The 70852-nt window shown below is 45.7% G+C and overlaps 3 protein-coding genes across 5 annotated transcripts; all 3 read right to left on the bottom strand.

Annotated features, from left to right (window-relative positions):
• Nucleotides 1-30915: 30915 nt before the first annotated feature.
• On the bottom strand, nucleotides 30916-43260 carry BUB3 (BUB3 mitotic checkpoint protein). Of its 3 annotated transcripts, XM_066554536.1 has the most exons (9): nucleotides 43207-43260; nucleotides 42870-42986; nucleotides 40517-40711; nucleotides 39928-39997; nucleotides 38778-38929; nucleotides 35877-36035; nucleotides 34400-34577; nucleotides 33253-33469; nucleotides 30916-31262 (listed from the first exon to the last, which is right to left on the bottom strand). In XM_066554536.1, exons 2-9 carry the CDS (start codon nucleotides 42876-42878, stop codon nucleotides 31253-31255), a joined length of 990 nt encoding a protein of 329 aa, XP_066410633.1. In that variant the 5' UTR covers nucleotides 42879-42986; nucleotides 43207-43260; the 3' UTR covers nucleotides 30916-31252. The 3 variants fall into 3 exon arrangements, with proteins under 3 accessions (XP_066410633.1, XP_066410634.1, XP_066410635.1); XM_066554537.1 differs by lacking the exon at nucleotides 43207-43260 and having other exon boundaries at nucleotides 42870-43107; XM_066554538.1 differs by lacking the exon at nucleotides 30916-31262 and having other exon boundaries at nucleotides 33249-33469.
• A 985-nt stretch (nucleotides 43261-44245) lies between these two features.
• HMX2 (H6 family homeobox 2) lies at nucleotides 44246-46333 on the bottom strand. The gene is made up of 2 exons (XM_066554782.1): nucleotides 45814-46333; nucleotides 44246-45090 (listed from the first exon to the last, which is right to left on the bottom strand). The coding sequence occupies exons 1-2, from the start codon at nucleotides 46091-46093 to the stop codon at nucleotides 44543-44545; spliced, it is 828 nt and encodes a 275-aa protein (XP_066410879.1). The 5' UTR covers nucleotides 46094-46333; the 3' UTR covers nucleotides 44246-44542.
• A 6672-nt stretch (nucleotides 46334-53005) lies between these two features.
• On the bottom strand, nucleotides 53006-55815 carry HMX3 (H6 family homeobox 3). The gene is made up of 2 exons (XM_066554329.1): nucleotides 55417-55815; nucleotides 53006-55172 (listed from the first exon to the last, which is right to left on the bottom strand). The coding sequence occupies exons 1-2, from the start codon at nucleotides 55730-55732 to the stop codon at nucleotides 54565-54567; spliced, it is 924 nt and encodes a 307-aa protein (XP_066410426.1). The 5' UTR covers nucleotides 55733-55815; the 3' UTR covers nucleotides 53006-54564.
• Nucleotides 55816-70852: the final 15037 nt, after the last annotated feature.

Below are 70852 nucleotides of genomic sequence, written 5' to 3'. Positions count from 1 at the left end.
ACTGCAACATCTTCTGGGACCTAAAGGGAGAGACAAGAGAGCTGGAGAGGGACTTGAGCATGAAGTGAAAGGAGAAGGGGCAATGGCTTTAAGCTGAAAGTGGGTAGATTTAGATGGGATTTTGGGAAGAAATTGTTCCCTGGCAGGGTGGGCAGGCCCTGGCACAGGTGCCCAGAGCAGCTGGGGCTGCCCCTGGATCCCTGGCAGTGCCCAAGGCCAGGCTGGACACTGGGACTTGGAGCAGCCTGGGACAGTGGGAGGTGTCCCTGCCATGGCTGGGGTGGCACTGGATGGCTTTTAAGGTCTTTTCCAACCCAAACCAGCCCATGATTTCATGGTTGAGGGGCATGGTCTGAAGCTGATGAAGCTCAGCTGGGAGAATCCCCTCCTTTATCAGCTGGTGATTTGAACACCCACCTCCTTTCTCAGGGGCACATCTCACCTCCAAGCAGAGCCTGCATGACCATCCATGACTTTATTAAAGCAAGTTTTAACAACAAAAGCATTGCCTGATGTCTGAGTGAGGGCTGCCCACAGCAGCAGATGATGCTCCACAGAGACCTTGCAGCAGCTCCAGCCCAAGCCACCTTAAGGACCTTGTGAAGGCACATTCAGCTGTCCTTATCACCATCATCTGACCTTTCCTCTCTGCAGGGGTCAGAATTTCACCCTTTGTCAATGTACATTAGCATTTTCCAGCTGCTCTTGAAAATATTAAAACACAATCATGAGCTTCCAGAGCAGGATGAAGGTTGAGTTCTTTTCCTTCTCACTTGAAATGCCCTGGAGTCCCAGAAGACACTGGAAATATATGTGGTACTTCACAGCTCAGATGGCCAACACAAACCTTTCTAAACTGCTTGCCTATCAAAATCATATTTGGAATTGTGCTTTGCAAGTATGTGCAAAATTTACATTACAAAAGATGCAGTGTGACATCGAGAAAGAGTTACTACAACTGTTCTCAACCACTGTAATGTGGAAAAGGGGCCTCCAAGGATTATTTTTATCGCCCTTAGGACTCCTGTTTTGAAGTGCCTCAGCATGACAGCAGAAAACCTACAATTAAATATTGAAATCACCGTAGCAGTATTTTTTAAGGAAAAAAGAACTTCTAAGAGACCTCTTTAGAAGCTGAGTGCTTCCTCGTCACATTACACATGCTAGGGAAATAATTTTAAAATAAAAAGGTAATCTAAATTTTATATTGCCCTGGATGTAATAAGCTCCTGGTGAGCAGAGTAATATCGCAGTAAAATATGAAAGTGCAATGTGCTTTTTGATTACATCAGGGCTTTCTATTTGCCACTTTAATCCTTAGAATTCAGCTGTTCCCTGTTCAGTCCTTTTACATCATCCTTAACCAATCTGTCAAACATTTCAGACAGCCAAACCAATTTTCAGATTGTTCAGGACTTTGCCACAAGCACCGTGTGCTGTTAATAAGATTTTCATTTGGAGTGATGCCATGTCGTCCATGTTTCCTATTGTATATAAATACTGAGATTTAATGGCTCCAGGTTTTGTTTAATGTTAACATCAACAATAAAAAAAGGGAGGTTCTCAAACGCCAAGCCCCATAGTGAAATGCACTAGTGACAGCTATTTGCAAGGTTAATGTTGTGGAAAACAACATCCATCTTTGAAACAGTTTCATTAGCCCCATACAGCTGACCTCTCCACATAATGTTGTCAAATGTGACGTGCATCAGATTATTGGGAATATGGAGATCAATAAATATGCAACACCAGCGCTCAGAACGCTCCTGGCATCATAGCCCTACAAACGCCATCCAACATCCCAAAGAGAAGCTGTCATCTGTCAAATCTACAGGCAAATAGACAGGCTTAAGGGGAAAGCCATGGGTGAGGGCAAAATACATGAGCAAAGATGAATGTGGGAGTGCAAAGTCAGGGCTCTGATACATTATGGCTCCAAAGGAACGGCTCCAGATAAGCACTTTAGAGCAGGACTTGCCTTATTTGTTGTGTTAAATGGAAACCCCTGCACGAGGCACCCTCCTTGTTTTGTGCACCCACTGCTTCCCTCGGTGTTGCTGTTGTCATGAAATCACAGAATTCAAAGGCTGGAAAAGCCCCCCAAGGTCACTGAGTCCAACATTCCCCAGCACTGCCAAGGCCAGCAGTGCCCCATGTCCCCAAGGGCCACATCCACAGGGCTTTCCAATCCCTCCAGGGATGGAGGCTCCACCACTGCCCTGGGCAGCCTGTTCCAATGCCTGGCCATCCTTTCTGCAAAGAAACTTTTCCTAAATCCAATCTAAATCTCCTCTGCCTAATCTTGAGGCCATTCCCTCTGCTCCTGTCCCTGTTCCCTGGCAGCAGAGCCCGACCCCCCCCTGGCTGTCCCCTCTTGTCAGGAGCTGTGCAGAGCCACAAGGGTCCCCCTGATCCCCCTTTTCTCTGGGCTGAGCTCCTTCCCAGCTCCCTCAGACCCTCCTGGGGCTTCAGACCCTTCCCCACCTTCTTGCCTTGTCTCCACAGTGTCCCTCCCCTCTCAGATCACCCTATTCCGTGGGACACATCCCAATGTGCTCGGTGTCCTGCCAGCCCCAGATCCAGGAGCACACCAGGAACTGTGGTCCCCAGTCCTGGCACACTCCAGGTCTGCAAACACTGCCTAAGAATGGGCTCCCAAGGACAACAAAGGTATGTTTGGATGTAGTAGCTCCCACAGAAGTTACCATGTTGTGATAATATAAAACTAAATAATGAAAAAAAAATATTATTTCCTTTTAATGTTTGAAATAAATTTCATTGACAAGTTCATTCTGGTATTAAATCAGAGTACAACTCAGCAGCAGATAGAGAAATCAATGTATGTCATATCATCAGCCCACTTTGTCTTCAGGTCTAAAGATCTGAAGATATGGAGCAGTGGCAGAATTAAAGAGAGGGCTTAGGAGCTGATTTCAAAAGAGAAGAAGAACAGGCAGTACCTTGCATCACTGAGCTCCCAGTAATTTCAACCCAAAAATGAAGGTGCAAAGATCTGTCCTACCTGGACTTTGACTGTAAACTAAAACTATTCAGGGACTAAAAATACCTGATTGCCTTTTTTCATTTTTTTTTCTGTATATATGGATTGGTTCTCATTACCCTGTCCTACGTAATTGGGCAGTAATGCTCAGCTCACAGCTTTGGTGGGGCTGCCACTCTGATGAAATTCTGCAACAAATCAGTGCTTGGAAACCCTCTCTGAGTGGGAGCTGAAAACTCCCCCAAAGCTCAGAGGATGGCACACCTGCAAACAGCACCTCCTGCCAAGGTATAGATGAATATTAAAGAGTTACAATGAGGGCATGCTGTCCAATTAAAGAGCCAACAGATTGGGGTTCTGGGGGATTTTTATTCCTTATGTGGTTTTTAAAAACACTGCTCATGTTGTGGAAAAAAAGGAGAACAAACAGAAAGCAGAAAGGCGTTTTTGAAGTATACAGTTATAAGGTGCTTGGCTGATAATTTGCAACCTTGGTACACAACATACCTTTTAGCAAGGCTATTTATTTCTCGGGGAGAATGCTGCAGTACTTACGATAAAGGCCTCTGTTGGACCTCTTCATCAATAGCAAACCTTTAAGCACAGCACATTTCATAAATAGGAGTTCCACTAACACAGACTTCAAAAGGATAGAACCTGATAATTCAAAAATAGAGCTATATTAAGTGTTCCAACAGTCCATCCATAAAAGCAGTCTCCAAACGCCTCCTCTGTGCAGCATGACAGTCTATTAGAATAATGGCAGGGGAAAGCATAATTACAAGTAATCATTGGTTGGAAAGGAGCTAGTTGTTTTTGTAGAGTAAAATGCCTGACTGAACCCAGCAGAAAATGCAGTGCTGGTTCTAGCACTGAGGGCAGGCAGCCACAGAAAATAATCAGGGCACAAATCTTGAGTGATCAGGGTTTATTTTTTTTAAACCCCTACGGATCGCTTCATATTTTCCTGGTGAATTGCACTTAATTTGCTGCCACAGTTTAAGCCCAGTTACAATATTATTGCTGCTGGTTGGGCAGTGACATCCCTGCAGCTGGAAGATCACCTTGGGTTTGGAAGGTCCATGACTTAATGACTTTCTTCTCATCCATGTGAAGGTGTCCCTTCTTATGGCAGGGAGGTTGGACCAGATGAACTTTAGAGGCCCCTTCCACCCCAAACCATCCTGTAGTTCTATGATTTTAAGATAAAATCCAACCAAATCTCTACCAGCCATGATTTTTGACCCATTCCAAACCCTCCCTGCAGACCATAAAGGTGGTTCAGTAATTTGTGTGAGAAAGCTCAGGAGGGACTCACAGCTCTTCCCCCTTTCCTCAGCAATGCAGGGCTTGGCCTTGGTCTCCAGGAGCCTGGAGGTAAAAGCAACCTGTGTTTGCAGGTAGCTGAGCTCCAGAAATTCCACCTCTGGTTGTTCCTTCTCTCTTCTGCTTTCTGAGTGCTCTGCCTTCCCTCCCAGCTCCTTTGCACTGCCCAGACTCAGGCATGGTCCAGTCATTGTGACCCACCAAGTGATGGCAAAAGCAGCACTGTGGGGTTCAATACCACAGATCTGTCTCTGGGATTATTTCTGGTTATCTTTGCTGGAGTTGTGCATCTCAACAACCTCTACAAGCCCCCTCTGACCTGCTCTAGGAGGCCACAGCCCAGACCATGAGGCCAAGGAACTGAAAAATTCACCTGGCATTGCATTCCTCAGCTTCCTCATCATTTTAAACCCCAGCAGTTTCCCTCATCACAAACAAGGCCAAGAATACACTTGGACCAATTAAGCAATTATAATTATACCCCCAAGTGCCAATCACTTTATTCATTCTGCCATTCCACGTGAAGGATGAGCAACTCTTTTGTATTCAGCATGTAGAAAGCACCTCTGTAGCTGGGCCTGTACCTCCTTGCTGGTGTGATAATGTTTTTAAGGTAAAAACACCTCTTTGTGAGGACAGTCCCATTGGAAATGATCTGCTTAGTCATAGCAGCTGAAAAGTTTCAATGTTCATTACATTAGCTGGTCTTAAAAATGGAATTCAAACCAATTTTAATCAATATGGAGTAATAAATAAATATTAAGGAACTATAGCACTAATGTGCAGGTAGCCTAATTAAAGTAACAGCATTTGCTGCACTCACATACCTTAATTTTCCCTACGAAATCCTTATTGAACCACTACTTTTTTAAAAAAATTGCATTTGCAATTAGAAACACTGAAGTTACATTATCGATTTTCTGCTAAAAACCTTTTTAGTAAACAAGCACAAACTACATTCATTAAATGTAAGTGCTTGGAGCTATGGTGTGAAATTCAATTCAGCCATTATCATGAATTACACTGATTATTGCTGTAATTATTTTCTCTTGGATACAACTGCATTTCTGTTCCTTGCTAGTTGTGTTGGACATATAACCATGTTCATTTTATAGCTAATAATACTCAACTGTAGTTTCAGCAATTACTATCACTTATACAAATCATTAAGTTAAGCTATGGGTAGCTAGCAAAATTTAAAAAAAAAAAAGGTAGGTAAAACATCCTTTTATTTTTTACCTCTAAAGTAACTAATGGCATTAGCAACAGAGGAAAATTACCAATGTTAAATGATTTTCATTAGAAAAAGTGATCACCCGTGATACACTTTCACGGGTATTTCAGTCACAGTGAACTCTCCATTCAAAACCCAGGTAAACTATTTTTTTTACCACACAGGCCAATAGAATAATCCCTTTTTAAAAGTTTATCTCTTAAGGGAACAAATTTCTTTGGAGGGCCGTGTACACACTGACACATCCTAGCCAAAATTAAATATCCCAATAATTAGATCCATCAAAACAATAAATTTCAGAGATTAATTCAAGCATGGCAACAAAAAATTGTCTTACAGTTTGAGATCCTTTCCCAAACCCAGCACTGCAATCAAGAGATTGTGTTGCCAGCAAGGGTTGTTGCACTTTTCAGCCCATCTAAATTTGTCCACTTTCAGCTTAAACCCATTCCCCTTGTCCTGTCATTCCAGGCCCTTTTCCACAGTCCCTTTCCAGCTCTTTTGGAGTCCCTTCAGGCACTGGAAGGGGCTCTAAGGCCTCCCTGGAGCCGCCCCTTCTCCCAGGTTGCTTTCATAGGAGACACAAGAAATTTTGACCTGGAGATATCTTTAGCTAAGGAGGCATTTATGCAGCATGTTGGCCATATCAACATTTAGAATTTATTTTTTTTAAGTTCTTTTCCAACTCAAGTCATTCTATGATTCTGTGATGCTTCTCTGAATGTCAAATATATGGAGGTCTCTGTACATAGGGTATTGAAAAAAAATGTTTGCTACATTTGCAAAAATGCAAAAACTTCAAAGACAACACATGCAAATTTTCTGAAGAAGTAAAAATATCACCCCCTCTCCCAAATCCAAGAAAGCAATTGGAAACCTAGAACAAAATTCAATGAAAAATTTTTAAACCACTGTGTTCTTACTCTCTGTCCCTCTTTATCACGTGCTGAATTAGAAAGCACTGAATAAATAGCGAGGAAATCCTACCTGAAACACAAGCATTAAACCCACAAAAAGACAATGGATATTCCCAGATATCTTCTTCATATAGGAACCTTTCCTCTGGCCACTTTGAAACCGTGTAACTCAACCTTCAAAGCCGGGCAGATGTGTTGTGGAAGTTCTGCTTAGCTAACCATGAACACTAATTGCAGGGAGAATGATCTGCCGGGCCCGCAGGGCATGAGCTCAACCCAAGGGCACAAAAGTTTCATCGTGCTCCTGCAAACAAGGGGGCAGGGTGATGCTCTGAGTGTCAGGCAGCCTCTCTGAAACGGGATACTCCCCAGCCTCAGCAGGAGTCTGGAGGACAAAATGGAATCCCCTTGTCGAAGTAGCCTTGGAGAAGAGAGGATGAGTAAAGAGGAATTTTGTGTGGCTGTGTGTACAAACCCTTCTGTGCAGCTCTTCCACGCCGCAGAGATCACTTTCAGCCTGGCTGCACACACACACAGCCCAGCCCAGCACCCTGGCTCCTTGGCTGATGTAGGGATGAAGCACTCCAGGTGTTCCCCTGGATTCAGCAGGAGCTCAGCAGTGGCTCCTCACTGATCCCTCCGTGGTCAAGGGAGGTCACATCCCCACCACGGGGCTCGGAGCTTTGGCCACAGCAGCAGAGCCCAAACCTCTGAGTGCTCCTGGAGGAATCTGAGTCACAGGTCAGGGCATTGCTGCCAACAAAACATGACTGAAGTTCCATCATGGGAACCCAGCACATCCCTCTGACTGTCCAGGATGGCCAAGACCGCTGCCCAGGGGGCTCAGAGACCCTGGCACAGAGCCCAAAACACCTGTGGGTTTGATTATGACCCGTGGAGCAAATTACCAACCTTAGATGAAGATCAACAAGCCACAACAGTTTAAACAGAATATTAGTGAAATTATCACAGGGTGGAAAAGTAGATTTTTGAGGTTTTTGGTATGGGGGTTCAGGAGGCCAGATGGAGGGAACTGGGTGTGTCCAGCCTTTCTCCTTCTTCTTCTTGGCCTCCATCTTCTGCTGTGATGGTGGCACTTTTAGATTGGTTTAGAGTAGAAGCTCACTGTCTAACATAGGTGATAGGTGTTGGGAAGTAATTGTAAATATTGTACAGGTAGTTTTTAGTATAAAGACATAACCCCACCCCAGGGGCAGCCAGAGGGCCTGGAACTGTCCTGCTGGATGCACCTCAGCAGGGTAGGAGAAAATTTTTTACAGGTAAGACTCAATAAACAACCTTGAGACCCAGAACTGAAGAGCTCCAACTCATTCTTCAGGCGCTGGGCTGGGAAAAGAGACTTTTAACAATCTCGGGGTTGCAGCGACCCAGAAAGGCCCCGAGATTCCATCAGAGGGCAAAAAATCCCACCTAAGATACAACCCCAGCACTCCCACCTTCCACCAGCCCACAGGGGCTGTGTCCTTGCTCCCCGTGCACGCTGCTCTCCATGAGCTTGTGAAAACCGCTGATCACTTGTTTTTAAAATTTTTAAATTTTAATAGTTATAAAATGGTTATAAAAATAGTAATATAATTAGAGTAATAATAATTTGGACAATTAGGATTAGGACAATATGAGACAATGAAAACAAAGAGTTATGGACATCCGGGTACCTTTTTCTGGGCAAAATAAACCCAAAAAAGGACCCAAAGAGTTAACAGAGGATTAACTCTTAAAAGCAATAGCCTGTTGCATATCCATATACCTCATCCATGATGCATAAATTCCATTCAAACACAGGATTCTGTCTGGTCATCCTCAGCTTCTTCCTCTGACTCCTGACAGTGTCTTCATGGCTGAGTGAGGCAGGAAGAAGTTCATTTCTCCTGATAATGGAGCAATAAATTCTCTTTCTCTGAAAGATTCAGGTGTCCTGTGGCTGCTGTCTTGCTGCAAGTCCTTTCTTTAGAAAAGTATCTTACCTAGCATCGTTTCTATTTTAACATTTTGTTATAACCTGAAACTATATTTAACACACTACCTAAGAGAATTAATACAGCATAACTTTCTAACATAACACATATAATATTCATTTGAATATTTGCAAAAAGCCAATCATAAAATATGCATTCTTCACAAACGGATTGGGATTGGGATTAGGATTGGCATTGGCATTGGGATTGACATTGGGGTTGGCATTGGGACTGGGGCTGCACTCCATGAGTTGATGATTGGGATTGGGATTGGGATTGGGATTGGGATTGGGATTGGGATTGGGATTGGGATTGGGATTGGGATTGGGGTTGGGATTGGGATTGGGATTGGGGTTGCAGTCCATGAGTTGATGATTGGGATTGGGATTGGGGTTGCACTCCATGAGTTGATGATTGGGATTGGGATGCTCAGCCCTAGAGAGGTGTTCTTGAGGAAGACAGCATTCATCTTTCCTTCTTCCAAATGACTGGGATGTGTTCAGTTCTGCCTTGAGACGAGGAAGGAGCTCAATGATCAGTTCTCTAGAGATCCATTCATTTCTCAGAGCCAGATGGAAGAGGATTTTGAAAGGCCTGATGCTCAAGGAGGGAGTTGCTATCGCTGTTTCAAAGTCAGGTTCTTCTCCCAAGTGTTCAAAACTGCAGGATCCAAAATCCCATTTGAAACACCTGAAACACAATTTTGTAATGAGCACCACAATAACCATACTGATAGCTGCTCTGTGGTGCCTGCCAGCCAGTACAAACCAGCAATATTACCAGGAAAAAAAAGAGGTTTCTACTTTTGGATCAGGGATGTGTAGAGAGAACCAAAAACCATCAAAGGAACTGTGCCTGAAATTCCAGGCTGTAATTTTTCAAAAGCAGCACAAGTGTTCTCTGGACCCTGTTTCCCAACACAGATTGGGATGGGATTCCCTTTGCCCTGGCCAAACCCTGCTCCCTCTGAAAGCAAGAACAACCCATCACTGCATGTTTTTGGAAAGCAGTTATATTTTTCCTTTCCATCTGGGATGTGTGCAATGAGACTCAGGAGAAGCCAAAGCCAAATTTCCAGGCACTGACTAGGAAGTGGAGCAAACAGACACAGAAACAAAATATCCCGCTTCCCTAAAACAATGCTTAAAATGGGGTTTGTTTTCTTTTCCTGCAAAGCTGGGGCTTGGGCAGAGAATCAGAGAGAAGTTGGGGAGGACACCGTGTGTCCCACTTCAGGAAAACCATGGAAGTTGGATTTTTTTTTTTTTTTGTGTAGGTCTCCCAGTGATGATGCAGGAAGATTAAAGGACCAAGTCTAGCTGAAATATTTTTGTTTAGAGCTTTCCTTTGAGATAAATGGCAAAGAAGCAGCATCACGATGGCACTGCCCACCCTCAAAAGAACAGAAAACCTAATTAGAGACAGAAATGTCCTGGGATGAGCCAATCCCCCTGACAAAACCTCCAGCTGCCCGTGGAAATGATATGCATGAAGGTTGGCAAGATAACACTGTTCACTTAACCTGCTCGAGCACATCCTCACAGAACTTTGCTTTTTTATTTGTTATTAAGAAAAACTGCAGCTGAGGTTTTCCCTCTTTCCTTGCACTACTTGGATCTGCACAATTGAGGTACTTAAAATAACATTTATATGACTGCTAGCCATGGTTGATCAGTTAGAGTGGCATGGTTCAGATAAAAGTTCCAATTAGGCCTTAACTGTTTTCTTAATAGAAAGACCTGTTAGGAGCAAGAAGGATTGCCTGTTAGCAGAAGAACAGAACTTTTTCATGTGGCAGATTATCAGTATTCTTTAGATTCACACATAAACAAGGCTGAAATGCAATTACATTTTCCACAAGGACCCAAATGCTTTTAACCTTTTCAAGGTAAAAGGAGTTTTAAAAAAAAAATGTTGAAACTGCTGTTGAATTCGGTCCAGCAACCTTTTTTTTGTAAAGTTTTTGTTTCATTTTAATAATGGTTTAGTCTGGTTCACAGCCTGTGGCCTCTTCAAACCTGTTACTTTTAAAGATATAGCAGATGCTTCCTAAATGGAAAGGAAATTGTAATGATGCAAATCCCTATTCACATGATTTTCCAAATAGGTTTGAGCACTACAGGCTGTATAGGGCAGGTGGGGTAGTGTTACTGACAACCAGAAAAGGTAAACTTGAATACAAATAGACAAATCAAGCACATGCGTTCGTTTGGAAGTTTGTAGTCAGCTCCTCAATCTCCATCTGAGAAAATAAGCTATTATCAGCCCTGAGTGGCCTTCTCAGCATCAGAAAGCTCGAAATTAACTTAATTGCTGAACTGCACCTAAAATCAGCTGCTTTGAACATTACAATTTGCCTTTTAGTCTCATCAAAATTCCAAATATGTTAAAATTCTAATTTGCAAGCGTGCTAAATTAACACTTTGAAACCACAATATTTAACCTGTTGGCTAATCTGATGTCAAGTGAAAACATGTCAAACAATATGGAAATCATATACTGTACAAAAAGCCACAGCAATTCACCTAAAAATCTTTAGCTTGGAGGTGCCACGAGGAATTCTGAAGTTTGGTTCCATTACAAGCCCTATTGAGCCTTTCCTCACACCAGTAAATAACACAGATTAATCTGGATAAAGAGAAGGAGTTTTTGTTTGGGAGTTTGCTAACATTTTCTTTGCTTTAGAAACATAAATTTGCAAATCCTTGCGGTTTTACAGCAACAAGCAGATTTGCATCTGAAAGGAAATTGGCTCCAGTTGGTAACCTACCAAAAAATATCTCAGAGAGATGCATGCCATTTGTAGGATTTCTCAGTAAACTACCTAAAACACCCACTTCTCCCCCAATTTCTCCCCTCCCCAGTGTAATCTGACTTCGATACAATGGGTGGGGCTTCTTTTTTGGGGACACACACACGGAAATAGGAAAAGGACAATGGAGATGGGGAAGGGTCTGGAGCCCCAGGAGAGGTTGAGGGAGCTGGGAGGGGGCTGGAGAATCCCTGAGGGAGCTGGGCAGGGGCTCAGCCTGGAGCCAAGGAGGCTCAGGGGGCCCTTGTGGCTCTGCACAGCTCCTGCCAGGAGGGCACAGCCGGGGGGGTCGGGCTCTGCTCCAGGGAACAGGGACAGGAGCAGAGGGAATGGCCTCAAGATTAGCCACGGGGATTTAGGCTGGATTTAGGAAAAATTTCTTTACAGAAAGGATAGTCAAGCATTGGAACAGGCTGTCCAGGGCAGTGGTGGAGTCACCAGCCTTGGGAGAGTACAATAAACATGTGGATGTGGCCCTTGGGGACATGGGGCAGTGCTGGCCTTGGCAGTGCTGGGTTCATGGTTGGGCTCAATGGTCTCAGAAGTCCTTCCAACCCAAACAATTCTGCAAAAATGCAGAAAAAGAAATTCCCAAACATGCACTCTGTTATAAACCATCAGTGTAAGACCTTGTCACATCCAAAAGGAATTATGAAAAATCACCAAAGCTTCTTTTACAGAGCCAGCTGTTCCTGTGTGATACTAAGGGCTGTAAAGAAACAAGGCAGAAACTCAGCTCATGGCTTTTGACAAACTCATCTCCAAACCATGAAGAACTTGTTGTAAGAGGCTGTGGGATGTGAGGAGCAAAATGTTGTCATGGCTTAGAAAGTAATTTGCACTGATGAAGTTCAGAGAAATCTCAGAGAAGTCTACTAAGGAGACAAATTGATTATACAACAACAGTGACAGCCAATATTGACAAATGCAAGGCATGGGAAGACCAAAGTCAACAATCCCAACAGGAAATCATTCTCTGGGGGAAATATTTTTGTTTATTTCAAATTTTAATCAGTTTTCATTAAGCATCCTTAAACAGTAAGCATAGCATACACAGAATTTACCTGTTTAGAAGGAAATGAATAAAGTTTCCAGCTTCGTAACTTTTATTGAACTTGTATTAGCAGGAGGTATTAAAAGAAAGTATCTGTTCTGCTATAGCTTCTTGGTTGGTTTGGGTTTCTGCTTTTCCTGCAAGTTTTGGACTATTCCTTTTTGCATTATGGCATTTGAACAGTGACAAGATAAATTGCTTTTAGAGTACAACACAACAGAGGACCTCTGCTTCCAAGTACTTCTAATTCGTTCCTAATGTAATGGTCCCATCAATGAATGGATCCTTCCTTAGCCTGGAAACCTCTCCAAAAAAAAAGAGATTCCTCTTTCTCCTCTGCAAAAGTTTGCAGCAGGATGGGAGCTGCAAATCCTGGACTGAGATGATTCATGAGCAGCAGGGCTGGAGAGGCAGCATCCCTCACCCCCCTAGGAGGGGATGCAAAGGGAGAAAATACCCCCATCAGGAAACGTGACACCCAACTAATGGTTACAAATGTGTTTTCAAGGAGAAAGAGAGGGGAAAGGGCTTTAGAAATCTTCTATTCTGCTGTCTGGGAGAGCTTTTGTTTTTTAAAGCAGCTTTTTCTAAAATCATCTCTAAAAACACCCACCCTGCTCAAGACTACTCTCAGAAATGCTGGCTAAAATAGCAGAACTCATTTCTTATGCCAAAACCAACAGCAGCCAAATAAAACACAGCAAGGATTAAATCAATTTAACACCTCCTAGGGTTTCCACCAGGTTTTCCAAGAAGAGAGTGTGGTTTTGTTTTCCTAAATTTGCTCAGTCTTTTTTAAATTTCACCATGTCTTCCCTGCCTGTGGATACTGAGTGTTGGGCCCATGGCTGGGCAGGCATGAGACAACAGCACAAAAACAGGGGCTGGATCCCCAGGGAGAGCAAAATTGTGTCTGGGATGGTGATGAGCCCTGTGTGTGCTGCCTTTCCAATTACAAATGATTCTTTCTTTTTTTTTTAATATATATATATATATATATAGATTATCTGCATATTTAATAACATGCAACTGATACATTTTATATATATTAATTTACTGTTGCATAAACAATTACCAGTTTTTCATGTTTGCTTCTTTACTGAAAACACCTGTGGTTTTATATTAATACAAGAATAAATACTAGGTCAAGTTAGCTCCCAGCATAGAAATTATGACATTTTCTGTCCCCAGGTATATTATACATATATATATATATATAAAATGTATATATATTATATTATACATATATATATGATATATTTTACATCTATATTTCAATATATATAATATATATAATGTGTAATATATAAATATAATATGTGATACATAATATATTATATTATATGTAATATGTAATATATCATATATAATATATTTACTATATCTTATACATTATATATTATGTATTATATATTATAATATATATTACAATATGTATTATTATATAATTATATAAAATAATATGTATTATATATAATACTATAATTATACTATAGTATATATAATAATATATTATTATACATTATTATTATACATTATTATTATATTATATTATATTATATTATATTATATTATATTATATTATATTATATTATATTATATTATATTATATTATATTATATTATATTATATTATATTATATTATATTATATTATATTATATTATATTATATTATATTATATTATATTATATTATGCCTATAGAGTTATTTGGGAGGATTTCACCTGCTGGTTTGTGACTTTCTGAAGACAGAAACAAAGAAGCAAAACTCAAGCAGGAATACAGGGAGGACTGTCTTGGAGTCCGTGGAGATGGAGCAATTGCAGGGTCTGAATTGCATCTCAGGGTCTGAAGCGGGAGCCAACAGCATTAATTGCTGACTGAAGCTGCTCTGTCCATGGGGAATTGCTCCATCCTGAAGACACAGTTCATCCCTGTCCTCATCCATGTCCTCGGTCCAGAGTCACACAGGGGGACTGACTTGGATCCCACAACACAGAGCTCTGGAGGAAGAGCTGAGGGCATTAGTTGCTGACACACCCAATAACTCAGAGGCTGGGGCAGGAGAGAAGCTTTTCCTCCTTTCTTCCTGAGGATCAAACCTCCCCCTGGGGCAGAGGTCTCTGCCTGACCCGGGGTGCTCCAGGATGTGCATTCCCAATGAGATGCAAAGTGACCTCCTGGTCCTTGATTGAATGCTGCCCGAGAGCCATGGGATGCTGAGCAGCACGTGGACACAATCCAAAGGTGATGAGTGTGCATTGCAGCCCTCAGAAAGATGGCCCAAGAACACAGCTCTCTCCTGCCCACCAGTAAGTAAAATACATCCCAGAGGGTTCTTTTGTTATACAGCAATCAGGGTCCCCAAATCCATTTGCTGCTGGCGGCTCATCTCATTTCCCAGCCTCTTCCACCGTGCTCACTGTGTCTGTTCAGCCCCAGCAGCTGCATCTCAGTCAAAAACCAAACCTTCTGCAGACAAGCTGGGCTTCATACATGGGAAGAAGACTCAAAAAATACCGGAGACAAGAGACAACCAAGCCTTCTGCTCCTGCCTCAAGTGAACACAATAAATCAGATACAAGCACAGCCAATCACACTTCCCTGTGCTTCTTTCCACAAATAATATTTGGATTAAACTAATTTATATAAATAGTATTATTTTCTTTCTTTCAAGTTCCTAGTCTGGATTTTGGGGAAAAAAAAAACATGAGGGGAGAAGGGAATTCTTGACATTTTCAGCCATCAGGAACTGGCCATGGCATAGAACTGGACTCTGAATTCCTTAAGCTGTAAATGTATCTCATCATTGAGTAAGTGTGGGAGAAGGGGCTTGTGTGCATCTGTGTGCACGAGCACATGAACTTTGCTCTTGACTTAGTTTTAAACTGCAGGAGGAAATCTTCAGAATGGGCAACAGCCACAAGGCAATCAGACAGACTGTCTGCAGCACAACGATTTAATTTGGTGCTGTTGCCCCTTCTGAAAAATGATGTCGACAGCAGATAAGGAGACAGAGAGTTTCAGATTGTTCTATCAGGACCAGTTGCTGGTTAGGAAGCATATTTGAGGCAATTCAGGACTGCTCAGTTTTTCCCAGGGTGGTTGCCCATCATGGGGACTGTTTGGAGCTGAAGTAAAGGCTCAGAGGGTTCCCAGAGCAGGGAGAGGTGCTGTGGGTTTGCACATACCCTGTACAACAGCCCCTCCTGTACAAATTTCCCTTGTTTTGCCATTCCTTCTGCTTGCTGCTGAAGCTATTTCGTCCTGAGAGTCTGTTTATTAATTGAAAATAACAAGAGCTTTTTCATTTTTATTTTGCAAGGCAGGCAATTAAAATAATCTCAGAAAATTGTTTCCCTATTCACTTAGGCTATATAGTGCTGCAAGGCCAAACCTCAGCATTTACTGATGAACTGAGATGGGTTTAGTAGGGGAGGACCAATAGATTGACATGGCTCTGGCTCATCCTCTTCAACATCACACAGGCATGTATTTTCCATAGGGAATGCCATCAGCCAGGGACAGGGACACCTCAGCAGGGACCACAAGGGTGTCATGAGGTTAACACCTCTTTCATTGCTAAATAAATTTTTTTTTCCAATGCATAACTTATGGTGGCCATGATATTGTTTTGATGTTATTTATACATTTAGTTTTATATTGTTTATACATTCATGCTTATTCATGGTAAAGAAGCAGACCTGAGATAATAAGTGTGTAATTCTGTGTACACTGGTATATCACTGTACAGAGTGATGGATTTGGATGTGCCTGAGCCTGGCACTTAATAAAGAGCTGATCCTTGGATATTTTGTTGTTGTTGTGAATGGTAAACTTGAGGAATGAGTTCTGAGAAGCAAAGTTCCCTCAGTGATCAGCAGTTTCCCACTCACAAAACAAGAGGAATTGTGGCTCCACACACAGGTTTGCTTTCCAGGACCTCATGGCCATGGCTGGCTGAGAGTTCCTTGTCAGTGCAGCAACACTGAGACACAGAACAGCCCTTTGAGGAATATTCAACTGCAAGACATCCCCTCCCTGATTTAGGGCAGCCCTGTGTCCATCTCCCTACCCAGAGCTGCTTCAGAGCCATTGAACCCACCCATGGAGCAGCACGTAGAGGTGACATCAGCCCCTGGTCACCACTCCTCACTCCTGGATTTAGGGCAGTGAGCACGATGCTCTCTTCACCTCCTCATCCCTGAGGTGCCTGAACAATTCCCTCCTCTGCCAAAATTCAGAGTGCTGGAGGCTGCTCCATGACTGAGCAGAGAGCAATGCCAGAATGAGGGAAGTGCAAAGGTGGCTCTCACAGACTCATGGACAAGAACGTGATTAGATCACCAGGTCTGCCTTTCTTCAGAAGGCAACAAGGAATTTCACAGGCAAAACTCTTCCTTGAGCCCAGTAATTTGTGTTTGACAAAGACTTGCAGCAGCAAACTGAAGCCACACCCCACCCAGGTTTGAAGGTGGCAAGAAGATGTGGATTCTCTGACTCTCAGTGCTTCAAACCGCCTGAACATCTCTGGAAAACTGGCACCGACCAAACACAATCTCAAACAGCCTGTGTTGCACCCTGTTTGACAAGAGAACCTCATTCTGCAGCTTCCTCTACAAATAACACCAGCATATCCCATGGCAAAAGCTTCCAAAAACTGCTGCAAAATCGCTGTTCCAGCCATGACCATGGAGCAGCCCAGGTGTTGGAACCCAGGAAATTCCTCTGGCTGCCCTGGAGGGCTCGAGCCCCTGCCCAGGGGGCTCAGAGACCTTGGCACAGAGCCCAAGACCCCTGTGCCTTTGATTTAGCCCTTGGAAAAAACAATTACCAACCTTATATGAAGAGTTACAAGCCACAAAAGTTTAAGTAGAATGATAGTGAATTTATCACAGGGTGAAAAATAGATTTTTGGGGTTTTTAGAATGGGGGTTGGGGGCAAGATGGAGGAATCTGGGTGTGCCCAGCCTCTCTCCTTCTTCTTCTTGGCCTCCATCTTCTGCTGTGATGTTGGCACTTTTGGATTGGTCTAGAGTAGAAGCTCACTAACATAGGTGATAGGTATTGGGAAGTAATTGTAAACATTGTTCAAGTAGTTTTTAGTACAAAAAGATACCACTGCCCCTGGGGGCAGGCAGAATGCCTGGACTGTCTTGCTGAATGGACCTCAGCAGGTCAGGAGAAAGAATTTTATAGATAAGATACAGTAAACAACCTTGAGGCCAAGAAATTAAGAGCTCTGACTCTTCTTCGACCACCAGGCTGGGAAAAGAGACTTTCTAACACATCTTGGGGTCACTGTGACCAGCTAGAGTCCTGAGATCCAGGGTCTGATCCTGCAGCTCACAAGGTCAATGGGCTCTTTTGCCATTGCATTCAATCCGGGCAGAAATGACATTAAGATTTTTCCAGTTCAGATGTCAGCTATTAATTTGGATGATGGTTATTTGATTCCATGGAAAGTCAGTGGAATCAAGTTAAAAAGACAGAGATATATTCATATATCCTTAAACTGGGAGACACCACAAGTCACCGATAACCTAAATTAGATTGAGCTCGTGCTATCTCTAATTAGGATCTTTCACTATGAACAAGGAAAGAGGCCAAAGTGGATTAGCAAAGGAAACAGTACATGCATTGGCTCAAAACAATAACCAGAAATGTTGACTTCCATCTCAGCATGTCACGCATGAAAACAAAATGTTTCAAAAAGTATTTCCCTAAGAAAAAGCTGAAAGTGTTCAGAATTAGAGACTTGCTAGAAATGTTGGTGACATTTATTAACTAATTAGCTAAATGACCTTTTCGTCATTTTTATACACAGTTTTCTTTCATAAATATTTCATGAATTACATGTAATTATTAGTAACATCAACTTTACTGAATTAATTACTGCCAATTCCTATTAATAAAATGCATCTTGTAATAAATAATGTTAGTTTATTACAGAGCATTGGTCTCGGAGGTATTCACATCTGTCAGTTGCCTTCTACTTCAGGCTAAAAGAAAGGTAATCAAATAACTGTAATTATTGTACTAAATATATCACCGTTTGTTTAAAATGTCAATGGGAATGGATAAAGGCATTTGTAACAATCTGAACTATGTGCAGTGCTGTAAGTGCATGTGACAGAGCCACATTTACCAGCAGGACACGGGGCCCGTGTCTGGGGCTGACAGACAGAAACGTCAACAAATGGTTACTCCTCTGATTTACTCACAGGGGGTTTGCCTGCAGGCCATTGGCTTAGAGACACTAATAAAGTCACAGGGAATTTAATCTGATGGCTCCTAATTAGCCCCTGTGAAAGGAGTGTTGGACTTGGGCCAGGCCTGGCAGACAGGTCCCCATGCGCTGACCCACGCTGCCATGGCCGGTGGCTGCTGGACACGTCCTGCAGCAGAGCAACACCCAGGCAGCTCCACTGCCTGTCCTCAGAGAGCCCAGCCCGGGCTGAGAGGGTCACCTGGAGCTGGGCTGAGCTTCCCCTCGCTCTCCTGAAAGGTGGGCCCTTCTCCTTGGGGCATGGAGCCTTCTCCTCGGGCATGGAGCCTTCTCCTGGGAGATGGACCCTGCTTCTGGGGGATGGACCCTGCTCCTTGGGGCATGGAGCCTTCTCCTGGGGCACGGACCCTGCTTCTGGGGGATGGACCCTGCTCCTTGGGGCATGGAGCCTTCTCCTGGGGCAGGGACCCTGCTTCTGGGGGATGGCCTTCTTCTGAGGGATGGACCTTCTCCTGGGAGACAGACCCTTCTCCTGGGAAAGGGACCCTTCTCCTGAGGGATGGACCCTGCTCCTGGGGAGTGGACCCTGCTTCTGAAAGGTGGACCTTTCTCCTGGGGGATGGACCCTTCTTGGGGCATAGACCCTTCTCCTGGGGGATGGATGCTTCTCCTGAGGGATGGACTCTGCTCCTGAGAAATGGACCCTTCTCCGGGGGAATGGACCCTTCTCCTGAGGGATGGACCCTGCTCCTGGGGAGTGGACCCTTCTTCTGGGGGATGGACCCTTCTTCTGGAGGATGGGCCCTTCTCCTGGGGCATGGACCCTTCTCCTGAGGGATGGACCCTTCTCCTTGGGGCAGGGACCCTTCTCCTGGGGGATGGACTCTGCTCCTGGGAGATGGACCCTCCTCCTGGAGAGCAGACTCTTCTTCTGGAGAGTACCCCTTTCTCCAAACAGCTGCTCCCCATCTCACATCTGGCAGGCACAAAGAGCAGCCACCCTGGTCTGCCCAGCTCCACCCTGAGCCACACAACCCCAGCTGGGGGTTTGAGCCCCTTTATCACCCTTTCCTCAAGAACAGGGAATAATTCTCCAGCATTTTCTGTCCAAAACTGCCTGATGTACACATCTGAATGCCTGAATATTCATTCAGCAAGGCCAGCTCAGTGTGGTGATACCTGCCAATCTGTAGGCCCTGGAATAAACCCCAAACTGCCATGATTTTGCAGGGTTTTATACTGAAGCTTCACAACATGGTATTATCTCATTATGGTATAAAATGCAAAATCTGAGCAACTGGAATAGGCTGGGTTTCCTATTCTCCACTCCCACCTGCGTTTACTTTTTTCCTTCATCAGATAAATTCCTAGAGCTAAATAATAGGAAGACTAAGAGATGAAAATGGAAAATCCAAACGCTGGGGAAGAATAGCATTTGAAAAATAGCAAATCAGGTGCTGATAAACTCAGACTCCTGTATCAGCCTAACCTACCTTCACTCCTCTCCAGCCCACCAGGTGCATCTCAGGGCCTAATAACATAAGCCTAATAATTTTTCCTTATTTAAGTATGGAACTGAACCAGTTGTGGAGCTGATTGCTATCTCCTGCATCACACTTGGTACCTCAGAACCGCCCTGCACCCCAACAGCTGTGGCAGCATCTTGGAAAGAAGCTGGAATTCCTTTGGCAGGGTTCAGGGCTGAATGTGGGTCAGCACAGCTGAGACAGGCACTCTCTCCACTAGAAGCTTTTTGTTGTTCTTGTTTTAAGAGAAAATTGCATATATTAGTCAGGCTTTGAAGTCCCTACCAGACTGAGGCAGCTGGGAGACGTGAGCAGAACATTATTGTTGATTTTAAAGATGAGGGATGTGTTGACCTGCTCAGGGCTATCCAGGAGCTTTGGCTTTCAGAAACTCAGAGAAACTTAATGAGAGAGGGTTTCTGTAGCTTTCTTGATAATGGGACCACAGATTTCAACCAACTTCCAACTTCTGTTGTTGCAAAAGCTTTTAATTTTAATGTCCTGCCTCTATCTAATATTGAGGAGCAGATTTTGCCCCAAACTGACACCCTTAAAACAGCAGGTTCCCCTCCTTAGAAGTGTTTGACAAACTTTGAGTTGCAGCAGGCTGGAGGTAACCAGTCCTGGCCAGAGAGTTTTAAATCATGTAACATGAGGGTACCAAACTTGTTCCTTTTAGCTGCCAGCCTCACCAGGGCATTATCTTAATGCTCAAATTTCATTCATTCCCTGTTCTTTGATGTAGTCTTCCTCTAGATTCATGCACTGGGTTGCAGACAGGAAAATGAGATTTTGCCACTGCATGGTAAGGAATTTTTTCAGGAGCTCCTTTAATTTCCTCACACATTGTAGGATAGTACACTGCGAAATTGAGAGGCACATTTCTGAAAGTATGAGGGAAAGAACTAGGAAGAAAATGGAGAAAATCTAGCTTAACGACTCTTTCAATTTTGAAAATTGCAATTTGACAGCAATCCTGTGGGCTGGGAAATAAACGTTCATGCCTTTGCCTCTATAGTCATTTGATTGATGTCAAATTGCTTAAGATGAAATAAAGAGTGAGATGCAGTCACATTTTTCCAGCTTCTTTCTATAGAATTGGGGTCACAGTATTTGGGATCAAAAAGTTATTTATGACATTTATTTTCTACCGCTGATTGCACTTTAGCCTCTCAAAATTTTGGTTTTATCATGAAGATGTGCCTTTATATTTAGAACTTTGCAGCACTGTGGTTTCTTAGACAGGAAAAGTGCACTGCTGATAAAAGAGCCCACCAGTTTCCAGACTTAATCCTTTCATCACTACAGATTCAGATGCTGACCCCACCAAACCCTTAAATGAACATATTTTAAAGTATTTAAATAGTGTGATCAACTTCAAAGGGTGCAAATGCAATATGCTCACATGGGAGTAGACATCTTCATATTAATAAAGCTTCTTCCATGGCCTTCTTTTCCAAAAGTGCCATTGCCAAGATGAGCAGGGTAAATTTTCCCAGCTGGCTGCAAAAATGCCTCTTCCAAAGAGAGGAAATGAAGCCACACAAGATTTTGTTAATATCACCTTCCTCCCTCCCATTCCCTCTTCAGCCACCCCTGCTGGACAAGGAGGCTTTTCCCCTTCTACTGGAGTTTGATTTCAGTTTCTTTCCTCCTGCAAGGCGAGGGCGCAGAACAGATGTGTCTTGCACAAACAGCTGCTATTTAACAATATTCCAAACACTGGAAATAGGGGAAACTGGTGCCTTCCTCATTTAGACCAAAAACCTGGCTTTTAGAGAGCTGAAGGTGGGGGAGATAAATCTGTCCCTGAATTTCCTGCAAGAATTAGACACTTAAATGGCTTCAAGAATGGCAATTCAGCTCCTAATGCAGAGATCACCCTTATACAATTTGACTCCCAGATGGTATTCCATTCATAATTTTTACAGTATTTTGAATTTTAAAACAAAACAAACGAACAAACCAAAAACAAATGAACAAACAAAACCAGACAAGAATCACCTCATCAGAATAACAGGAAGGAAATGACACTGACAAAATGTAGGAAACTAAGAGTAATTAAAATCACTGTTGATTTCATGTTTACTGGAGTTAAATGCTGCATTATTGTTTTTAGCTTTATGTATCCTGCAGCTTTCCATTCATTCCAATGCCCTAAATGTTGGACTGTGCAAGAAATCTATGAACATTCATCCAGAACTGAATAGAAAAAGTCCCCCAGCATTTAATATTACAACATGCATAAAAATAAATTAAATTAGTCACCAAGGAAGGGGGGAAGTGTTAGTAAAACTTTATAAAGATAATTACCTGATAGAAAAAGCACCTAACAAGACCATTCTGTACTGGATATTATCCAGGCAAAAAAATTAAACCTATATTGCTGCTTCAATACCATCTAATACTAGAAATTGGCAGAAAAACATCTATTCCATGAATAATAGCTCAACAGTCCCAAAGGACATCAATACATGAATAAGGAAAAAAAAAAAATCTCAAGCCTTTCCAAAATGGTGCTAATGCTCCACTGAAACTTAATTTTATAATTTACTGGCAGTCAAGATGGCAGGAAATAAAATAATTTGCTATATATTCTGCACAACAAACCCCCTGCTTTTCCTGGGAAGGGTAATTATCCCTAAAAAAAAAAAAAAAAAGAAAAAATACGACATCTCATATTAAGCTAAAGTCTCATCAAGAAGAGAAAGAGTGCCTCATTACATGTAATTACCAGGGAATTAGAAACATCATTTAACTAAATGAGCGAATAATGCTCAGGATATTGAAGAAACTTGCCTGCACTTCTGCAGAGCACTCTAAGTCCCATTACAAAAATTGCACCTCTTTAATGGAATAATTTTAGGCCTTGTCTGCCTTGCTTTAAAAATAAAGAGCCTCAGAGAGGCAGAAAGAGGCTGAAACTACCATAAACAACTGTTGAAAAGAGCTGCAGAGTAGGAGTAGTCTCTACTGGATACCATGATTTAAAATTACTCATAATCTAACATAATCATGAAAATTAAACCTAAGGACTTGGGTGGGAGGATGGGAGAGAGGGAGGGAAACTAATTACCCTTTTTAATTGTACTTACTCAAGACGACAATGTATTTATAATTATACATTCTAGATAACGGGTGAAAGATTTTAGGTTAAAGGTAAATCTTACAGGGAGGGATGAAAGGCTGCTGCATTAGAAGCTAAAAAAAAAAAATAACCATACCTGCTGGTAGATACTTGCTGTCCTGCAATGCAATTTTTTTCTAATAGTAAAGAGTTACTGGGGGAATTAATAATGGCCATGGTCATTATATGCAAATGATATAAACCACAGCCTCTATTTTAGATTTTAAAATCTTAAGTATTTCTCTGTCTGTAAAGGTGATTCTGATGCTGTAGTTACAAATAAAATCTGGAAAACCTTATTTACCACCATTTTGATGCTGTGCCAGGAAAAACAAGGTTTTCCTCACTGAGCTGAGCCAGAAGAATTGTCTCTCAGCCTTACAGCAAGGCAGTAAATTGAAATTAAATTCAACTCCCTTAGGCTGAAAAGATTTTGGTCAGGGTTGGGATACTGGTCCACACCTCTCCATGTGGAACTAAAAAACTGAAGTGATGCTACGAAAAGTCCCACCAAAATGTCTTCAAGTTGATGCACAGGAAAAGCATCACTTCTTTTTTTTGGTGATTTTTTTTTTTAAATAGAAGATCCTTGGAGAAATGAAAAATGCAGAGAAGTAAAACAAGAAACAAGGGGATACATATAATACATCATCTGAAACATGTGTGCTTCCTCTATTAACATTTCCATCCTTCATTTCCTTCTCTCCACACAAACAAAATCCCTCACTATAGAGATTCTAGGCAAACAAGGGGATTTTTTCTTTACAGCAACCAGTTCCACAGCAGAACACGCTGTTAGCAAAACAAATACTGAAATAAGAGGAAGAAAAGGGCACTAGAGACCCAAAGTGTTGAATCTGGACATCTCCACTGGATAAAGCAGGATCACAGAAAATTGATGATTTTTGCTGCTTTTGAGATCATAATCATCTCAGACTGCTCACATAGGCTTGGTTTGCAGTCAGAACTGCAAAAAAAAAAAAATCCATTTGTTTGGGGTTTTTTTTGTTTTAGCTTGGGATTTTGATGGTGATTTAGAAGATAGTCCAGAAAATGGCTTGAAAAATGTGATGGCTCCATTCAACCCCTTGATGCGTCTGTGCCAATTAGAAGTTATACTTGAATTATTTCTGATTGTAGGAGTAGAAGATGAAATGTCAAATATTTAAACACAAATTACCGGTGAGGTGGGGAGGGAGAGTAAACAGAATTATTTGGAGACCAGTGAGATTTCCAGAATGTGGAAAAAAAATAAGACAAGGCCTCACAAGAGGAGAGAAGAAATTGGTTAATTAGCAGCACTAAGGTCATTTAATGCTGAAACAAAAACAGGGTGGCACCATGTTCCTTTGGGGTAATGCAGCTTGTAGGAAACTCCTGCTGCTGGAAGAGGAACCAGCATCCCTGCAAGCTGCAGCAGGGAATCCTGGCACTGCTGATGGAAAATCCAGGGGTTTATCCCACACTTGGACACTCCAAACAACAGCCCCAAGAGGTTTAACCCTGCATGAGGCTAAGGAGGATATTGTGTATCATGGCTACTTCAGCCAAAGGATTGTTCTGCCCAAGTAATTGAAGGAGGGGACTGGAGGGTCTTTAAGCTTAATTGATTTTTTTATTCCAGCTCCCTACGGAAATGAGATTGGTGCAATGAAATTGGCTGTGTCTGCCTGCCCGTCCCCTGCTCCTCTCATCCCCTAATAACTTGGGAACTCAGAGACCAATTACAAGGGAGCTTGACAGAGGAAGGAGGTCTCAGAGCTATCAAATTCCTGCATCCCTCATGAAAGCAGGCAGCCAAGCAGAGGAGACAGCCTTTAATAACGTGCCCAGGAAATCTACCTGGGAAAAGTGATTGTGCTTTAAGTCAAAACTTGATTTCTCGAGAAAGAACAACCCAAAGACCCAACTATGTAGAAAATTCTGCAACTCATTGAATTGCTTGCTCCCTGTGTAGATAAATTCAGTTTTTCATGGATGATCTCTAGACCAAGACAAAAAAGACAACACAATTGGAGATCAGGAAAGAAATATGACTTTATTTGCATTTTCTTCCATACTAAGTTCCACCAGCATAAAAAAAAAAGTATCACACCTAATATTTCCATCCTTACAAATCTCCCCTTCTAACCCCATTATCTGCCTAATTAAATTTTGGGTGTATCAAATTGTTAGGCCCATCTTTTGGGAGGCTGCACGCTTCAATCACAATTACATGCTGCATATTTCATGATATATATCTTTTGCGTATAATTAGGAATAAAAAATGTATTCCCAAAAAGATGGTTAATAATTTAAATCCTGAGGATTTGATTAAAAGCATCTGAGCATTGGAGATGACAAGGAAAGAACAGTGACTCTATTATAACCAAGGGAAAAAATCAAAGATTTAAGCACTTTTCTTTTTCCACACCAAGGCCAAAATCCTAAAAACAAACAGAGGAACAGAAAAATATGTCAGCCCTGATATATTCCTGCAATTTAATCTGTGGTATAGGGCTGAGAGTTCTGCACATGTTTCATTTGAAAAGTTTATCTACAAATAGTTCTTAAAATGCTCCCTTCCAAAATTTCATTAGCAGAAATTAATATTTTCTGATGGAAACAGGGCACTTACCTCACTGCTCAGGCAGCACCACCTTCCAGAGCCGGTGGGTTTGCAAGCCAAAGCCTTCACACAAAAAATCAAATAATCCCAGCACTAAAAATATGGGTGGAAGAGAAACAGCCAAGATGATGTTCTCAAAACAACTTGCAAATTCAGGATATTTATGTTTTAATACAGTCTGTGCCACTAGTTGACATCTTTAAGGGATGCAGAGGAGAGCAGGGATTCTCAACAGCAAGCAAAAAATTCAAAACAGGGATTAAAGACATATTACAGCAAACTGGGACTGGGAACAGGGAGGCAATTCCCATTTACAAACACCCTGCATTTGCTTCCAGGGAAAACACACCTGCAGCTTCTCTACAGCCTTGCAGCAAGCTCTGAGCATCCTGCAGATATGCACATGCAGCACTGCAGCTCCCCCGAACACAAAGTGTCTCTGTGGGACAAGAATATATATATATTTATATATATATATTAAATATATATATATTTATATATATGTCTCCACTCTCTTGACTGCTGCACAGGCTACAGCTGTGCCAATTTGTTTTTTAGTTCTAAAAAACAAGTTACAAATTCTCTACTTAATACTTCTCGATGGTCTTTGATTTGCAGGGCCTGAATTATAAATTTTTTTCTGCCTAGATAATATTATCTAGAAACACAATGGTACATTTTATTATTTTTAAAAGTACAACATCTAATATTGCTTGCACTTTCTACTTTCTTCCTGTCACATCTCTCTCTCACTGAAGGAAAGGCAATCTTGGCATTTTACTGGAATTTCTCTTGCCATGTAGCACTACTAAGTATCAACACACCAGTGTACACTGGATTAAAATTGCATTTTGAAAGATAGACTTAAATCTTTTCTAACAATTTGGTCTCATTTACCTTTCCATGGAAGCCCTGGCCGTTCTATTGACCAAAAAATTACATCACAGGACTAAAAAAGATTAACTGAAATAACTCCCCACAGTAAGCCTACAGCAGAGGCAAAAAATTAAACCAATTACATGCACTCGGAATCAAGACATCTGTTCAAGTCCTGCCTTTGCTCTGTGACAAGGAAATTCACTTCCTTATTCTGTGCCTTTGTTGACAACTGTGAAATGAGAATATTTCTCCTCTGCCCACCTTTGTCTGTCTTATCTATTTAGGGAACAAATTCTGCAGCCAGAATCCCCTCTGGCAGTGCCCCCATGCCAGCTGAGAATGAGGCAATCGGTGCCTTTGTTGCATTGTTGGGGCTGCAGAGCAGGGGTGGCTTGCAGCAAACACCAGCAGGGAAAAGCAACCCTTGCTTAGTTTAATTACCAGGAAATCTTGGGCCTAAGTGAATAAATGATTGCTTTGTTTCTACTTGAGGCTGCCTTGCTGTGTTTTTCCCAGAAGAGAATATAGTGGGTTTCTTCAAGTGGGGAACAGATTAAAACACACAACTCTGCTGAGTTGTTCAGTGCTGCTGATGGTGAAGCTGGGTGCAAGCTGAAAGTCCTGGTAAGGCTGATGCAGCAAATAAAAGTCAGCTACTCTTGATTGACCTTCATTCAGAAATCAGAATTAACTCAGAATCGACCTAAGTTGAGAAATGCCTACAAAATGAATGCATACATTGATTTGAAGAAGTATAATCAGAGAATCACAGAATATTTGGGTTGGAAGGGACATGGAAGGTCAGCTGGTTCCACCCCCTGCCATGGCAGGGACACCTTCCACTGTCCCAGGTTGCTCCAAGCCCCAGTGTGCAACTTGGCCTTGGACACTTTCAGGGATCTAGGGGCAGCCACAGCTGCTCTGGGCACTCTGTGCCAGGGCCTGCCCACCCTCACAAAGAAGAATTCCTTCCCAAAATCCCACTACCCCTGCCCTCTGGCAGTTTGAAGTCATTCCCTTGTTCTGTCACTCCATGCCCTTGTCCAAAGTCCCTCTCCATGCTCCTGCCAGTCCCCTTTGGGTACTAAAGGTGCCATAAGGGCTGCAGAGCTTTCCCCCAGGCACTGCCCCCTGGCTCTGGAAGATCAGATCCCACTGCCAGCGGAAGCTGGGGAGCAGAACAACCACAAGGACAACCAGCACTGCCTCATCCTCCCTGCCCAAAGAGGGCAAGATGGAACCAGTTAAAACCCCACCATTCCTGGCTGCCACTGGTCTAACCTGTGCTTGAGAAATTCCACAGATGGAGACACTGCGGCTTCCCTGGGCCATTTATTCCTGGACTTAACCATCCCTTCACTTGAAAAGTTTTTCCTAATGTCTCCACTAATCTCTGCTGCAATTTAAGCTCATTATGCCTAGTCCCAGTGGACATGGAGAACAGTTTATTCCCTTCCACTTTGCAGGTAATCACGGGAGACTCTGAAGACCTATTACCTCCCCCATGTTGCTATCACATGTTTTAGCATTTGTGCTTTTCATGCTATAGGAAAATATCTGATAAGGTGAAAAACTGCACATACATCCTTAGGAAGAGGTATTTCACACAGAGAGCCTTTAGCATATCAGTTATAAGAATACCTGGGCAAGTCCTGTCTTTGACTCTTCATTTCTAAATTCTACCTGTCTAAAAGCATTTGAAACAAAGAATCCTGACACATTTCAGAGCAAATGTCACATTGCTGGAGGAGCAGAAGTTGTTGCATATTGGCTAAAAAATGACTGCCTTTGTAGTTGTGATTATACTGAACAACATAAGAGCAGCTAATGGTGTAATCACCAGAGCAATGTCTGCAGGTCCAAAGAAATGGGTTCTGCTCCACACCACTGATACCAATCCCTCATGGGGGATGGGTCATTTTGGCCAAATTTGCAAGAGAACTCAGTGGAAACACCCAGCTTTTGATGCAGCAGTGGAATTACTGCTGAACTTGGGGACTGAGTGACTCCAACTACAGAAAATCTGTCATTCTCAAGGCAGTGAAAACCACTGGGCACATACAAAAGCGTGGGGCAATTAAGATGGAGCTGGCAATACCTACACAGCTTTGTAAAGTCATCCTCAGCAGCATCACTTCAGTATCTGCTGGGGGCTCAGAGCTCAGCTTTGACTAGTTTTGCTTGGGAAAACACCCACCTAAAGAAGACATTTTTTTAATATTTATTATAATTGCAGCAGCACCAGCACTAAACATCCCACCTGAGATGCAGCAGAGCTCCAGACCTGCATGTGGTAAGCACACACTGATTATCCTGAAGGACTGGCCAACAGAAAGAAGTACTTACCAGCTTGCTTTTGTGACATTCAGGGCACAGATGCCACTTGGCTTCTAATCCCACAGTGTTATGAGGCTCTTGTGAGAGACAACCCTGGATATTCACTGCTGCCAGCAGTCAGTGGTGATTGATGACTCTATTACAGTGATGGCTGTGGCTCCATGTTTTCTCCACGGCCCTCAACACCAGCCAAAAAGCAGTGACTTAAGGAGCTTTTTTAGCTCTCAATTCCTCTATCAAGAGTCAGTACAGCCTTTGTTCAGCTGCTTGTCACAGAAGTCAGAAAAGGCTTGTTTCATGATTCCTCCAGCTTATGAACCTCTGCCTTGACCTGCATTTCTAGGAGAGTGCTAATAAAAGGGAGATTAATCTTGTAAAAGAAGTATCTGTATTTCAACTGCATATTGTGATATTTCCACCCAACACATGGACACACCTGTAGCCCTGACTGACCAACATTCATTTTCCCCACTGGTTCTCTCACTATTTTTCTTTGTTTCAAGCATTTACATAAAACACCAGCTCACCAGCAGGAATCCTCCTCTCAGTTTTAAGCCAAAAGAGAACCAGCAAGTCAAATCCATTCCCTCATACTGGGCTAACTTTGCCCACTGGAACATGCAGATCTCAGCATATTAACAGATTTTTCCCCCAGTACTTACCACTGAAAAGTTGCACAGGTGGCATCATTTTCTAGTTATATTATGGAATCCTTTGTCAACCAAAGTATTTGGAATTCCCCTAATGTCACCCCAATTCTGCTGGTTTTGCCCTATGCTCTCTAGCTCTAATTTCACTTTGCTCCCCACAGCTCTGTACCAGTAACTCCCCACTCTATCCTCTCTCCATTTCACATATTCCTTTCTCCACACCTTTTCCTTAATCCCAGCCTAATTCTACCTTCACAGATTTTTTTTTTTATTTGGACACATCCTCACTTCTTTTTTCCACAAACTTATTATTGCTTTGCTAGTCACTGTGACAGAAACCTTTAGCTCCCATGACTGGGCTCCATTTGGCCTTCTTTAGCAAAGCTAAAATTCTAAATTCTAAAAATACTAGAACACCTGAACACCAAGGAGCTATGACTTCCTAAGGTGACATCAAAAATTCAACCTCTGCCCAACACCAGCCATGTAACCCTCACTGCAAAAAAAGCCAATTAAAACTGCAAGGAACAGGGGTGGTGCACAACCACCAGAACAGAGGCTGGAGACCTTGTGGTGAGGACATTATTCATATTTAACTCAGGAAGATGTTCATTTTTTCCAAACCTATCAGAACCAGTTTCTATTACCAAAGAATTCACATCTAGCTCGTGACAAACTACAAAATATTCCATATACAACTCATTTAGCATGTCTACCTGGTAAGAGCTCAAGTTTGTCACATATCTGCACACACAGAGCTGTTTCCTCTCCATCACCACCTTCTCTGCAACGATCTGGTACCATTCCTGTTGTCAGCAAGTTTGTTTTCCTACAGGTAATAAAGTGCTCCCACTGGCTACACAGGCACTGATAGAAGAGAAGAAGTTGGAAGCAAAGAATGAATCCAATCTCCAATCCAAAATACCCCCAGCTCAATCACCTTCCTCAAGCCTCAGATTTTCTGTCCCTCCTTACTATTCACTGTAAAATAAATATTTAAGCACTAACACCTGATACAAGCTACCAGGAGAACAGTCTGAGTTTGCTCTGCAAACAGAATTGAGTGAGACAGTTTTTAATGGTAACACTCAAAAGAAAGAAATTCTTTTTATTTCCCAGTTCATCTCACTGGAAAAAGATTAAAGATTCAGAAATTTTTCCATCAGGAAGGTCCAGAACTCAATAACTCCTTGGTCTCAACATTTGTTTCAAAATCAGTAAAGGCTACTACACAAAGTATTTATTTTCAAAAAATCTATAGATATTTATTGAACAAATAAGAAAGCAGTGGAATTTTTCATAATCAGATACTACAAAATATCTACATTTTTAAAAGGTTATCTACAGGACTGAAATAATTCAGCTCCAGACAGCAGATAAAGAAAATAGTTTCACTAACATTATAAGCAGGCAAGGAATGACAGATTTAGACAAACTACAATAAACAAACAAACAAACATTTCTTAATTAAAAACAAGAGGAGTACAAAGATTGTTCTTCTCACTTCACTTGTTTCAGTGGAGCCTTGTTAGGAGCAGGTGAGCATCTCTTGTAGAGAAGGAGTAGCAGCAGTAGTCTAAGTGGACCTGCAATAAACAAACTCTATTTTAGGAAGAATATTTAGAGCAATCATTAGCAGGTAGAACATTCACCATCCTAGGAAAGCAGAAAGCCAGCTTTCACTTGTACCAAGACACAGAATAAAGGAGTTTAACAATGAAAAAGTGATCTTTATATAACATGGCACCATCTTGATGCACTAAGAATGCATTGTGCAGAAACACTGTGACTCAAATTAACATGCAAAGAGATCCCTATGAAGCTGCCATTAGTCTTCTGTCCTAAGTAACTTATTTTTAGAATAAACCAGAGATGACTCACACTACTGAACCACTAAAATATACCCATCATTCTTAGTGCCCTAAGGTTGGCACAAGCAACTTGTAAATGTCAGAAAAGCATATAAACCTCGTTAATGTTTTCAGAAATTCATTTAAAGATAGAAACAGGTCCAAAAAGATGCCTGTCTAAATGCATTGCAATTACGTTACAATTATTTTCCAAATACACAGATATGCTCTGTCTTTTCTCAGCTCATTACTGACTCAAACAATTTGCCCTTCTGGGATCAATTGTTTGCTAATAAATAATTGTTTACAGTCACAAAATGATATTAAGGAGTATTCTTATTAGTTTTCCTTCTACAGCCTAATAAGATTCCAAACTAGCTGATTCCCAAGAGTCTAACCTTAACCTTGCTGTGTTTAACAGCCCAGGAAATGATGAACCATCTGTTTCAGAAAATAATGGAGGGCCAAGAGGAAATATTGTTTAATTGTAGATTAACCTCCTTGTACAGCAGAATGAAGCATCTACAGAATTAGCAACTCTAACTAGCAATGAATAAAAAAACCCTGAAAGTCATTCTTACTATTAGAAAACCAACATCAGCAAGTATCAACTTTGAAAAACACAACAAAACAAATCAACTCATAAATGTATGTAACAAGTACAATCTGATTTTTTAAAAAAATAATTATCATATTTGGATTTTTCCACTTGAGGAACTCCCAGAAATAAATACTCAAATAGTTCTGGCTTTACTTTTCTAGGAGTATCAAAATTACTTTAAAACAAATATCTCCAAGTGAGAGATGTGGAAGTTATACAGTAATAAATATCTTATCATTTTAGGTATAAAACAGCTGCTCCAAAGCAACAGACAAGTCATTTAAGGGAGTGGAGGAAAAGATCTTGAGGTTTTAAACTCAAAAAATTTGATCATTTATGTATCTGTTTTCACAGCCACTTTTAATAATGGAGACAACCTGATAAGGTGTAAGACAGATTGAGTACTAGAAGAGAAAAAACCTAGCAGTGATAAAGCACAGGAATTTGAAAATAAAGCCAACTGCTCCTGTGCCTCCATCATTAAGGGCAGCACAATTCTGCACTGGGATGGCAATTTTTCTATGTAACATTGATGCCAAAGCAAGCTGAACAGGAATTTTTACCTCCATCAATCAGTTTGCCTCCCTTTGACAGCAACAACGACAGAGAAGTGTGTTATCAAAGGGCTGCAGCAAACTCCAACACGCAGGAACTGAGAGAGCTTTCCCTTGATTTCACACAACCTTCCTAGAACAGAATCTAAATTCACTGCTCACTCTGACAGCTGGGTGCACACTCAGTGTGACAGATTGTCTTCATTCCAAGTTTTACATATCCAAACACGGTAACATTTACTCCAATAAATTATTCTTGAATTCTTCACTCAATTCCTGAAGCAATGAGCTCGCAATAACTCTACAGCTTCATATAATAGCACCTATTGAAAGAGGATAAGAGTTTGACATTCTTCTCCCACTAAACAACCAGGCACAATTTTATCCATCAGCCGTCTATCAACCTACGGATATTGAAAGCTTGGGCGAAGGCGATACCATCAAACCCAGCCCTACTGTCAAGCTGCGCTATCTCCTACCATCAATAATACTATGCATGAATTTAGGAAAATTAATAAATCTTGGGGTGGAGGCCGGGAGAGCCTCAAGCGCAGGTGAAGCGCACACTCACTTGGGCTTTGTCTCTGCGTCGGTGACCTGGCGGATGTAGATGCCGTCCTCGGGGTGCTCGATGTCGTCCATCTCGTACATGTAGGAGGAGGCGATGGCCAGCGTGGTGCCGTCGTTGCTGAAGGCCAGCGAGGCGATGCTGGTGGGGTAACGGTGGAACTGGCACAGCCTCTTCTTGTTGAAGGGGTCCCAGATGTTCACAAAGCCGTCCGAGCCGCCTGCCAGGCAGGGTTCCAAAAAGAAGTTATAATTGAGGGAAAGAATAAAACTGAAGAGAAAAAGAAAAAGGCAACTACTCGTAATTACTTTGTCAGGAAAAACAGAGGGTTGATTCATGCGGTAAAGAGCACAATGAGCATTTCCCAAACTCCCTGTTAAAGCAGTTAACTGGAGAAAAGACTGCAATACAGTTTTATCTCACAGCACTCTAAATTCTAAGGAAGTGGTAAGGCAGAAAAAAATTTCCTAAGAGACATTCTCACTGCATCATAGTTTTAAGCTGACAGTGAGATTTGTGATTACATCTGAAGCTGACAGTGAGAATTGTAATTACATCTGCATGTCATGGAGATACTTTATGAAAAATCCTTTCATTAGGATCTTTTCTCCTGAGAAGCTGAGAAGCTTCAGCTTCTCCATGTTTTGCTGCTTTGGAATGTGGAGAATTGTTTACCCAGCATGTGAAATTGTTTTTACTTGATGACCAATGCCAGCCACCTGTGTGTCGAGGCTGTGAGCAGTCACAAGATTCCATTCCATTCTCTTCTATTCCTTGCAAGCCTTCTGATGAAATCCTCTCCTCTATTCTTTTAGACTAGTTTTAATATATCATTTTCTTTTAATATAATATATATCATAAAATAATAAATTAGCCTTGTGAAACATGGGGTCAAGATTCTCATCTCTTCCCTCATCCTGGGACTCCTGTGAACACCGCCACATCTGCAGGTCCAAACACAAGCTTGTGTTTGGGGGAAAAAATATTAAGAGTTAAGAATTCTCCCTACATCAAATAATTTTAAAACCCTGCTTATGGCATGAATACAATTTAAATGCTTAAAAAGTCAGGGCAAATGAAGTAAAGGCTGATCTGTTTACAGCAAAACTAAAGGAATTGAGGCAAGTGTTACAAAGAATTGAGTATTTACCTGTAGCAAACGTGTTGTGGACATTATGGAAAGAAATGGCATTAACTGGATAAATCTGCTCGATGTTGTTCTCCTTCAAACGGTGACATTTGAATGCATATTTCTTCTTCTGGATTTCTGGGCTTGGATCCAAATATTCCACAGCTACACGACCTTCAATAGAGCTTAAAACATAACCCTAACAAGAAAAAAAAAAATTGGAGCTACATGTTTTAGAAGTCTACAATTAGAGAAAAGACGGCAACACAATTTTATTTCATAGCCTTCTAAATTCTAGCAAAGTGGTAAGGCTTAGAAAAAAGCTTTCTAAGAGAGATTCTCATTGCATCATAGTTTAGAGCTGACAATGAGACTTGTAATTACTTCTGCAGGTCGAAAAACAAGCTTGTCTTTGGGGAAAAAAATTTCAAGAGATAAGAATACCTTGCATTTGCTCACCTATCCCCCAAGGCCTAAACATCTGAAATATGAGAGATACTCACAGGACTATTTAGTTCCAGAATTACATTACATTAAAATTAGTTCAGAGCTTTATACTAACAACTAAACACTCAAGCTGAAATAGTATTTTCAGTGAAACTTGATTACAAGTTGTGTTCACTTATCCAGTTAATTACAGTCCTGACTTGGAGCAACCTGAGATGCTTTTATTATCACTTTTGAGTTAAGTCCATAATAGATCTTTTCAGAAATAGGATTGCAATGATATCTAGCTGTAACAAGGCTCTTTAAAATCCATCATACAATACAATCTGGAAGATCAGCTTGTTTTACTATAACTAGAACTGAAAATGGACAAAGCATTCATGCCAGTTCAAGAACAAGTAACTAGGTCTTGCAATTCCTGTACTATCACTCTGTACAGGGGAAAATTCCCTTACAAATTAGTTTGGCAGAGAAAGCCAATCTTCTTGCTTTCCTTGAAAAAAGAAATGCCACAGACACACCACGTTAACTTGCACAGAACAGCTGCAGGAGCACCTGAATTGTACAATTCCCCCTGGATAATGGATCCAGGGTTCTGCCAGTGCATGCCACAGACTCAAGAGAGAAAAAAAAGAAAAACATATAAATGACATTCATGCAGTTTTAATCCTGCCCCTGTTCACAGACTGTTCAAGAACCCTGGGTTACAATACATAAAAGCTGCTTAGGAACCACCAATTCTGGCTTTCTCTCTTCTACTGCAACTGGGGAGGGGAAGGATGTTTTTTTTTTTTTAATTACATGTCTCCTTTTTAGAAATAACCTGTTTAATGAATCACAATGCTGACAAATCTGACAAACACAATATGCTGGTAAGTCAGTAGCAAACATTGCTAAGCTGCATTAAAAGAATTAATGTACCCCAGGAAGCCTCCCCCCTCCAAAGTTTGATTACAAAACACACCCCCACTGAAAAATGAACTTGAAAATAAAGCCCCATTTTCCTGAAGAATATTGAGCAGAAATGAGAGTGCTGCCACTGCTGCCATACCTGTTTGTTGGGGAATGCTCTGATGCAGCGGGTCTGGTATTTCAGGCTGGATTCCCTTCGCTGCTGAACGTATCCCATGTTCCTCAAATCCCACACCAGCACCCTCCGGCCTGCTGTCCCCACAATCAGCCTGTCCCCAGACACAGAGAGGGTGTAGACCTTCCAAAAGAATATTTACAGGATTTAACACTGATATTAGCCTAGAAACCCCCTGCTCTTTGGACAGAATAAGCTGTCAGCAATGAGCACTAACACAACTGGTGACATCTGCCATGGAATGCTCAGCGACAGAATTCCCTTCAGCTTTCATTTAGAACCCAAATTTGGGATAAGCAGCAGCAATGTGCAGCTGGTTAGTGAGAACACCCTGATGTAGCATTCAAAAGCTCAAAAACTATTCCAGGCATTAAATTTACCAAAATGAATGGCAAAAGAAAAACCCATACAAAGGAACAGGAGGGGAAGTGCTGGATATTGGAATTAATCTTGGCTTGGTTTTGCATTCCCACTGTCAGTTCACGATCCTGCAATTTAGTCCTACAAAACCACATCACACATTTTCTTCTCTGTTTTCCTCCACCTGGTAAGCAAGTATTTTTCTTTATAAACTGAATATTTTGGGTTGAGCTTCATGTTAATAAAATAGATTGCCAAGAGATCATTAAAAAAAATTACATTAGTTTGTGTACTTTAATAAAACAAAGTGAATTTGAAGAAAGCAATATGCTTGACATATTTAAAAAATAAGATAATGGCTTGGAATTTTAACTCTACCCCAAAACATGGCTCAGTGGGAAATTTTGGCTTATCAGATTTCATATGAAAATATTTAGTTCATGAATTGTTGTTTCCAGCTATTGCTCGGGATGCAGTTCATCTGGTAATGTGTTAAAAAAAAAAACCAAAAAAACAACAAAACAAAAATACAAGGAAAAGGGAAGATGTTTAGTCAAAAAAAGCCTGTGCTATGGAATGAATTCCAAGTTGTCGATACATAAGCAGATGGAATCCAGCTACCTACACTGCCACTGAGCTGCTAAAAAGAGCAAACTATGGCAATGAGCTTTTCCCAGTGATCAAAAGCAGCCAAACACACAGCAAACAGATCCTGGGTACTGCTGAGATGAGGAATTAGAAGTGTAAGAGATCTGCTACCCTGCCACAGGGAATCAGTTTGCTTTTGGCATGTGCTTGGATGCTTTCATTTGGTTTCACTTTGTGGTTCTCTGATGAAGCCCAAATCTGCTTGGTTCTGGTAAGACTGCACTGAAACATCACATACAAGTTTTCTCCTCATTTGCTACAAACACATTTTCAAAAAGTTAATTTCTAATAAAAAGCTAAGCAGACAGGTGTGTATGTATACATACAGATAAAAAAGCTTTCTTTAACCAATCCTCGTCCACCCAGCATACTTTCTTCTCTAAAACATGATTATTGAACTCTCTAAGACTGAGATTTTAAGATGGGAAAAGTCTTAAATATTCACACAGGAGTTGCCCAAAATTTCTGATGATCCCAATTACTCCTAAAAAAGGTATGAAAACTTTGAGCCAATAGTAGTCACACATTTTAACAGGATAGTTTTTTGTTATTGATGTAAAAATCGGTCCAGAAATATTCATAAACACTATATAAAATATGTTTGTGTACATATAAGGAAACAAAGGCATAAAGAACATCAAATATCTTAAATCTTCTTCACAAACTGATGTCACACCTGTACAGTGAGTGTTCTTTCTCCACCACACAGCCATAAATCAAATGAAACCGTTGTCATGCAGTGGAGTAGGTGTACACATTCATCAAAGGCAGCATTAAAAAAATGACATAATGAACCTTGCTGAACCAATAAGCAGCTTGATTCACTGTGCCTGTCCATTATATGATATTCTGTCAGCAATTTATCACAGTTCTTTACATGCTACATACATCTATAAATCAAAACTAGAAATAATGCAATTACTTTATTCTGCACAAAGGTCTGGCCAGAAGTAGATCCAGCTCTGCTGGAACAAAAGTAAGAGCTGTTTAGGGGCAAAGGGAGGGTAATGATGGCTCATAATTAGGACTTGACAATAGGATGTCACAGAGCTAAATAAAATTTTTAAAAGGTACAGGCAAAAAAAATAAAAACTCATATGTAAAATTATCCAGCAAGCCAACCTGTGTTTAGGAGTCTGTGAAAAAAAAAAAAAAACACAGGAATTTTTGTTAATTCTTTCAGTGACACTGCTGTAAGCAGCAGGAGAAGTTAACACATCATATGGCCATTAGAAAAAGCTGAAAATATCATTCCATTTTATCTTATTTCTCTGAGTCTCCCATTATCTCAGAGGATTTCAGCTTTAGGGGAATATTCAAATTTACTAGACATTAATACAAAACAGGAAAATCACAAAACAAGCAATTCTGTTCAATTTTTTGAACACAAGTAAAAATCAAAAATATTGTTTCAGGCAACATAAAAGATCTCCTACAGAGATATTTTTTCTGTGCACATTCCAAAACAATCAGACCTTAGGACTGCCAGGGTCTGATATACTTAAAATCTTAACATTTAAGGAAATCAACTGTGCATTTTACAATGAAGCCAAGATGCTTGGTTTGCCTTCAAATTTATTTTAAATTTTAAGAAAGTGGTCCAGCACAAGCACCAAGAATTGAGGAACACTGAGGAAAGCTCAAAGCTCTCACCAAAAATAGCAATATATTCTGAATCCCAATCGTGTAAAATGCTACACTTCCACCCAGTTTAAAAAACATTAAATATAACTTCAGAAATTCAGCTCAAAGCTTCACAAATTCAGCTTACAGCTCCACAAATTCAGCCCAAGGCAGTGTCCTGGTGGTGTTCCAGTCCCAGGGTGCATTATTTAACGCCTGGAGTGCAGCACTCACCTTTTCAGGCTGGGAGAAGGTTCCTGCATTGCAGGGAGTTCTGGGATCCCAGAGTTTGACAGTTTGATCCCAGCTGCCAGTCACCATGACATTCACTTCTGGGCAATACTCCACACACCTGATAGGAGCATCGTGGGCACCAACAAGGTTTTCTGTAAGAAAACACAATATTTTGTAATTTTACTGTTTATTACAAACAGAATGTGCGAAATAAAGGATAAAAAAAGAACACAACTGCAGCACAAGCATTTCCTGACATTCTACAGGTGCATTTCTATGCCAGAAGTCCCTGCAAGAATAGTTCAGCCTTCAGAAGCATAACTTTTGCAAAGATCAGGATTGTTACATTTAAATTTATGTCTCTTGAGCTTAGGATTAAAGAATTTTAGGCAGTCACTGAGATTTTTACAGGTATAAGGCATCAACTGGCATCACACTGACAAACACACTAACACAGAAAGCAGCTTAAGCTTGTGTACATCAATAATATGACAAAAGAAAGCAATGACTATTACACCTTAATAAAAATATTAAAACACTTGGAGGAAGTCAGGCATGGCAGAATTATTTGAGTTTTTTAGTACCATTACTGCACACACTGATTTGTGAAGCCCTGGCTATTGGCAGGTGGTTGAAATCTGCTTTTCTCTTTAACACTCTAAAAATACACAAAAAAGTGAGACAAACCAGTTCCATATTTTGCACCAATGAGGCAATGGAACTGATACTTTCAAGCAGTGTTTTCTTAGAAAAAAACTGTAATACAAGGCCATGCTTGACAAAAGCAAAAGCTCCATGTATCCTCTGCCATGAAAGATCATTCTAAATACATCCTAACTACAAACCTCTGAAAAACAACATGCTCAGCTTTAGTTCAGCTTGGCTACTTCCCCCTAACTGAGCCTCTGTAGCCTATGGCAGGGCAGTATTATCATCAGAAAACCAATTCAAGGCACCCTGCAAGCAGCCACCAAACCTTCTGGCAATGCCAAATTCTTCCAGGTTTTTAGGTGGTCCTGATTAGGGTCACTGGTTATTCTGCAGATACTTCAATATCCCCCAGCTAAAGAACCTGAAGAATACTCTGTGCATGTAAGTACATAAATCTGAAGCTCAGCTGCTGACAGCATTTAGAATTCAATCTGCTCACCTTGGTCCGTGTTTAAGTCGTGCATTTTCAGTTGCTGATCCAGCCCCCCACTCCAGGCATGGGTAGGATCCTATAAAGCAATAAAATTTACCTTATTAAATTTCCATGGCTGCTCTGCATCCAGCATCCTAAACTCATAGGACACAGGACTTACTTTCAAGAGTTTTGGGAAGATAGGAATTAAGACACAAATGTTAAGGTGTGACCCAGATGTAAACAGACTGAAGCTTTACAAAATGTTTAGGTGCTTTGAGTGATACAAATTTCTTTAGTTTAGAAGTAAAACAAAAATAAATTTTAAAAAGGCAGATTCAGGCTAGACCAAATAATTTCCATTTCTTCCTATTTTAAATGACTGCCAACCTAAGTCCCATCTAGGTGCAGGATAATGCTAAAACTGATTTAGAAGGGAGATACCATTTGAGAACCTGAGTGTTGATCCACAGGACAGCATCAGCCACATGACAAAACATTCAGTGAAAAAAAGCACAAGTAGACCCCCTCTTTAATTTCAGGGACTGACAATTTCTCATACTTTGGGCACTCTAGAGCTGTAAACTAATAATTTAAAAAGCCCTCCCACACTTACATAAAAAGCACAGTCCAGGACAGCTCCTGAATGCTGATATTTGAGTCTCATGGTGTTGGCAGGGACATCATAGAGCCGCACAGTTGTGTCCCAGGATGAAACCAGCAGAAACTGAGATGTGTTTGGACTAAACTTCACTGATGAAATGCCATCATCTGGAGTTTGGTTGAGCTTGAACTCGTTTGATCCTGTCATCTGCAGACAATAAGGCACAGATGCAATTTTAATGACGACAAGAACACAGGCCTAGCAAGGGAACAAGACTGAGCCCTCTAAAAGGCAGCCCAAAGCAGACCTGAAAACTTCACTGGATTTTACACAGAACAGGTTCAGAACACCCAAATTTCTCCAACTCTAAAATTCAAGATGCCAATCCCTGTCCAAAACCTCAATAAATGCCTTTCTCTACAGAGAGCTTTTAAATATCAAATGCCACACAAATGAACAACACAAAAATATTATGATCATTATTATATTCTATAAGATTAGATATTGTTACTTATAAAAGCATTTCCCTCACTCTGATGAGTGTGTGGCTGTGATTTTTGAAGTATTTATAAGTTGTTGTGAACATCAAGAAGATACTTTAAAGAACATGTATTAGCAGAAAGTGGATTTGAAAACTCCCAAAAGTGTTGGTTTGCTCCTGGATTGGTATGACTGCCACACATTCCCAAGAATTGCAACTGCATCATCTTTTATGTAGCTTTGGGCACTGTGCAACTTTCAGACCTTTAGGTTTCCACAAGTGCTGTGAAATATGTGCAACAAAAAGCTTTAAGATTGTTTTTCCTTCTCTCTTAGAAACCAAAGAGCAGGTAAAGAAAGGAAAGTTTTTGTTTTGTGAAGTTCTGAAATGTGGAGTGACCACAGGACTGGGATGTGACCAGGAAAAAACATCAACAACTCAAAGAGCAGTGACTCTAAAGGCAAATGCAGCACTCCCAATCCAGGACCAGTTTGCTGAAACCTTCCAAGGACAGCAGGAGTTACAAACTGCAAATTTCAGCAGGAAAACAGTTCAGGCCTTACAAACACTCTGAAAGAAAAAAGTGCTGGTTACACATCCACAAAACAACCAACAAAACAACCACAGCCTCTTTTCAAGGTTTCTCAAGGCCTTCTCAGCACATTTACCTTCTGCTAAAGGGGCAGAGCAGTGAATTAACTCAGATTTTCTGTAACACTGTTACAGAATTTGTATGTACAACTGCAAAGGTAAGAACATAAATCAGGAATAAATCACCTCTGAGAATAAATCAGGAGACAAGGAGCAGATGAACCAAGGGCAAGGTGCACATTTAGGGCACAGTGGTTCCAGTTCAGTGCTTGTCAGCAGCTAAACAATCATCAGGTTGTGTAAGAAAGTGAGGAACACACATTCCTACACTGGAGAGATTTCCTGAGTGGGAGCTTTGCTCTCTAAGACACCCTTCAAAAAAACACAAAAAACCACCCACTGTGTAAAAATAAAGTGCTATTTCTGCTACTGAAGCATGAAGTGAAAGGGAAAAAACCTTTTAATAGTAGAGAAGCTTCTTTCTGAGCCCCTTTTTTAGCCCTGCTTTGGGAACACTTGGGAAAAGAGAGGCTTGAGGTTCTGCCACACATCTTTCCATGGGAATGTTACTTGGAATTCATCAGCACTTGCTGAGGATGTTTCAGATGCAGGTCCAGAGACACAAAACCCAAAGGAATTCAGAACAACTGAGAAAATTAAATTGCACCAGCTTGTTACTGTGCTTTTACTTAGACCAGAAAACTCAAACAAAACATGAGATTTGAGGCACAAGTTACTGTATTATTTGAGGCCTGGAACAAGTTATTGACCAGCCCAAAAGCAACTCCAGGAGGCAAAGCTACTCACACAAGAAACCTGGAAGGATGTCCCACAGATATTTTTAATCCAGAACAATGTTCATAATATCAGAATTTAAGCATATTCTGCCTCTTACACATGGTAAAAAAAAAAAATCAGACCCAGAGCTCCACATTTTCACAAAAACATAACCAGGATTCCAAACCATAGTTCTGTGCCCACTTCAAACAATAAAGTCCTGGTAAAATGTTGAGAAAAAAAAACTTTTAAATATTACAGAGCAAGCACATGCTGCTGAAATGGAGATTCTGAGTTAACCACGGGTTTCAGTTTGGCAAAAAAATGGGAAAAAAAAAAAAAACAAAAAAAAAAAGAATTTTTAGTGAGCAAGCAAGAAACCTGTGCTTTTATAGCTTCTCTTGGCACAGGTGCCACTCCGGTGGACGGAGGAGCTGAACAAAGCAGAACGCTCCGGTGAGAGCCTCCGCACTCCCCTCCCGCGCTTTTATTCATAAAACACGAAACTCAAAGTACCGTTTTCATGCTGAACGAGCTCCTCCCGCTGCTCCACGGGCCGCCAAGGAAAAGCTTTCGGAGTCAGGGCAGCGCCGAGGCCTCGGTCCTGTGAGGAGCGCCGGGATGAGGAAAACGCTGCGGGGAGAGAAGACAGTGAGGGAAGGGCCTGGCAACCAGGCAGGGAGGGCGTCGCACCGGGAAACGAACGCGCGGCCGGGAGGAAGGGTTCGGCCGTGCCCAGGGTCCCGGCTTTCCAACCCCAAACCCTCAATCCCAACCCCGAACCCCCAGTCCCGAACCCCCAGTCCCGAATTCCCGGTCCTGGTCCCGGTCCCGGTCCCAGTCCCGGCCTCACCTCAGCCGCTGCCGCCACCCGCGCGCGCGCGCACTGCCGCCCGCCCCCCGCGATTGGCCGGTTCGAACGCGCGTGGCGCTGCGTCCCCGACGTGCGCCGCGAGCCCGCCGCGGGGCATGCCGGGAGCTGTAGTTCGCCGCTGCCTCGGCAGTGGCGGCGTGAGGGGGTCGGTGCCTTCTCCCCGGCCCGGCCCGGCTGATAACGGAGGGGCCCGGGAGGTGCCCCCGGGAGAACCGCACGGAAAGAGAGGCTGCTGCTGGGCTCCAGCGGTGCTAAGGGATAAAACCCGAAATACGAATTATTACCCCTAAAAATAGAGTCCGAAAGGCGGAGCGACGGAGCGGGGCCGTGTTCCCCAGCCTGGCTGCCGCTGCCCCGGGGCTGCGGCTCAAACACCGGCTGTGGAGCGCGGGCAGCGCGTTCTCCTTCCCCGCACGGAAAAACGCCTTATTTATCCCTTCGGATATTTAATTTCTCTGGTTTTCGGGGGTTTGCTTTTCGCTGTCCTCGTTGCTGTCGCTATTACAGCCACGGCACTCGGCACGGAGCCGGTGGCCGCAGTTTAATCGCCACTTGCCGTGGGATTTACGGGTCTGGAGTGACCCAATCGAGGCCGTGTCCCGTGCGGAGCCGTCGAGGATGCCCAGTGCGAGCCCGGCCCGCGGAGAGCAGGGACCAGCCCCCGGTAGCACCGAGCCCATCACCGCGGCTTTCTCCGAAACACTCCGAAAAACAGAAAAAAAAAGTCCCCGTTTAACGAAACTTTTCGGGAAATGCCCCTCATGTCCCAGCCGGGAGAAGGGCAGCGAGCCCCCGGCACGGGCGGACGGGCAGGCCCGGCTGGGATTCCCTGCAGGGAACGAGATAAGGAGCAAAACGAAACGAGATAAGGAGCAAAAATTCCGGAAAAAACAAACCCTCGGCGTTACGAGTCGTTTTGGCTCTCCCGTGCATCGATCCCGGGCCCTTCCCGGCCCGGCTGCGGGGCACCCCCGGTCCCCCTCGGGGGACACGCGACCGAGGTGGCAAATTTACAAACGAGGCTTAAAACTCTTTAATTTTTTTTTCTTTCTTACTTTCTTTAAAAATATTTACAGATCTGAAATAACGCTTTTTTTTAATTAATTCTTTTTTTTTTCTTTTCGAGCGACAGGATGGCAGGAGGGGAGAGCGGGGGTGCCCCCGGCGCCCCGGGCTCTCCGTTTGCCCGTCCCTCCCATCAGTTTCGGTGCTGTGTCCCCTCCATGGGGGCGGCCCGAGAGCCCCGCACGGAGTCCCCGCGGCGGCCCCGGCCCCGCTCCCGGTGCGGGTCCCGACGGGGCAGGGGGCGCGGGGCTCAGTAGTCGATCTTGTTGTAGAGGTTGTAGAGCGGTAAGGCCGAGAGGTTGCTGCCGGGGTAGTAGAGAGGGGCGGGGAAGGCGATGGACCGGGGCACCGGCACTCGCAGGAGGGAATTGTCTCTGAACACCAGCGGCATCCCCACCAGAGTCTGCGCCGAGGCGTGGGCCATGTTGGCCGCCTCCAGCTCGGCCGAGAGCTGTCGTTTCCACTTGTTCCTGCGGTTCTGGAACCAGGTCTTCACCTGGGTCTCGGTGAGCTGCAGGCTGGAGGCCAGGCAGGCCCGCTCCGAGCTGCTCAGGTAGCGCTTCATGTCGAAGGTGGACTCCAGCTGATAGACCTGCGAGCGGCTGAACACCGTGCGCGTCTTCTTCTTGGCGGCGCCGGCCTGCCGGTCCCCGCCGTCGCGCTGCCGCTCCCCGCAGGAAGGCGAGGAGGGTCCCAGCGGCTTTTCCTTCTCGTCCTTACAGTCCTGCTGGGGGGGCGAGAGGAAGGGCCCCCTCTCCCCGCTGCCCGCCGCCGCCGCTCCGCTCCCCTTGGCGCTGCCTGCAACAGAGCGACAGCGCGGGGGTCGCACGGCGGCCAGCACCGGGACCCCCGACGGCCGAGCCCCCCGGCCCGCAGGGAAAAAGCACCGGGGCGAGACCCCGGGCAGGCACCCGGAGCCTCTGCTCCCGGGGGGACACACAATCGACGCCGGGGGAAGCCATCCCCTCCTGGGTATCCCTGTCCCCCTGTTGGATGGATGGATGGATGGATGGATGGATGGATGGATGGATGGATGGATGGATGGATGGATGGATGGATGGATGGATGGATGGATGGATGGATGGATGGACGGACGGACAGGTGGGTGTGCGGGCCAGAGTGATAGCAGCTTGGTACCAGGCTTCCTATCCGACACGAGCCGGCAAATTTTACTTTACAGCATGGCATTTCACAGACCGTTTATTCAGAAATAATGCTTTAAAAATATATAAATGAACACCGTTCTTCCCTCTGCCCGAGCGCTGTAATCAGAATCTAAGAAAACGAGCGTTATCAATCGCACCGCATCCCTCGGGGAAATCAACGCCGGATGGGATGGAAAAGATTTTTTTTAAAAGCCGCCCCATTTTTCCTGGAGTTCCTTCCTCCCCGCTTAACCCACGGACGGCGCAAACACCCTGTGCCCCGAGAGCAGAGCAGGTGCGGCGTGCCCACGCCTCCCTCTTCCCGAGGCCCCCGCGGCCCTTCCCGTCCGCCCCGTCCCATCCCTGCGCTACTCACCGAGACAGGTGAAGCTGAGGGGGGGCTGGTGCTTGTGGCACGCCTCGCCGGGGCCCTGAGCCTCGGGGCAGAAGCAGCCGCGGTGCTTCCAGCTCTCCTCCGGCTCCTCGTCCTCCGAGGACAGGGAGAGGGTCCGGGCGCGGGCGGACCAGGCGGGCGCTCTGTCTCCGGCTTCCCGGGGGGGCTCGGCGCTGCCGCTGCCCAGGATGGACTGGATGGTGAAACTGGAGATGGTAGCAGCCGCCGGACAGCACTTGCTCGGCTCTTCTTTGCTGCTCATCCTGGGTTCATAAGAAAGCAGAGGAGGGAAGCTGTCGCTTTAGAGGGGCTGCGCGGGAGGGGGGTGCCCCGGCAGCCTGCGGGGAGCCGTCGGTGGGGGCTATTTCGGGGGGCGCTGGGGGCGTGCGGCGGCCGGCTCTCCCCGCGCCGAGCCAGGCGGAATGCATGCTCCTTCCCCCGCGTCCCTATTGATCTGCGGGCGGCGGGCGGCGGGGCTTCATTTGCATGGAGGTGGCCTCCGCCGCGCCAATCACGGCGGCGGCGGACACGGAAAGTTTGGAAAGCCGCGGGCTCCGGGAATGGGGAGGCACGGGGGAGTGGGGGGGGGGGGGATGCGGCGGAGCCGGAGGGGGGAACCCCCGCCGGGGACTCGCCGCCGTCCCCGGGGGCTAGGCTGACCCCGCGGCCCCGGAGGAGGGCTGCTGGCCGCCCGCCAGCCCTCCTGCCCTCCGCCTCGAGTGGGCGGCAGCGACGTGGGCTGAATGGCTCATGCCGGCCGGGGGCGGGGGTGGCGGGATAAACACCTTGTGCAAATCCGGGCATCTTTACCCTGCTCCTCATTAAACTAGGGAAAAACTGTCACGGTGTGTGTGTTGCCTACTCGGCAGCGCTGGGAAACCTTCCAGAATCCGGGATTTGCGCTGCTGTGCTGCAGCCGGTGATAAATGTCCCAAGAAATGGCTCCCGCGTTTTGATCCCAGCGCCTGGAAGCCGTGGGGAGCAGGGAGGGAGGGTACGTGCCGCTGCGTTTCCAAATAAACTTTGTCAGCACTCAGGGGCTCTTCCCCTCGGGCTGGGTATAAATCACAGCCGCCGCATCTCCTGCCCTCGGAAGGGAAACCCGCAGGAGGCAGCTGCTGTGTCCCGCCTGTCCCAAAGGGAACGCGGGGCTGAGGGCAAGGACCCCGCCAGGACCCAGCGCCTTCCTTAGCGCAGACGGAGCTGCAGCTGGGAGCCCCAGAGGCTCCCCAGGCCGCGGGTTCGGGGCCTGGAGCCCCTTTCCCCGGAGGTACCCGCTGGAGACCGAGCCCCGACGGCTGCCTGGCACCGGGAGCTGGGCCCTCCTTCCCACCGCCGTGGCATCGCCCCGGGAAGGCTCAGGAGGGAGCGCCGGTAACGGGGCCGGTGTGCAAAGCACCAACCTTGTCCCTGAATTGCCCCACGACCCCAGCCCCGGGCAGACCCTGCCGCCCTCTCCGCCTCCGTTTCCCGCTGCCTCCGCTCCGCAGGGATGAACTCCCTCCCTGAGCCCTCCTCCCCTGCGGACACCCGCGTGTCCGTGGGTCGGGCTGTCCCCGACCCCGCCGCTCCCGGCCGGGCTGCTGCAGCCCCCCTGAGGCTCCCGCGGAGGGGAGCGAGTGGGAAGCGCTGCTGCAGATGGGAAATCCTGGAGGGTTTGGTCGCATCCATGTCCAGGTGCAATATCCTTGGCCTTGGCAGGGGCCGTGGCACCGGGTTTTTAACCCCGGCTTGCCCGAGCGGGGTGGGGCCGGGGTCTCTGCGAGCTCCAGCTGTCGATTCCCTCTCTACAGAAATATAGCCCCCCCTCTCCTCCAAAAATTAAAAAAAAAAAAAAAAAAAAAAAGAAAAATCAAATAGGGGAAAGCAAAGAATGAGATGGAAATATACAAATCAATAGAGACAAATGTCAAGACGTTTTAAAATGACATTTTCATTAACTCCGAGTCACCATATTATGTCCGGTATATTGAATAAAGTACTTATAATATAATTAGGTATAGCGAGATGACGACTGTTACCCAGACCAGCGGCATAATCTTTAACTACTTAACTACTTGATAGACTCATTAATGGACTAATTGATTAGGAAAAGTGTTCCAGCTCCTCCTCTCCCTCTGAGGGGCAGGTGCTGTCCTGTTTTACCACATTAACCTTTTCAGTGCTTTTCAACAGGGTCGCGACACATTACAAATGGTCAGCTTTAATCATGATGTCAGCTCATTAACCCGGAAAGACCCCGCACTGAAATACAATTTAAGAAATCGTCCTTCATCCCGCTCTGCCGCCCCGGCTGGCCCCGCACCCAGACCCCACACCCCTCCCGGGGCGGGGAGCGGGCCAAAAGCCGTCCGGGGGAGCTGCCCGAGCTGGGAGAGCCCCTGGGAGCTGCCATCCCTCGGATCCTGCGCGGGGACGGGCCCGGAGCAGGGAGGGAAGGCGACAGAGGGGACACCCCGCTCCTCCCGCACCCCCGACGTGACACTTCGGTGGCACCGCTGGCCTCCAGCTGCCACCCACGGCAGCTCCGTCCCTTCGAATGCCACCGGCACAGCGTGGCCCTGGCACAGCGTGGCCCTGGCACTGCCCTCCGTTCCCCACGGAGCGGGTCGAGCCCGTGGGAGCCGCACGAGGGGCGGCGGCCGGGCCGAGGGGACGCTCCGGAGTTTGGATGCTGGGCGGGCCGGGAGGGAGAAGCGCTGCGGGCAGCTCGGCCACAGCCAGAAAACCTCCAGAGTTTCCCAAAATGAGTAAAAAAATTCTCAAAAATGAGTATTTAAGCGAAACTTGGGAAGCGGCCGCTCCGCTCGGGAGGGAGGGAAGCCAAGCGGGTTCTGCGGGATGCCGCTGTCAGGAAGGGAGGAACGGCGGGGTCGGAGCGGCCCAGCCGCGCTCTCATTATCATCTGATCAAATATTCATCAGGGCAGGGGCTGCGGGCCGCGGGAAGGGTTTTGCGAGGGGGTGACCCGCAGCTGGCCGCTCCCCCCGCTCCCGCCCCGCCGCCCGTCCCGTCGGGGCAACGATGATCAAACGCCGCGGCAAAGATAAACTTTGAAAGACAGAGCGAACGCTTAAAGTTTAGATCTCCAGATTATTACAATGCTCGATATTAAAGTGGCCCTGAGCAAGCTTTCAAAGGGAGCCTAATAAAAATTGATCTCCGCTGCTTTTGCAGCACTCGGAAAATAGGCTTGTTGAGCGGCCGTAATATCGGGAGAAGGTTCCCTCTGAAATGACAGATGAAGTCATAAACAAGTTTGATCTTGGAATCAAGCTTCGATAAATATTAAACACAGTCCCCTTTACACGTGTGGATTATGATATATGGCGCGTCCAAACTTTAAAATAAGGAAATACCAGAGAAAATGATCTCAATAAATTTTCTAAGTATAAACGTTGATTATGTTTCGATTTTCATTCAAGAGCCTCTGCTGCTCGTTTTTTGGCGCAAATGACATCTCGCAATAGGCTTTTGGGGAAAAGGGCTCCCTATTTGAAAAAGAGAGCCCTAGAGGTGTACAATTTATGTAATCTGTGGCTGGAAAATGAATCGTGTAATTTATTGGAAAACAGAAAGTCATGAAGATTGGATCAGCATAGCCTATCCAAGGCCCCCTATCCATCAAGTTCCAATTAACAACCTAACCAGAGAGCTTTAATGTGTTTCCAATCTAGTGGCCTGATAGACTCATCAATTCCTCTGGGAGAAATTAAGAAAATCGACCGCCCCTTGGCGTTGTAGTGTCATTCCTTTCTGCAACTATATGTCAAATTAAAAACACAATTAAAATTTAAACTGTTTCAATCAGAGGGTGCCCTGCAACCTATGTTTCACTTAATAGAACTTTGATGAAAATCTGATGGTTCCACTCTATCATGAAGGCGAATAGAGCTGGGGAGAGCAAGAGATTCTTTATATTTATTTAAAATATCGGAGCTCAGGAGAGCCGAGACCAGGTGACCAAACCTGAGGGAAGCGGGGGTTTCATTCCCGTCCAGCGGCCGCTTCCCACGCCCGCGGGAGTGACCGGCGGGGCCGCTCCGCGCTCCGCCTGGGCGACACGCGTGTCCCCGCGGGGGGACAGCGGCCCCTCGGCCCCTTCCAGCCCGGCGGGGAGCGGGGCCGCGGAGTTTGAAATGCGAGGCATGGCTCTGATCGGGAGGGATTGGCTGATTTGGGCGGTAAAATATGCACGAGCAGCTCGGCAGAGCCACCGAAGGCCCCGGGCGCGGGCTGCGCTCCCCGCGGTCCCCCCGCGGGATGTGGGGTGGGGGCTGCCCGCGGGATCCGCGTCCCCTTCCACTTGGTATTCATCTAAACAGCTTCAGAAGTCTCCGCTGGGCAACTCTGGAGGCTTCCCGGGGCTGTGATCCCGGGAGAGGTTTTATCTCGGCGGCCGCACCCGGTGCGGAGCGCAGCGCAGGGAGGCTCGGGCGAGCCGCTCCCCGCACGCAGGGCACACTCACACTGCTCCCTTCCCTCCTACATAAACGTTTCCTAATTTTTTCTTATTTTTGAGGGGATTCTGACCCCTCAAACCACGCTTTCGGGTAGGTGAAGGTCCGCGGGGACGGCGGCGACAGGTCCCAGTGGCCGGTCCCCAATCATATGGGAGCGGCGAGAGAATAATTTGGATGCGGGAGAACAAACCAAGGTCATGAACACCGTCGAAAGAGCGCAGGAACAATAGATTCATTTGAAACAATATTTTACAGACGTTTTACGATCAATATGAACTGAAGCATTATGCTGTACCAATCTGTTAATGCTCTTAATGGTCTTCTCATTCCGTTAGCACACTATGCCAAGTCGATAGAGTAAAGTGATTATTACAGAGACACTTGCAGCATATTTGGAAAAAAAAAAACCCTGAAACCCAAACCCACAGGGTTTTCCACCGCTGTTTTAAAGCGGGACTATTCCCTCGGAGCGGCTCCGCGTGTCCCCACCTCTGCCGCCCGTTCTGCACGTCGCAGACACCGACAGCAGAATCAAACATTTCCCACCGACCTGTACCAGAAAATTTGAAAACACTCGGCTAAAAAAAAAAGAAATTATCAATAATAATTAGGATTAAAAATACCAACCTCCCAACGTGGGTCGCCGGGAGCGTGCGGCTGCTGAAGGGGCCGGACCGCTCCCCACCGCAGCCCTCCGCAAGGCAAAACTCCTCTGAATCCCCAAATCTGGTGGCCGGGAAGTTTATATCTTTCCCCGCGCTGTTTGCTATACACAGCAACCCCCTATTTACTACCAAATAAAAGAAATACATGTGTGTTTCGACCACAAACAGGCGAGCTAGTTCTGTTCAGCCCTGCTCAAAACAGTGGCCGAGAAGAACCGCGTTATCTCTCGAATTGCAAACAAAGGCAGAGATTTGCCGGTCGCGGAGTTGCCAACAGCCGAGAAGATCGAAGCAACTTTCTTTGAATCGCCCCCACCTCCCCGACGGAGAGTTTTTGTTTCTGTAAAGATGATTTTCCTGATTTTCCTTCCACCACTCAAAACGATTGCTTTCACTCCATCCCAGAGTGATGCGGGATCTCCAGAAACTTTAAGCAGGGCCAAAAGTGCGGGAGGAGGGGATGGGGGCTCCCTTGGCAGCCTGTCCCGCTCCTGTCCCGCTCCAGGCTGGCGCTCCCCGCCCGGGAGCGGCGCAGCGCAGCGGGGAGCGCCGGGGCTGGCGGAGCCCTCGCTCCTTCTCCTCGAAGGGAGAAACGGAACCCTTCGCTTCGCGTTTCGCTGGATCCTTGAGGGATAGGATGGAGTTTGGGGACACCTCCTGAAGGCTTGAGAAAAGCCTGAGCGGCGGGCTGGGCTCGCTGCGGATGCGAACGGAAAGGAGCATCCCGCTCCGGCCGGGCTGCGGGGAACTGCGGCGGCGGGAGAGGGGCGGCTCGGGGGGCAGCGAACCGGGCTCACCGACCCTCGGCCCACGGCCCAGCTTCACCGCCAGCTTTCACAGCATCCGCCTGCTGTCGATCCCGCCGTGTGCAAAGGCAGCGGGAAGCAGAAAAGCTGGGATCTGCTTAGAATGCTTCGTTTCCTTTTTTTTTTTTTTTTTTTGTTTTTTGTTTTTGATGTCCTTAATTAAAAAAAAAAAAAAAATCCTGCCGAGTCTCATCAACCCCACCAAGATCATGGTTCCCCCGGGAAATGCCCCTGACAGTCCCGGGACGGGCACGGGGAGCCGCTGCCCGCTGCCCGCACCCGCGCAAAGGCCGCGCAGCGGGGCCGGGGCCGCGCTGGTTCCATCGGCTCCTTCCTCTGCTGGGAAAGGGCCAGGAGGGTCCGGAATCGTTTTCTGAGCACTGACCAGAAATAAATGAGCTTTTTTTCCTTGCCGTTTGATAACATCGTGCTGCCGCGCTGTAAAATGGAAAGACGTATTTACTATGACAACAATATTTTTAATGGGCTGCAAGCGACTTGTCCCAAAGTTGGTACTGCAAACAGCAAAGGCATCGCTCTGTTTGTAGGCGACACAGCCAGCACCGCATTTTGACCCCGAAACTCTGTTTATTTTTCATTTACGACCCATTGCCAGGGTTTTTATCCCAAACGAAAAGAAACCGCGGGATTATCTTTTCGCAAGGCTGAGTTTTATTTTGATTTCTTTGGCCCCAAATCCTGCCCTCGGCGCTATCAACACGTCGATTCGGCCCAATCTGCGGCAAGCGGAGGGCGATCCTATCTCCAAATAAACCCTGCCGGGCCTTCGAACACGCGTGACGGCCCCGGCCGTGGGCACAGGGCTCGGACACCCTGCGGCAGCCCCGGCGGAGGAGGGGGCGCGGGGAGGCAGGGGCAGCACCGGGGGGCGCAGGGGAAGGGGCGGCAGGAGTTCGGGGGAAGCCCTCGGCGAGGGAGGCGGCGCTCCCGTGGGCAGGGACCCCCCCGCTGCCCCCTCCCACCCCTGCGACCCCCGCTCGGGGTGAGCCGGGCACCAGCTGCCCATCCCCTTCCCTCTGCCCGTCCCCTTCCCTCTGCATCCCCGCTCCAAGGAGGGAACCCCGGCGGGATCGGCTCCATGCCCTGCCCGCAGCCCCGGAGCTCACACGCAACCCTTGGGTTGTTTGTTTCGCTGTTTCTACATTTTCCCCTCCTACGTTGTTGTTCATTTATCTGCTTTTTTAAATTTTTTTTTTCGCCCGAAACCACACTTTAAAAATGATAAGGAACGGGTTTTATTGATTTTTTTTTTTTTTTTGCACCACAACATTAAGTTTATAACAATATAGGCTGTTTTAAAAATAGGACCGATCCCTAACAGAAAGCGAGAGGGCAGAGGGTACAACCGAAATTGGAAAACAAAATTTAAAATCGAACAAAGAAAAGAAACCAACCAACCCAAACCCTTGGGAAGACAGCAAACAATTGTCAGACAACAGGTGAGCAGACACTAAGACAGAGAGAGACTAGAGGTGTCCACTCCTCACTTGATTTCTGCCTATTAAAATCCACATACTCAATGGACTTTAGAAGAAAACTGTACATCATATCAAATAAATTAAAATTACCCTAAAGTTGATTGTCCTTCACTTAAAGCGCCCAGCTCACCGAATCTCCCTTATTTATTCGCACAAGCCGGGCCGATGCTAATTCCCATGCCCTGCTCCTCTCTTCTCACTTTCCTTCGCTTTTAATTCTTTTTTATTTCATTTTGCACAACATGAAGAAACGCAACTTTACAATGCTAAAAACCCTTTCCTCACCATTCAAATAAAAGCAGTGCTTTAAGAATCGTCGTACAATATTGCACAGTTCAAAAGTACAATAATATTAATAATAATAATAATAATAATAATAATTAGTATTACAAAAGAAAGCAAAAGGGCACAGATTTTTCCCCCCCCCCAGATACCGAAATTACTTTACAAGGAAAAAAACCCGAAACAACCCGACAACTAGGAAAACAAGAATTATAAACAAGAATTAAAAATGTCTAAGTAAACGATAATAAATAAGGGTCACTCAAAGCGTGTGAGTGTATTTAACCGTTCACTTTGAGGCTGTATTTCTTGCTCGTGAAAGTCTCATGGCAGAAACCGAAAGGTACAAAACGTGGGCAAGCAAAGAGGCAAAGGTCTGCTTAAATGAAAAGCCGTGGTCGATGAAGTTTGAGTCACGACAGGATCAGGAGCCTGAACAATTATTTGGAGGCAGAAGGAGAGATCCGAAAGGAACAGAAACTCAGCTTCCCGTTAGCGTTTGGCAAATCTCGAGGAGTGGCCTGGGACCATTCGTTTTATTTTATTACTATCCTTTTTTCCCCCACTTTTTTATTTTTTCTTTTTTTTTTTTCTTTTTCTTTCTTTTTTTTTTTTTTTTACAAAAATAAAACTAAAGCCACAGAGAGAGAGAGAGAGAGAGAGACCATCGCGGTTTTCATCCACGTTTACAAAAGGTGTGACATCTCCAGGGTTCTCTACAAGTCCCTGCTTTCATTTTCCTCATTTTCGTTTCCCTCCCCCCACACATTTTTATTTCCTTTTTTTTTTTCTTTTTTGGTTTTTTTTTTTTTTTTTTTTGCTTTTTTTTGTTTTCCTCCTAAATTTCCGCGACTTTCCTCCTACCACCACCCGCCGAGGGGTCCCCCCAGCCCCGCACTCGTGTCCCCCGCGCTCCGCAGACGCGGGCCGGGTGCCTCGCACGGGGGGCTGCAGTACTTACAAGCGGCCGGGTGCCTTGCGCGCCTCTCCGCGCCCCTCCGCGCAGCGGCGGCCGGGCTCAGACGGGCCGCAGCAGCGGCACGGAGGTGACCACGGGGTGCGAGTAATAGACGGGGTGAGGGAAGGTGAGCAGGGGCTGCGTGCCGGGGGCTCCGCCGCCCCCCGCGCCCCCCTCCGCGCCCGAGTTCTCGTGGTAGAGGATGGGGACGCGCACGATGCGCTGCGCGGCCGCGTGGCTCAGGTTGGCCGCCTCCAGCTCGGCCGCCAGCTGCCGCTTCCACTTGTTGCGGCGGTTCTGGAACCAAATCTTCACCTGGGTCTCTGTCAGGTGCAGCGAGGCGGCCAGGCCGGCGCGCTCGGAGCTGCTCAGGTAGCGCTTCATGTCGAAGGTGGACTCCAGCTGGAAGACCTGCGAGCGGCTGAACACCGTGCGCGTCTTCTTCTTGCGGCACGGCTTCTTCTCGGGGCTCTCCTCCCGCTTCTTCCAGTCCTCCGCGCCTCCCTCCTTCTTCGCCTCCTCCGAGTCGCTCTCCTCCAGGACGATCTCGTCGGGGCTCTTGGAGTCCAGCTCCTTCTGCTCCCCCTCCGCCTTCAGCAGCGGCTCCGGGGAGTCCCGGTCGGTGCCCGAGGCGGGGGACGAGTCCCTCAGCAGGGATTTCTCTGCGGCTGGATGGGGAAGGACGAAGCGGGGCGTGAAGAGGGGGGACATGAGGGACACAAAGAGACACCTTCACCCGCCCAGGCCCCGCGTCCCGTCGGGGGGAACGGGACGAGCCGGCCGGATCCCCGCGCCGCCCCAGCGCCGGCTTCACCCCCCGCCCGCCCCGCCGCCCCCGGGCCCCGCGGCCGCCGCTCCGCCGGGGAGGGACGGAGGGAAGGAAGGAGCGATGGAAGTTGTGGGGAGCGGTACCTTCCGTGCGGGGCAGGTGGGCTCCGGCCGGCGTCAGGGCGTAGGGGTACCACCAGGTCTGGGCGCGCTCCAGGCAGTGGGCGCTCAGGGCGAAGCGCGGCGCCGGGATCTCGAAGCGGGGAAAGGCGAGGTCGCCCACCTGCGAGAGGGCGAAGCCGGCGCCGTCCACCGCCGCCTTGCCCGAGGGGGCGAACAGCGCCCGCGGCTGCTTGGGGGGCGCCTTGGGGGGGCCGCCGTTGAGCAGGTTCTTGATGTAGAAGGACTCCTTGGGGGGAGGCGGAGGGGCGCTGGGTGGCTCCTGCCCGGTCTCCGGCATCCTCCGCTGCCCGCCCGGCTCCTGGCCGCCGCTGCCCCCGCAGCCCGCGCCCGGCGCGCAGGTGGCGGCTCCCGGCGGCGCGGGGGACAGGCGCGGCGGGGCGGCGTGGGAGCGCGGCGGCGGGGCCGGCCGGGGGCCCCTGGCATGGGGGGGCGGCAGGGCGGGGGGCCGGGGGGACCCGCGCAGCCCGCGGCACCGGGGCGCTGCTGCGGGCAGGCGGAGAGCCGGGGTCGTCGCTGCCGCCGCCGCCGCCGCCGCCGCCGCCGCTGCTGCTGCGTCAACCTGACGCCGGATGCTAATGATGAAATCAAAATGTCATCCCCGTTCCGCGCGGGGAGCACGCGGCGATTGGGCACGCACAAAGGCGAATGGGATCAGGCGGCAGGCGGCGGGAGGAGAGGGCTCCGCGCAGCCCCGGCTCGCAGCCGCCGCGGCCCCGGCCCCCCCGCCCGACGCGCCGCCGTGCCCGGAGGCGGCGACCGCCCGCCCGCCCGCCCGTCCGTCCGTCCGTCCGTCCGTGGCGTTTACGGAGTCCAATTAGGCAGCGAGCGGGGCCGGGCCGGCGGCACAAAGGGAGCGGCTCGGCGGAGCGCGGCGGGAGCGGCGGCAGGCGAATGGCACGGGCCGCGCCGCTCCTGCCTCAAAACCGCCCCCGCCCCGCCGCGCCGCCCCCCGCGCCCCCGCCCCGCGCCGCCGGGAACAAAAGCCGCCCGCGGCCGAGGGGGGGGAGCGGGCCGGGCCGGGCCCCGCCGGGAGAGCGGGCACCGGGCAGCCTCTGGCTGCGCTGCGCTCCGTTCCGCTCCGTTCCGCCGCGGGGCAGAAACGACTCGGCGGCCGGCTGCGGGGCGGGGGCTGCGGGGCGGCGGGAGAGCTCTGCCCCGACGGGGCCGGTGCCCTCCGCACCGCGGGCAGCCCTGCCGCTTCCTCGGGGCCGCCGGGACACGTCGAGCCCGCGGCGGAGGGGCGACAACGGGCGCGACCCGAGCCCGCCGCTCGTGGGATCAGGGCACAAGCGGCGGGATTCGTTCCTGCCCTGCTCCTGGGCTTCGAGCTCCGGGCGCTCCTGGGATTCGGTTATGGGGCGCTCCCGGGATCGATCCCTCCCGCTCTCGGAATCCGAACATGGTGCTTCTAGGATTCGTCCGTGCCGCTCTGCATGTTCGGGCACGGGGCAATCCCGGGATCCATCCCTGCCCCGTTCCCGGGATCCATCCCTGCCCCGTTCCCAGTTCCGTTCCTGCTCCCAGTTCCATTCCTGCCCTGTTCCCAGATTCATCCCCGCTGTTCCCGGTTCCATCCCTGCCCCGGTCCCAGTCCCGGTCCCGTCCCCGCCGCTCCCGGGGTGCGGGCGCAGGGCGCCCCCTGGCGGGCCCGGAGCGCTCCCCGCACCGCCCGGGACACGGGGAAACGGCGGCTCCTGGGGCCCTGGGAGCGGCCGCGGGAGCTCCGGTAGGGCCGGAATGCCGCGTACTGCCCGCCCGTAGCCGGGGAGAGGAAGGAAGGAAGGAAGGAAGGAAGGAAGGAAGGAAGGAAGGAAGGAAGGAAGGAAGGAAGGAAGGAAGGAAGGAAGGAAGGAAGGAAGGAAGGAAGGAAGGAAGGAAGGAAGGAAGGAAGGAAGGAAGGAAGGAAGGAAGGAAGGAAGGAAGGAAGGATCCTTCTAACCGTTTGGAATACCTTTGAGCATGCACTGCACAAATCTGCCCTGGCACACGCAGAGCTCTGGACTTGGATGTGCTCACATGTGCATAGGGGGCAACAATCTCTACTTCTAAACATTTAAATGCCTTGATCAAATCTACCTGATTTTTCTTGCTACTTCGTTTTAGAGACACCCACTTGGCAATTTGAAGAGAAACATTTTTTAATCTGAATCAAACTGCCCAGGAGTCTTTCCTCCTCCTGAGCACTTGGGGTTATAAATAGAGGGAGAATTTGTACAGAACCAGTCACACAACATTTTTGGCTGCAACAGACGTGGTGTTTCATGTACCTTCCACACATCTTGGGGATGGGGGTCTCAGCAATTAAGAGTTTGCAGAAATATTCTGCAACCATATTCTGCAGTTATTAACAACTGTTTCTTCTTCCTGCTCTCGTTAACAGCTTAAAGCACCTGGCAAAGAAAAGGTCGTTGGGAATTTTCCAAAGAAATGCCGTTTCTCTGGGAATATCCCTCAACTCTGGGGTAAAATGTACAGAGGAAAAAAAACCCAGAAAGACAGAAAATAGTTTCTGTTCAGAAAACAGCCAATAACCCCCTAACTCAGGCTCCTGCCTGAGACCTGGGCTAAAGCTCTGGGCTAAATGTGTGCAGCTCTTACATGAAAAGCCAAAGGTGAAAAGTTCTTATAGAAGACCCCAGTGCATTTCTCCATCTCAGTGAAGATTTTATTTAGATATGAGTCACCAAAATAATTCTGTACTGAAGCTCCCACTCTTTTCCATCCATCTTTCACTGCTTTGGTAATTATGAGGTCCTAATCCCTTTGGAGTCCCTCAGGGCAAACAATTCACGGTAGAAAACCAAGCAAGGACAAGAAATCAAACCAGCCTCTGGTTAACTTAAAAGAAATTCCCACTTTGCAATTCTTTACTACAAAACAAACAAACAAAACCCTGCAGTGTTCTAAAAGAGCATTTTTCTATCTCTGTTATTTAAGGTCCATAGATTTCTCGTTTATCTATGTATTTTATTTATTCCCCCTCCCCAGCAATATCTGGATGTTAAAGACTGGTATTGACCATTCCCCCCTTGCCCACTGGTGATGGAGCTGAGTGGATTTTGCTGCAGTCTTTATTTCTGTTTCTAGACTTTCACTCGTAGCATTCCATTGTAAACAGATAATTATTATTTCATTAGTGTTGCAATTCAGAATTAATTGGCTAATTTACACATGGATCAATTGTATAAATGTGATGTTTGTGATAGGTGCTTGATATGATTTAAAGTAATTGTTTATTTTCGGGTTTTGGCTGTATTGTATTGCAAAGTGATTTATCTCCTTATTTATCCTGTCTCAGCACTGCCTCTTCTTTTTCATTATTTTTCTAAAGAGCTACACTCCAGCTAGGCTGGAGCATGAACCTGTGTGCTATGATTCTGTGGTGCCCCACTGCTAGGAGCTCCAAAAAGGCTTGCAGCCTGCTGAGGAGGGTGTGCAGAGCACAGCAGCCCTGTTTCCCTGGCAGGAATTACCCACTGCAGCCCCCGTTTCACCCAAATTCCTGCCCCATCTTTGTCTGCCACCCCTGAGTGTCCCCACTGTAAGCACAGGTGACAAACTTTGGGTCGCCTTGGGTTCAGCTTTCTCTTTTCCATCCTGAGGAAAGGGCAGGGCTGAGTTCCCTGGTCCCTTTATTTGTCCAAGTGGGAGCTCTCCTGAAGAAGTTTGCACATCTGGGCTTCCAGAGACTGTGGGGAAGCAGAATTCCAGGCAGGCACTGCTTGATTCCATGTCTGACATGAAACATACCCCCACAGGAGAGTGCTGAGCCACCTCCTGCATCAGAGTTTGGATGTCCAGAGGGAGAAGGAAGAAAGGAGAAGATATTTTACAGTTTGCCCCACACACAATCACTCCTTTCCCAGGCAATCAAAGTGAATCCTTCCACCATCAGATTTTAGAGCTCCTGTCACACTGTCCAGGCATATAAACAGAATTTTGTGAATGCCAAAGATTAACTGCTCTAGAGTCTGAGCTGTTCTCAATGGGTCTCCATTTCCTATTGCAAATCCTTTCATATTACCAGGGCCTTTTTAAAATCTGAGTTTTCAGCATTTCTCTGTCAGTCTTTCAAGTGCTCCTTCTGAAATGCATGGCTGGAAACAAACAGAGCTCAGCCAGAGGAGGGATGCTGCTTTCTCATCAAAAGGAATGTCTCTTGTGGGATGGATTTGATAAGGATGTTCTATTCAAGACTGGAAAAACTACAAGGGAGTTTTGCTTGGAAGCCTGTCTCAGGTTTCCCCAGGCTGAGTGGATCAGGGTGTATGACATGTGTGTGGGTTGAGAGGTATTTTGGAACAGTTAAAGTTGTTCCCTTATTATGCCTTACAATGGCATTTTTGTGCCTTTAAATGGAAGGCTTTGTTAGTCTCTGTTTTCCAGTGGCTTCCTGGCAAGCTGGGAGTCCTCCCTGACAAATATTAGAATCTCCCAGTGCTTCAAGAAAGCAGGTTGTTCAATTTATCAGACTTTTATTTCTGAGGCTCAGCACAGTGCTGTGTCTGACTCACAGAGGTGGCATTTTCATCAGAAAAGGGGAGAAATTTCTGGGTTGTGATGTTTCTGTGAAACAAGTGCTGCTGCAAATTCCCTGTAATTTGGAGTAAATCTGCAGGGACAGAACTGATGAGGTGATCCAAGCACAGTGTTTGTCTCACAGAGCCCTACACAGGCACTCTAGAGAATGTGATAAGACTCTGTGATCTCATCACAAACTCATACCACATATCCTTTGCTTTTGTCACTTTGTCTTGCCCACCAGAATAATTTCTAGAAGGTTTCATCACCCTGGCATTAGTCATGTGGGCACAATTTATCACTTCCACAGGTGAACTCACCCAGTGGAGGTCAGCTAAATACACTGGAGGAAATCCTTTGTGAGAAGTGTCACTGGAGGATTTGAAGGCAGAGCATGTGCTGTTCTTTAACATCTTATCCAAACATAAACTTCAGCTCATCTTTCAAAATCTGTCAGGACAGAGGCACCCAAAGAAAAATGAATAGATGGTGGCTTTGCAGCTCTATATCTGAAGCCCAGTGCTTTTATAGCTGGTTGTAAACTCTGAATCATGTAAAAAGGTAAAAACACCCAAAAATCAAAACCAGGACTATATAAACATCAGGATTGGTGAAATCCCAAATAAGCAGGTGTGGCTATATACAGGTCATTTATTAAATCCACAAGGGAATCCTGTCACCACACCTGAAAAGTGCTGAGTATTTCCAGCTCCTCCTGAAGCAGAAAATTGCTGCAGGGCTCTGTGGTGGCTGTGACTAGAAAAGAGGTGTTCAGAGCCACACTCAGCCTTCAGCTCTCAGATCCAAGCTGTCCATTTGCAGAGAGCCAACAGAGAGCAGAGCAGATCCAACGCTTGCGTGCAGGGCAGCTGGATAATGTGCAGTTTTAGGAGTTCTTAAATAATCATTGATTTCAAAAGTGTTACAGCCCATTGACTCAAAAACCAGCTGCTCCTAGAGCCTCTTGTGTTCCCATCACAGATCCTTGGCAATTGTAGGAGAGTTATTCTGGATGTTCCTACTGAACGTGAGCTGTGCCTTGAATTTCATGCAAAGATCCTCAGATCACCCCAATTTCCCTACTAATGTTTGCTGTACCTGGCATGGCAGCCTGAACCAGCTTGTTCTGAGTCAGCAAATCCCCAAAATAGCTGGTGCTTTTGCCAAATAAATGAATGATGGGGTTGTTTTGTGCTTCCACAAGAACTTCTTTGTCAAAACCTTATTAATGACTTATTAATGACTCTGGCAGTGCCCAGGGAAGGCTGCTCCTCAGGGAAGCTCGGTGAATCCCAGGAATCCCAGGGAGCCAGAGTGATGCACACACCACAGGGGGCTCCTCCTCCCTCTTTGGCTGCAGAATCTCCAGCGTTTCTTGTCTTCAGATAATCAGAGATTAAGTTCTCCCATTGCTCCCATGGTGCACAGACTCTGTTCTACCTGTTCTATAGAGAAAATAATGGGTTTGGGCTTCTTTCTGTACAACCTTCCTGTAAATTCCTTTCTTTCTTTCTTTCTTTCTTTCTTTCTGCACAACCTTCCTGTAAATTCCAGGGAAAACTTCATCCTAGACAACAAAGTTGCTTTTTTTTCTAAATATATTAATATAAGTGCACAACTTCACATTATAAAAACAAAGAATCAGAGGCCAAAAAAACCTGCATAAATTTCACACCATCCTACTTTGAGCCACAGCTTTACATTGAAGTTTTTCTTCATTTGTTGATGGTTTTTTTTTTTTTTACACTGCTGCTTTTTTGAAATTATACCATTGAAGAATTGGAGATCTTTAGAAAACCAAGTGTTATACAGAAAATATTTTCAATGCATTTTGGTCAAACATTAGGAATACACATCAGAAACTCATCCACAATAAACCTGGTGGAAGCAGTGCTGGTGGGGAGCAGCAGAAGGATTTTGAATGCAGGTTGTGCCAAACTTCTGACACCATCACAGCCATTGTAGTTACCCCTTTTTTTTTGGACAAGAGAAGATTCCCTTTGGAATTGAGACACAGGCACCCAACCAGTTCAGAGTGGTGGCTTGAAAGTCCTTCCTCATATGAAGGTATGAAAAGCAGCCATGAAGCACTGAGAAAACACAATCAAGAGTGATTTTTTTCCCACATAATTTTACATTAGCAGATTTTTGGCTTGTCATTAAGGATCTGTAAATAATATCAGAAAAAAAGGAAAAAAAAAAAACCAAACCAAAATGATCAAAAGGGACTGTGTACAGTTAAACACCTTGTTCAAGGTGGCAGAGCAAATAATAATAAAATATTATGTATGACAGGAAGTGGAAGACTTCCAGCTGGGTATATGCATGAAATGCAACACATTTAAATAATGTTGGGTATTTCCAGAGCAATAGAATTGTCAAAATAACAAAAATAACAAAAATAACAAATAACAAAATAAACAAACAAAATAACAATTTTTACATAGAGATAAACATTATCTGTTTCTCCTCAGCAGCCTGATGTGTATCCTTGCTGTGTGCTGTCATTCCCAGAGTGTGACATCTAACTCATGTGTACAATGAAAAAAAACCCTCACCACGTAACAAAACCCACCCAGACCACATGTAACCTTAAATATTCCAGTCAGGAGAATCCTGTACAGTGCACATCACGAGAGGTTTGTTATGGATTGCTGTGCTGGAGAGCTGCAGGGGGGTGAAGAATGGAGGAAATGCAAAAAGACTCGAGGGCCAACGTGTGAATGACACCTCTGCTGTTTGTTTGTTTGTTTGTTTGTTCTTTGGCAGCCAGGGCTGCTCCGAGGGAGAGGATGAGGCGCTGTCTCCCCAGCCAGAGATCCTGATTTGATTCTGCTGTAAAGCACTGAAAGTGATCAGAGCCCTGATCAGGATTTCCAGATGCCCTTGAGAATGCCCTTCACCTTCACGATGAGGCTCTGAAACGATAATAATGATAAGCTATTGATCGGAATGCTTGGCAGCAGCGTGACACGCAGGGGTATTGATAAGCAGCGCTGATATTTTCAGGTGACAAACAAGGATTGGAGGGGGGGGGGGATTAGTTTAAATATCTCCAGCTGGGAAACTCTGAAGTGATATTGGCCACCAAAAGGTCTCTGTTTTTCGCCTTTCCATCTGAAGCTGCGGAGATTAATTTCTGGAATTATTGTACTACTGTAATACTGTAGTAAATACAAATCCAGCAGAGTGTGGATGGACGGAGCGCTGGACGCTCCCCGCTCGCCCTTCAGCACCACGGGCAGCGCCGGGAGCGCCTTCCCGCGGGTCTGGGAGCGGGGATCCTGCTGTAAGAGCTCCCAACAAACACATAATTAACTGCATCTAAACCCTGAGATTACAAGTTAAATCCTTTAATTAATCCTAAATCCAGAGGACCCTTTGTCTGGGTTCCCTGAACCTTCTCGGACAAATTCAAGGGAATTACATCTTGGGTTATTTTAATATCAAAGAATTTCATAAGAATTCATAGGAATTTTTTTCCCTTTCCTGCAGTGTTGATGCATTGCCCTGTTTATCCCCCAGCTGGTGTTTTTTGTACTTCTCAGGGATATATCAAAGTTTATGCAGCATGTGTAACTCGGGGGAGATGGAAAAGGCATTGACAATATTAATTGTTTCATAAATAGCGTCAGATAGGATATGCTTTTTATAACCTTGGTTTAAACCCTGTTAGTGAAAAACCAATACCCTGCCATTTGTTTATACTTTTCTTGGCGTACAGGGCAGATATATTAGAGAGAATGAAGCCAATAAAAGGTTACAGGCAGCCTTTTCCACTCTCAACTTTTAGGCATGGCCCCTTTTTCAAAAGAAAACTGTCTTTTATTTTGGAACATTATAACCATTCCACCTGTCTGTAAAAATGAATGAAGAACCAGAAATTACAAAGGACCAAATAGAAAGGACCTTTTTTGCTTTTAGGTGAGCACTTCTTCACACAAGCAATTCCACAGGCTCCACCACGAGCAATTCCATGCCTCCCACGCTGAGGGAGGGCTCCACCAGCCAGCCCAGCAGTGTGGGGCTCTCTGGGGCAAAATTGCCTCAGGGAAAAAGGCTCAGCATGGGGAAAAACCCCGCTTTTCTTTGTGTTCTTATTTGGATGAAAGAAATTCATCACAGAACAAGTCCTGAGGGTGGAAAGAGGAACTGCGAACAATCGCAAAGGCAGCACACGACTGAAAGTTTCAGGCAAGGAAAACACTCTGCAAATTAATTACTGGAGGACTTGCAGAAGTTTTTAATCCAAGAAATGGTAAAAGAGACTCCTGAAAAAAAACCCCTTTGCACTGCAAGAATTTTGCTCCTTTTATTTCCTTTATTCAGCATTTTAGTCCCTGCAGGAAGGGACAAGGAGATAGGTTATGGTGGGTTTACCTGGTAGGGTGTGGTGGGTTTGCCTCTGCTTTCATTTTAAAGTATTTAAAGCATTCACAATGTTTTAATCATGTTCTATGCAGTGTCACATGCAAAAGAAACACAACCCTTGCACATCTTTAAAGGAGAATTTCAGTGCTGTCATGTTCTGCTCTGTTAATATGACAGTTTTGGAAGATATGTAGCATAGCAGCAGCTAACTGAGGGCTGGAACATTGGAAATCAAGAGAGGAAAGAAGGAAGAAAATGCCACTCAATATTGCTGGAAATTCCATAGAAATTCCAATGAAAATGTGCTGTGCATGGTTTTTGTTTATTTTTTTTTTCATAGCACAGAATGGCCCCACTGCAGCCTCGAGTCCCTTCTGCAGGATGCCCAGGGCAGCAGTTATCCTTGGGATGGGCACTCCCTGGGTTTTCCCTGGGTCTGTGCACAAGGAATGGGAAGTTTGACGCCCTGGTTTTCAGAGCAGCTCTGCATGGATCATCTCCTGCAACTTCAGGAACTTCCTGTGCAGAATCAAAGGTCAGGCCCTGTGGCAAAGCCATAAAATTCCTCACCAGAGGGAACACCAAGGCATGGTCCTTTCTCTCATGAGAAGAGGAGGCTTTGCTCAGCAATCACTTTTATTCCAGACCTATTTGTTGCTCAGGCTACGATGAATCAGGAGTATCAGATGCTGACTTCTTCAGCTTCTCTCAGACCCAGAACCCAGAAGGTTTTTAGGAACACGCTCCAGAAAAGTAGAAACCTGCTGAAAAGCAGAGGAAGAAAAGCCAGAGGTACCTGTGGAGGCACAGGGTGTCCAAGCCAGGCAGAGATCAGATTTTTCCTTTGCCTCCCAGCCTCTGCACGCCCAGACTCCAGCAGTACCTGGGGAGGACGGGCAAGTACCTAGAGAAGTAAAGAAAGCAGCAAGAATAAATTCTGCCTGCAAGGTGCTCCCACTTTTTGCCCGCAGCTATTGGAGCTTAGCCCTGTGGTGAGGGAAATGTTGTGTTTGGGACAAGAAGAGAAAGAACCACCAGAGTCCTCCACCCTGACTCCTCCTGTGATCTGGTCAGAGGGAAGAGCATTGGGGTAAGGAAAAGTACATTTTAAAGAGCCACGTTTCACCCCTTTTTCCAGCACAACTCTTTCCAGTTGCTCTGGAAGGCCAACAGAGACAAGAAAGGAGAATTTCGTTCCCTCAGTGCAAAAGCAGATGTGACAGCTGGCGGGCTCTGTGCAAATCTTTACCTAAATCGTGTTAATCTCACTGTTAAACTCCAATCTCAGGGCTTGGAGAGCACAGTGCAGCCCACCCATGGCACCAGGGCTGACCCAGCACCAGCCTTTGGCCGCTGCCCACATGTGCCGAGCTGGTCTGAAACACCACAACCAAATCCCATTTCCAGCCATTTGTGTGCTTTGCCTTGCTCCCCAACCTGCCCATTCTAATGGCTTGCAATTAAATCAAAGCCTTCCTCACGCTCTGGGGCTCCCTGGGCGAGGCTGTGGCTTTAATTTCACCCTTCTCACAGCAGCAGCAGGCTCCAGGATTCTGGCTCACGTGCTGTGGGAAGTAATGGTGATCCAAAAAAGCAAACGGAGGTGGGCACTGAAGGAGAAATCACTTATGCAAATAGAAATATTTTCGATAATGATCAACAGCATGAGAAAGAATATAGGAAAAATTACATTAGGCAGAGGAGTTTCATTTTTAAAATGTTCCCTAAGTGCTAGAAATCTTCCCATCTTCATTTTTCCCTTTAAACTCTGTCATTTGTACAGCCTATTAACCTTTAACTTTATGACTATCCTAACGTGAAATACTGGCAGCATTTAAGTCTGAGAATACTGGAGAGCTACCTTTCTGGTTGGCAACAGAGGTGAAGCACTTTCTTTTAAATCAGTCATTTTTAATATCAGTCATATACACACACAGCATCAGAGACACTATTTTTAGATTCACGCGCTGGTGTTACTTATAATAAATGCTCTACAAACCCCAGAGATCTTACAGAGCCCTTCTTGTCCTCTCTCAGTTCATCTCCCTAATTGTAGCCTTCAATTCTGCTCAGAAGTAGAGGAGAAAATTAAATCAAATCACTTCCTTCAAGCTCCCTCTTTCCTGCTCTTAAAAAAGACAATGTAAAATTAATTATTTTTGTTTACAAGAGCGGCTGGGGAGTTGAGCTGAGGCTGAAACTTTGCTGTGTGAGGCCCTGAACCAGTTTTTCCAGCCTTTTCTGCCCTGCAGAGCTGGTGTGGGGCAGGTGAGGAGGGGTGATTGAGTGACTTCCAAAAGGTGCTGGGGTGGGGAGAGCTGGGGCTGCATCGATTCCACCTGGGGCAGGGATGGCACAGCTTCAGCACGAGGCTGGGAGGTTTTAATTGTGCCCATTCGTTCAAACACAGGAGTGACAAGGGCTGCTCAGACCTGAGGACAGGAAGCTCTGCTGTTTGTAGCTGAATCTCAGTGATTAAACAGCAGCCAGGGATGAGGGGGGATGATCTCTTGGGAATTCTCTGCTGGAATTTGAAAAGGAAAGAAGTCTTAGAACTTTGGGCTTGTGAGTTGAGCATGAGTCCATAAAATGAAATATTTAAAGATTAGGTCAAAAACATAAATATTCTTGTTAACAATATTTTATTAATCAATAACTCCTTAAAAGGTCTTATAAATAAAAGTCTTGTAACCCTCTGAACCATACTATAGCAATGTAAACTGAACCCACCATTCCTACCTATGTAAAAAAATAAGAAAATAAATCACATCATCAAAAAAACCTCAGGAGTCTCCTCTCTAACTTATTCAAAATTCCATCCAAAGTGCCCACAGGAATCTGCTGGCTCTCCTCTCTGTCAGTGAGGGCATGGGGCATCACTGAGGCCTGGGAGAGCTTCCAGAAAGAGCTCCCAGCTGGAAAGAACAGCCAAAGCTGTTACACTGATGGAGAGAAAGAGAAAAGAGAAAACATTGCCTCAGAGCTGAACCACCAGGATTTACTGACACAAATCCTTCCCCTCTTCCTCTGCTCTCTCAGACTCAGGAAACCTTGGAGCAGCCCAGCAGGGAGCCCTGGAGCAGCACTCAAAGCCAGATTTCCAGGCAGAGCACAGTGCCTCTGTCCTTAATCACAAAACAGCCAGCCCCAAGGTGTGGTGGTGCTCACAGGGGTTCCAGGGTGAGGGAAGAGATGAGAATCTTGACTCCATGTTTCAGAAGGCTGATTTATTATTTTATGATATCTATTCTATTAAAAGAAAATCATATACTAAAACTATACTAAAAGAATGGAAGAAAGGATTTCATCAGAAGGCTTGAAAGGAATAGAAAGGAATGGAATGATAACAAAATCTTGTGACTGACCAGAGAGTCTGAGCCAGCTGACTGTGATTGGCCTTTAATTAAAAACAACCACATGAGACCAATCCCAGATGCACCTGTTGCATTCCACAGCAGCAGATAACCATTGGTTACATTTTGTTCCTGAGGCCCCTCAGCTTCTCAGGAGAAGAATCCTGGCAAAAAGGACTTTTCATAAAATGTGTCTGTGACACCAAGGAGCAGGAGCAGGAGCACAGTGGCCGGGGCTGCCCAGCCCTTCCCTGCACACCTTGGGATGGGCAGAGGAAGCCCAGGGCTGCCCAAATGTCCCCCTTTGTCACCTGCAGGCCTTGGTGCTCCCTTCCAGGGTGAAGGACGTGGGCGGTGCTGGTGCTGCAGCTGTGACAAAGGTTTGAACCAGCAGGTTTTGCTCTGATGCAAACTCGCTTCTGAGAGTTTCTCTTAGGGGATTTTCTGCTCTCAGCACTGCTTCCTTCAGCCTGAGAAAGCTCTGGCTTCTTCCCCCCCCCCACTGGAGCTGCACTCTTGCTTTTGGGCAAAAATCATCAGACACCAGCCCAGGCTGAGCAGGAGCTCTGGCAAAATTTTTGGCCACGGATCAAATTCAAGCAGGGAAAAGAAATATGTGGGACAGCTAAAGACTTGAGCAGCCCTTGGCCAAGGGAGGAAAACCAGAGCTAGGCTTGCTCTTGCATCCTGTGTGTCCTACAGCTCTGCAGCCTGTCCTTTCTACTCCTTTGAGGGGATTCCTGAGGTGGAATTTATGTTTATGTTGGTGTCTGGGTTTTCCAGCAGCCTCTGCCCAAAGCATTAATGGAATGGAGCTCAGGAGCCAGCCCAGCTCCTGCAGGGACAGCTGGCATGTGCCACCACATCCAGCACACCCTGTCACCCCTGTCACCCCCTGCTCTCACCCAGGGACCTGAGGAAAGCCCCCAAACCCTCAGCACATTCAGTCACCTCCCCTTGGAGCTGCTTCTCCAGACTCCAGCTGGGTTTTTAGAGACAGGATCAGTTCAGGAGTGCTCCTGGGCCCTGTAGGTTTTAATGCAACAATCAGAGGTTTAAAACTTAGCCTGTGTTTAATTGCTGCTCTGAATAACAGCAGCAGGATCTGGTGCTCACATTCCTCACTGCCCCAGTGCTGGGACAGAAACGTGGCACCAGCCTCACAGCAAGATTTGGGCATTTCTCCCAAACCACAAATCAGATGATCCCAAATTCTTCTTTTTTTTAATTTTAGAAGTAGGTATATATTATTGTCTCTACTTTTTATTAAGAGATCGGACTAATGTTGGGTTAAGAATGATTTATTGCTCAGATAAACATCAGTTTCAGAGGATTTTAAAGGAATAAGTAGTTAGTTATAGCTCAAGAGCAGTCACAAGCTTTTTGTTATAGGATAATATATAACTATCTAATCTAATGAATAGATGCTACAAATTTATTTTTGTTTTCTTGACTTATCACTTTTACTTAATTTTGTTGTACTGTGGATACTTTTGATCCTGACATGCACACGTTTCCATTATAATTTTAAACTTTTAACTTACTCTATATAGCTATTCTTACATTATAAACCCTTCACCATCTTATCAGTACAGTTTCTCACTTACTTAAGGCATATTTTTTCTTACAACTATAGAAACACAAGTTTATGATTTTTCTGCTTAATGTCTGTGTTTTATTTTTACATCAATCTAAGTTTCTTTTAAGGCTGTAGATCAAACTCTTCAGTATCTGCAGAAGTTTCTGTTTTCTGATCCCCACAGGTACAGTTTCCTAAAAGGAAGGTAAGCACAAATGAATTTGGAAGGGAAACTATGTAAAGCTGCTTGTTAATTTAGCTCCCACTCTCAGGGATTTCATTTTTGGCATTTTCCTAAAGTTTTCATCTCTCCTAGTCTTGTTTTATGGTTAGCATAGGGCCAGCCTGAAAGATAATATATTGTGACTGTTATATTATTTATTTCAAAGCCAAGTTATTGATTATTGCAGGCTGAAAATGACAAATGGCATCTGAGAAAGGCACGGTCAGCGAGTTCTATTAAAGAAATGATAGTATTGCTCATGGATTGTTAAAAGGTTCAGTTTAGATACTTTATAGGTTTATATCCATCACTATTAAATGACCAAATGATGAAAAATATGAGTCACAGGGACAATTTCTTTCTGTTACACTTTTACGTTTAAGCAGTTAGCAAAATAAGAGAAAATTTTTGTGCTAAAGGGTTTGTGCACCCAGACCTTGTAATCTGGGACTGAGCTTGATTATTTGAAAGGCAATGATTCAATACAGGTGACTGGGGCACACTGGAGTGGCTCAAATCCTCCCTGTGCAGTGCTGGTGCAGAAATGCTGGGGATGCGATGGGATGCGATGCGATGGGATGGGATGGGATGCGATGGGATGGGATGGGATGGGATGGGATGGGATGGGATGGGATGGGATGGGATGCGATGGGATGGGATGGGATGGGATGGGATGGGATGGGATGGGATGGGATGGGACGGGACGGGATGGGATGCGATGGGATGGGATGGGATGGGATGGGATGGGATGGGATGCGATGGGATGGGATGGGATGTGATGGGATGGGATGGGATGCGATGCGATGGGATGGGATGGGCTGCGATGGGATGGGATGCGATGGGATGGGATGGGATGTGATGGGATGGGATGGGATGGGATGGGATGGGATGGGATGGGATGGGATGAGATGAGATGGGATGGGATGCGATGGGATGGGATGGGATGCGATGGGATGGGATGGGATGCGATGGGATGGGATGGGATGCGATGGGATGGGATGGGATGGGATGGGATGGGATGGGATGCGATGGGATGGGATGGGATGCGATGGGATGCAGATCCAGGAAGGCAGGAGGGGTGAGGGGGGTGCATTGTGTTACACCCCCCAAAAAGGACGCCCCAGAGCTGCCTCTTGGGGCCCAGTCCCAGGGCCAGGCTCAGGGAAATTCTCATTTTCCCAGCATGATTCCACCAGGCAGGGCAGAGGAATTTGGGGTGGGTCACTCTGGAGGAACAAACAGACATTGATGAGCAGGAACCAATCCCACCCCAGGGCATCCTGGTGTCCCTGATGTCCCTGATGTCCTCCATTCCCTTTCCTAAAGAGAGCCAGAGTAGGATTTAGCCTG

This window comes from Molothrus aeneus, chromosome 8, assembly GCF_037042795.1.
Source record: "Molothrus aeneus isolate 106 chromosome 8, BPBGC_Maene_1.0, whole genome shotgun sequence".
NCBI lineage: Eukaryota > Metazoa > Chordata > Aves > Passeriformes > Icteridae > Molothrus > Molothrus aeneus.
The sequence above is the reverse complement of the archived record's forward strand: the minus strand, read 5'-3'. Positions and strand labels throughout refer to the sequence as shown.

Bases quoted from the DNA above. Each gene is read 5' to 3' on its own strand.
- BUB3 (XM_066554536.1), bottom strand. The intron at 39,998-40,516 runs GTAAGTGTGGGA...ATTGCTTTATAG, and splicing joins TCCTGGACTGTGCTTTTTAT to GATCCTACCCATGCCTGGAG. The intron at 34,578-35,876 runs GTATGGCAGCAG...TTTTCTTGTTAG, and splicing joins GAGCATTCCCCAACAAACAG to GGTTATGTTTTAAGCTCTAT.
- HMX2 (XM_066554782.1), bottom strand. From the start codon at position 46,093: ATGAGCAGCAAAGAAGAGCCGAGCAAGTGCTGTCCGGCGGCTGCTACC. The intron at 45,091-45,813 runs GTGAGTAGCGCA...GCTCTGTTGCAG, and splicing joins CCTCAGCTTCACCTGTCTCG to GCAGCGCCAAGGGGAGCGGA.
- HMX3 (XM_066554329.1), bottom strand. From the start codon at position 55,732: ATGCCGGAGACCGGGCAGGAGCCACCCAGCGCCCCTCCGCCTCCCCCC. The intron at 55,173-55,416 runs GTACCGCTCCCC...TTCCCCATCCAG, and splicing joins CCACCTGCCCCGCACGGAAG to CCGCAGAGAAATCCCTGCTG.